This window comes from Rutilus rutilus, assembly GCF_951802725.1.
Source record: "Rutilus rutilus genome assembly, chromosome: 16".
In the NCBI taxonomy this organism is placed as follows: domain Eukaryota; kingdom Metazoa; phylum Chordata; class Actinopteri; order Cypriniformes; family Leuciscidae; genus Rutilus; species Rutilus rutilus.
This window is the reverse complement of record NC_140224.1, coordinates 8969583-9041101: the sequence shown is the minus strand read 5'-3', so window position 1 is coordinate 9041101 and position 71519 is coordinate 8969583. Positions and strand designations below refer to the sequence as shown.

Below are 71519 nucleotides of genomic sequence, written 5' to 3'. Positions count from 1 at the left end.
TCTTATTTGGTTTCACGCAGGCCTGCCCAGTTCATAATGAACACTATGACCTGAGTCTTGACCCTGTGAGCCTTCATGGACAAAAATATGGGACAAGAAATGAAGCAGAGGGGAATCTTCCTCAGGCGCCGCACTGTTCGTAGAGATGTTGAAGGTGAGAGGAAACTGGTGTCACTAGAGTGTGTGTAGGTGACACTGGCTCTATAAGTATGATAAGATACAGAGAACACACACACACACTGGATTTTTTTCAACCAGTGCACTTATCAAGACATTGTTTACTGCATCAATATTATGGGTGAGTCCAAGAACACATTGTCTTGGATGTGTTTGTGTGTGATATAGAAAAAGAAAAAAGGGAGATATGGATACATTTGAATACTTTTTTGTGTTCAAAGTCAAGTCTAAACATGTACATAAAACGACCCTAGATATTTATTAAAAAGTTTATATGGATACTTTGAAAATATCTAAAAAGTGACAATGCTGTTTTTTAACTATTAACTTCATTTTTCAACGATATGTTGTTTTCTAATGCAATGATATTTGGATATTAAAGTGCCTTCAGTGTCCAAGTACTTTTTTTAGGGGTCACTGTATGTGCCCACAAGATTTGACAGGATTGTCTGCAGACTTTTTTTTTAACTCTGCATGTATAGGAGTGTGTGTGTAGAGGTGTGTCTGATAGCTGCAGGTGTACACAGACTTTATAAAGGTCTGTGCACTTTTGTGAGGGTCTGTGACAGAGAATATTGCTTGAGCCGTAGGGTCAGAAATTTAAGGTAAGTGCAATTATTGTCACAATTGGTTTTTAACTGTAATTTAGTTGTTGTTTTAATTTGTTTTACATATGTTATGCTTTCATTTAATTTGTTTTAAACTGGGGTTTACTGCTATAGATATTTATCAAATATTTGAAACATTCTATTCAAAATAGAAAATGCAATTAATTTAAAAAAATTCAGTATTTAAATTTTACAATGAATTGTTCATTGGATGTTAAAGTGTATGGAACAATATTTCTTTTTACAAAGCTTCACTTATAATTGCTATAATGCTATAATTGCACAAAAACAATAGCAAAAATTGTTGCATGAGCTCAAAGTATTAGTCTCATGCAATACTTTATTTACACACTTCTTATGTACAAGGGTCAACACAAACTAACCCCAAACAGTTATTCTTATACAGTATATTATACATTATTCTTATATTTTCTTATATACCTGCATGTGACTACAGCTGTAATTAAGTAAGTGTAATACACCTTAACCCACCTTTAATCCTACCCATACCATCAAACCTGTCCTTACCGTACCTGTATCCCTCCTCAATAGCAGCAAAAGTGTCTTGCAATACAATATGAAAACAATAAGGACATTATACTTATTTTTTGATGTAAGTACATAGTGGTTAAGGACACTTAATATACAGTGTGACCCATAATTGTAAGCCTTTAACAACAGAAGTCAATAAACAGTTTCATACTGTACTGTATGCCTGTACAGTAGAGGGCACAGCTCAAACAAACCTTTCAGCTGTGTTCTGTCATTCTGGATTGCAGAAGAACAGGACATAAGAGAAGAAAGTTCAAGACCCTGGCTGTGTTCGAAATCGCCCCCTATACCCTCATTCACTATACCCTACATAACTCCACTAATATAGTCCACTTGAAGGAGTGAATGAAAACGAGTGAGTGAATTCGGACACTGAGTGCGCCAGAAGGCCTGCCTCATTTGCATAGCTTGTGCTTGCTGTTTAATAATCATAGCAATAATCAATCATTTGAAACTTAGCAAACTGACATCTCCATTAGTAATGAAAAGATTTATCTTCATGAAAACTAGCATGTAAAAAACCTTAATTAAACAATTTAATAATCAATTAAAAGGGAATTTATACCTGTATGATATTACGCTGTAGCCACATTGGAACATCAGTTTGGAAAATGGATGGATGGATGATTCAGCTGCCTGCGCCATTTTCTGGCAAGACGCGGGAATTCATTCGACATGACCATCACAGTGCATTATGGGTATTCTCTAGCCGTTGACAGTACATGGGTTGTACACTCGATATTGCAGTGCATTGTGGGACTGAATGAGTGTGCTCGATAACATCCACTATAGTTTCGGACACAACTACTAGTGAATACCTATTTAAGGGTATAGGGGGCAATTTCGGATATACTAAATTAATCTAAAAACAGTTAATCTAAAGTAATTTTGCTTATTGGTATGGTTGAATTGGATCATTGCAGCAGCAATGTCATAAAGTATATTTGTGTTGTTTAATTGTGTTGGTTTGTGAATATTCTGAGTTTGCATTTTACTGTTTTACTGAATATGTTTTTGTGCAAGTGAGATGAGTAAGTGAATGCTCACATTTAGTCTAGAACTACAATATCAATCTATATTTACACAGCGCACACAGCGCCTCTCCATTTCTTTCAACATGGGGTTAGGAGAGGTGTGTCAGTCAATAAATGGAAAACTTGCATTGCTTATTTGAAAAAGTAACTTGTAAATTTAAAAGTAATGCGTTACTTCACTAGTTATTTTACAAAAGTAATCTGATTATGTAACTCACATTGTTTGTAATGCATTACCCCCAACACTGTTTCTAGCTGCTCTGAATGTGAATATCAAAACCAAGAACACTGTCTGGTAAGCAGTGGCACACATAAATCCAAATTCCAATTCCTTACAGTTCATCATGATTCTAATATGACTTCCTGTTAATTTACTTAGTTTCCACATTTGCAGTCTGCCTTGTGCCACTCACACTCCTGATGTTTTGAGGGTAAACATGAGCTTTAATTTATCAGTCATCACTGGACAGGAAACACACACACAAATACAGTCATACCAGAGGTCCCGCCATCATGTTTAAGTTGTCTACATCTCTGCTTTGAACTATAACAACCAGTAGAACAAGAAGGATGTTATATGACATCTCACTGTTTCAATTCACTAAAAAGTAATAACATGCAGTTTTTCCATACAGGATGTCCTGCATTCCTATTTGATCTGACCCTTTAAATGACTTGCGCTGGTCTAACCTAATGTAGTAAAATGTTCATTTAAAACTCATTCATTGATAGAAAAAAATCAGTTAATTTACAAGTTCCCACATGAAGAATATTTTAAGTTACCTGCCAAAACCTGCAAACCAAACAATTTGCAGCATAAGAACATAAATTCATGCAATCTACATCTACTTGTAATTGATCAAAATACATGTATGTCATTCCTGCACTTTGGACTGAGCAGGTTTATTAAACAATTATTGGTCCCACTTTATATTAAGTGGCTTTACATTGGAATTAATAATTTGATACAATGGACTTATTGTGTACATGCATGTTTTTACATTGTACTTATATTTTGAAAATACCTGCATGTAATTACAGCTGTAATTAATATATGTAATTACATTTGTAATTACACTGTTGACCCTTCCCTGACACCTTAGCCCAGCCTTAAACCCACCCATACCACCACACCTGTCCTAACCTTACCCGTATCACACCTCAATAGCAGCACAAGTGTTTTACAACCTGAACACAAAAAAGTACTTTGTACTTATTTTTTGATTCAAGTACATAGTACTGAAAGCCACTTAATATAAAGTGGGACCCAATTCTTTTTTGTCTTGTCAGAGGGAGAAAATGTCTGTCTATCATAAAACACACTGGTCAAGCTCGAGCTAGTAGAACCTAATAATCCTGGCCTAATATTTCACATTCACATCGTAAGAAATGTGTCCACCCTGATACATTACATTTTTACTATGCCTTTTTACTATGTGTGTAACAGGGTTTTAGCTAATAAAGCCTATTAGCTAGGAAAGAACAATATTCTTGCAGAAAATTAACATTCATAAAGAATTTTGATAGATATGCAGTATTTTAAAAATAATTTAAAATATATAAATTGTAATGGTATAAAACTGACACAACAGGGTGGACATGTTATGTGTTACGTGTTTAGATAAGTCTTTTGAAAATGAGGAAATGAGAGAAAAATGTATGCTATTAGGGTTGCTTTCCCTCCAAGGAAATTATGTCACTTCTAGTAAGTAATGGCATTTAAGGCATATACTTAAGATTTTAAAGGGCAAATAGCAACTATGTAACATGGTGGAGTGGAGTTTGAGAGACACAAACTAATTTAATGGTTTTGACAGTAAATTGTATTTAACCGGCTATAGCCACGCAACAGTCAGTCTGATTGACTTGAAAACCGGCATGCTGTGTGTATGTCCAAGGTGCTGCGATTGTCTTTTGTGTATATCGAAAAACACGGTCTCTGTTGGCCAATGAAGTTTGAGTGGCTGTCAGACAAGGTTAACGAATGCCGATCGGAACGAAACTCGCTGGGCCTGTTTGACTCATGGCCCTAGAGGCCTGTGAAAAAATTCAAGAGAAATCAACCACATTAATGCAACTTAGCATTTTTCACATGAGTAAAGGATTGTATACCACACGATTTTTCACACAATCATGCCCACAGCGTTCATACCATATGGTAGAACAACCTCAATAACTGTTAAAAAGCTTTAAAACTATTAACTATTTAAAACTATTATATTTCCTTAGAAATTTGCCTGTATTGGCTGTTAATGGTCTTTTCCATCTATGATCTAAATGGTTACATGCTTGCTAAATAAAACATAATACCTTTTTACGAATGTGCTTATAGGCCTTAAAGCATTGAACCCTTATAATTGCTGCTCGAGGCTATTTATTTTTTATTTTTGTAATTGTTCTTAGTCACTATTCTTAGTTGCTGGATTGTAACTGATTATGTTATCTAGATACGTAATCAGATTCCAAAAAGTAAATACTTGTATTTAGATTATATTACGTTTTAAAACACTCATAATTAGACTACAGTTACTTATTCAGAATTCATTTATTCTGTCTTATTATTATTTTTTATCTTTTACATTTTCTTTTCTAAAAAAACAACAACTATCAAATAAGATTATACTATTCAAATCAATGTTATGACAAGTTAGGAGTAAAAGTAATCAAAGTAGTCAGATTATATTACCTAAAATGTGTAATGTAATAGATTAGATTACTAACTACAATTTTAATCATGTAATTAATATTCAGTAATAGACTACAATTTGTCAGTAATCTACCCAGCGCCAATCCTTAAGAATTTGTGTGAATTTTGGTTCATTTGTGGATGGAAAACCATATAGCATGAAAGTTGATTAACGTTTTATGTAAATATTCAGTATTGTTTTATTTAACTGTGAATGACCCATTATTACTCAGTATGCCATGCTTTAAATTCATTGTGATGTTTAGCGTACCTATGTATGGTAGTTAGCGGAGCCGTTTATTGTGTCATTTTATTGTTATCTGTGGTCAGACTTATGTGGAGATGAACGAGTCAGTGAAGAACCCAGACCAGCAGAGCTATTGGCGGGAGACGGGCAGATGGATGGGCTATGAAGAGACCTATGATGTTGAGGCGGGCTGCTGGGGTCCTTCCCACATCTCCTACCTCACCTTCAAGAGCCTGGTGCAGTTACGCAGGACAATGAACACAGGTGAGGGAGTGACTGGGGTCAAACCTCAGCTCACCTCTTAGTAGTTAATATAATAAATTTAATTTACGTTAAGTTCAATTCAAATCACTTCACATTTCCTATGTCAAAGCTGTCTCACTCTACCAAACATTATATAATAGTAATTGTTATTATACATTATTATAGTTTAAAAGTTTGGGGTTGGTAAGACTTTTTAATGTTTTAAGATAAGTATCTTATGCTCACCAAGCCTGCATTTATTTGATCAAAAATACAGTAAAAACAGTAGTATTGTGAAATATTATTAAATGTTTTCGTTTATAATATATTTTAAAATGCAATTTATTTCTGTAATGGCAAAGCTGAATTTCCAGCAGCCATTACTTCAGTCCTCAGTGTCACATGATCCTTCAGAAATTATCATTCTAATATGCTGATTTGGTGTTTAATAAACATTTCTTATTATCATCAATGTTGACATTTTTGTGGAAACCTTGATATTATCTTTTTTTTCAGGAATATTGTATGAATATAAAGTTCAAAAGAACAGCATTTATTTGTAATATAAATTCCTTGTAACAATGTAAAAGTATTTATTGCAGTGCATCTTAAAATAATTTATATATGAAGCACATTATTTTATTTAGCTGTCATTTTACAGTAGCTTGCAGTAAAAATAAGTGAACGTGTTTCATAAATATTTAAAGTCCGCGTGAACCGGAAGTTGCAAACAACTTTTCTCCAGTGCTGTGACGTATTTCCCAGTGAAAAGGAATATTGAACAGAGGGCAGGGTTTTACTCTAGCGCTCCTCCTCTCCATCTCTCGCTCATTACAGACTAACGATTTGAGGGGAGTGGTTAAGCGTTTCCCAAACCAAGCCGTCAAACCTACGTCATCAGAGAAGGTCCTCCAATGCAGAGGGCAGGGGCATTTTCAGATTTTGATTAAAGATTACGAAGCCAAAAAAATTTTTTCTGTGTTTTAACTTGCACGGATTAATTGTTCTCCACAAGACTAGTAATATGCGCTAACAAAGTAAATAGGGTCCATTTTGATTTCATGCCGACTTTAAAAAATAGTATTTGAAATAGTTTTAAAAAAGTATTACATCATATAATGATTAAAAGATCATTTTGTTGATGTATTGATGCACATAAAGCTACTCTACTAATATATTAAGAATTATGGTAATGTATGTTTGGTATTGATTCATAAATGAGAGTTATGGACCCGTTTCCAAGGATTAATTTGCACTCACATTCTAGTCTCAGTCCTGTCCTGACTGGAATATGAGGAAGAATGTAACTTCACTGCACATGCTCAGATGAGATGGTAGTAGATAGTAAGTGTCCCGTAAAACCTGCTCAACCTGTGCTCCTCAGCTTTGGCCATAGTGTCTATGTTTATTGTGGAAAGCCCTCATCCTCTCTTTTGCCTTAATCTTTCCTTTGCATTGAATTCTTTTTCATGTTTTTTGCTTGGATCAGGTGTGGTGATGCTGGACAGAGAGGAGAAGATGCTTTCCAGTATTATTGAGAAGATTGTGGATACCCTTGTTAGCAAAAGGGAGATTCAGCCAGGGGACAGAGATAAGGTTCTTCAAGCATTAATGCACAAACAGAGGTACTACACACACTTTCTGAGAAAAAAAAAAAAAAAAAAAAAATCAAGGTATAGCCTACTCGGTACTTTTCCCTCACTGAAATGTTTTACACATAAAGAAATACTAAAAAGTATCAAATCATGGTTTGTAACCGTTCACTAAAGATGCCTGACTGCAAAGAGGGCATTTCTACAATGCACTAAGCATTGAAAATGTTTACCTTTGCATGATTCTGCATCCACACTACTAGGTGGCAAGTATGAATATAACAGTATTTTTACCAAACGGTTTCCGGGTTCGGTACACGTGTACTGAGCGATGTCAGCATTGCCCTCACCCTTTTTTGACACCCTTTTTTTTTTTTTTTTATGTAAAACATTTTGTAGTATTGAATGGGAAATATGGGGGGTTTATCAACTTGATCTTAAATTTATAAAGAAATATATATATATTTGATATGATAAAATTTTGATAATTTGTCAAAAAAATATAAAATATCTGGCACAATCCTGAACAAACACACACACAAATGAAGGCATGGGAATATAGAACATCCACAATGCAGAACACACTCACATTACTAAGTCATAATTCTAATATTAAAAAGTTAAAATTATGATATACTACTATGTCATAATTATATAAAAAGTCAAAATTATGACATACTAAGTCCTAATTGTTATGTTTCAGTCCAAAGAAGATGAAGAATATTCAGTGGGGAGAACAAGTTTTTGATACACTGCCGATTTTGCAGGTTTTCCCACTTACAAAGCATGTAGAAGTCTGTAATTTTTATCATAGGTACTCTTCAACTGTGAGTGACGGAATCTAAAACAAAATCCAGAAAATCACATTGTATGATTTTTAAGTAATTAATTTGCATTTTATTGCATGACCTAAGTATTTGATACATCAGAAAAGCAGAACTTAATATTTGGTACAGAAACCTTTGTTTGCAATTACAGAGATCATACATTTCCTGTAGTTCTTGACCAGGTTTGCACACACTGCAGCAGGGATTTTGGCCCACTCCTCCATACAGACCTTCTCCAGATCCTTCAGGTTTCGGGGCTGTCGCTGGGCAATACGTACTTTCAGCTCCCTCCAAAGATTTTCTATTGGGTTCAGGTCTGGAGACTGGCTAGGCCACTCCAGGACCTTGAGATGCTTCTTACGGAGCCACTCCTTAGGCTGTGTGTTTCGGGTCGTTGTCATGCTGGAAGACCCATCTTCAATGCTCTTACTGAGAGAAGGAGGTTGTTGGCCAAGATCTCACGATACATGGCCCCATCCATCCTCCCCTCAATACGGTGCAGTCGTCCTGTCCCCTTTGCAGAAAAGCATCCCCAAAGAATGATGTTTCCACCTCCATGCTTCACGGTTGGGATGGTGTTCTTGGGGTTGTACTCATCCTTCTTCCTCCAAACACGGCGAGTGGAGTTTAGACCAAAAAGCTCTATTTTTGTCTCATCAGACCACATGACCTTCTCCCATTCCTCCTCTGGATCATCCAGATGGTCATTGGCAAACTTCAGACAGGCCTGGACATGCACTGGCTTGAGCAGGGGGACCTTGCGCGCGCTGCAGGATTTTAATCCATGACGGCGTAGTGTGTTACTAATGGTTTTCTTTGAGACTGTGGTCCCAGCTCTCTTCAGGTCATTGACCAGGTCCTGCCGTGTAGTTCTGGGCTGATCCCTCACCTTCCTCATGATCATTGATGCCCCACGATCATTGTTGCCTTCTCACCAAGCTGCTTGCCTATTGTCCTGTAGCCCATCCCAGCCTTGTGCAGGTCTACAATTTTACCTCTGATGTCCTTACACAGCTCTCTGGTCTTGGCCATTGTGGAGAGGTTGGAGTCTGTTTGATTGAGTGTGTGGACAGGTGTCTTTTATACAGGTAACGAGTTCAAACAGGTGCAGTTAATACAGGTAATGAGTGGAGAACAGGAGGGCTTCTTAAAGAAAAAGTAACAGGTCTGTGAGAGCCGGAATTCTTACTGGTTGGTAGGTGATCAAATACTTATGTCATGCAATAAAATGCAAATTAATTATTTAAAAATCATACAATGTGATTTTCTGGATTTTTGTTTTAGATTCCATATCTCACAGTTGAAGAGTACCTATGATAAAAATTACAGACCTCTACATGCTTTGTAAGTAGGAAAACCTGCAAAATCGGCAGTGTATCAAATACTTGTTCTCCCCATTGTAGAAGTATATTTAAAGTCAACTTAGATAATCCACAGATGGGAGACAGCATGCAAGCACAAACACACCAACAATACAGGACAAAGAACTGAATGCAAGGAGGAACTTAAATACACAGAGATAATGAACAGAATACAGACAGGTGTGCTTGTTAAAAAGAAAATGTCCATGACAACTGATTAGTGATGGGAAACTAGAACAAATGAAACGGGTAACTAAAGAGAAACATACTAAAAATCCGCATTCAAATGAAACTAAAGCTAAACTGAACATAATGGTGACAATAGGCCTAGTGTAAACGAATTTCCGCCTGCATTATTGTCAATGGATGACGGATGCCAGTTTTGAGACGAAAATTAAACTAACTATTTGATCATACCAATAAACTAGGGTTGGGCGATATATCTCTTGACATTGTTAGGCGCATCTCGTCAGTAAAGCCGGTTCCTTGATTAGTAGTAAATCGCCATCACCTGCTTTCAGATGGAGCGGCATTCACAACAAAGAGCCGTAGTTAACTGACAAGCTGAGCCATATCGCATTAATATCGCGGACGTATCGCCTGCGATAATTAATGCGATATGGCTCAGCTTGTCAGTTAACTACGGCTCTTTGTTGTGAATGCCGCTCCATCTGAAAGCAGGTGATGGCGATTTACTACTAATCAAGGAACCGGCTTTACTGACGAGATGCGCCTAACAATGTCATGAGATATATCGCCCAACCCTACAATAAACGTAACTTTATTTAACTTCAAACTGATCTAATTATTGATGATTGCATCGTAAAGTAAATGTGAATAAGTTTTCAATACAAGTCGTAATTAATATTTTAAGCTTTGTCTAATTCTAACAGTCTTTAATGTGATATGTTGTTTGTATTATATTCTTGCAGTTCTGTAATAAAATAAGGTGATCAGACTCTGAAGTATTACACACAGAATGGCTTGCACTCCCCTTTAAATCACGAAATTTGCCTCGGAATATGATTACACCTTTTTTCTTTGTTTCACAATACTCAATTAATGATTGTAAACTGAGGTTGGTGTCTTTAGAAGTATCTGTTCTGAATTTTACATAAATCACAACAATCCCACGGGCACAGTCATTGATACAGGCACAGGCGTAACTATCGGTAAGCAGGGTAAGCGGTTGCTTACGGGCCCGGACCAATCAGGGGCCCGCCCGCGTTACTGCAAGATTTTAGGCTTGTTCGACTTGAACCGGCGCTGCACAGACCGATCGGTGAATGACTTTAAAGTACCGCGAGAGCGAATAGAAAGTAGACGGCTCCTATATGCTTTTGAATTGCTCTCGCGGTACTTTGATGTCATAAACCGATCGGTCTGTGCAGCGCCGGTTCAAGTCGAACAAGCCTATTGATTGACAGCCGGGTCCCCCTATCGCATTTTACTACTTTTAGTCTGATCGCATTTAAAAAAATTTGCGAATTGATTTGAATAAATAATGACAACAACATATTCGACTGATCATTAAATAAATGTTTGAAACGAACAATGATGAATTTGGTGTAATTTGTTTCGAATTGGGACTGGGGAATCCCCGGGTGAACATGCGCATTGCGTGCAAAACAGTAAAAAACGTTGAACTTGAGACATATGGAGTCGTCAAATTTTAAACACAAAAGTGGCTTTCAAAAGCGCAAACGAAAAGAGGAATTTGATAAATGAATTAATAAATTACCAAAAATAGGAAGCTTAAAAAGATGACACAGGGGGAGATCGAGATTGAGATGGAGCAAGAGAGTGAAGCGAGTAAAGCACTTGAAGCGATTGAGAATGCCCGTGCGCGCTATCTGGATCTTAATGATATGATCGACAACTTTGCACAGAGGAAAGCCCTGAAAATGCAGCCATTATGTAAGTGAGCATCTTTTTTTATATGTATTTGGACCTAGCCCTATGTGTATACAGCAGTGACAGTAACAGTAACAATGTGTTATTAGCAGATTTTTTTTTTTTTTTTGGTGCGCGTATCATCATCACGTGTTGTAGTAGGGGGGCCCGCTTTGATAATCCTGCTTAAGGGCCCGGTGTTGGCTCGTTACGCCACTGGATACAGGCTGCAGCAGTCATTGATACAAGCTTCCGCTTTCGAACACGGAAGTATGATAAAGGCCTATTATAAGATAAAGTTGAAATTATGAGATATGAAATACTAAATCATAATTATGATATAAAAAAGTCGAAATTGTAGCATACTAAGTCATAATTTAAATTTTTAGGCCTGGTTTCACAAACAGGGCTTAGATTAAGCCAGGATTAGGCCTTAGTTCAATTAGGACATTTAAGTAGCTTTTATAAACGTGCCTTAGAAAAAAAAAAAACATTACTGGTAAGCATCTCGAGACAAAACAATGGCACTAACATATTGTAAGATATATCAGTGCAAGTTGCTTTCAGTTAAACAGCTCAAACATGCCTTTTAGTTTGGGACTAGGCTTAAGCCTTGTCTGTGAAACTGGAGGTTATGACTCATAAATATGACTTAGTATGTCATAATTTTTACTTTTTATCTCATAATCATGGTTTTCAAAATAATGATTTTTTTTCTTATGTGGCCGAAATGGGCTTCCATAGATCCAAACTAAATCCTAAGACTTTAAAGAGGCTTGCCCTCCTGTCAGATATGTATTTGAGACCTGTTTTACGGTTGTATTCTTATCTGTAAATGTTAGACTTCACTGAAGGATCACCGGCGCGCATTAGAATGGGAGTGCAATAATTCTAAAATATAAATTTAGCTAAATATTTTGCCCCCAAAAGATTTCAAAACACCTGCAACGACTTTTTTTAAAATACATAGGAAAAAATAAGCAATTTTATGTTGTTTCTCCTCCTGCTGTCCCAAAAACATAGCGGGTCTTCAAAACCGAGGTACGATATCGATACGTCATTTTTGTGTACCATTACACCCCTACTTTCAAGTACAAAATACAAGACATCATTCATATGCCAGTGTAACACTTACAAAAATGATGGCCCCACTTTATATTAGGTGTCATTAACTATGTACTTGCGTTAAAAAACAATTATACTTAGGGATTTGAAGAATCAGAATATCATAGAGACTTGGGGGTGTACTCTTTAGGGGCCAGTTAGTAACCACTTAGCAATCACACACAACACCCTAGCAACTGCATAACAATGCACTAAAACACACACACAGGACACCGTAGCAACCACTGACAACAGAATAGCATCGTGGCAGTGAATTTTGCAGGGTCATGCTTCTCATTTTCTTCAGACTTGTTGTGTAGTCATCATGAACCAATTCACCTTTAAAGGCATTCATTTTATTTATTTCTCTCTCTCCAGCCAGTCAGTAGAGACCCAGCCCCTGACTTCAGGCATGGAGATGCAGAAATTCTCTGTCACAGAGAAAGTGAGCACAAGTTTTCTTGTTGTAACTGTTCCGAGCATAACTATAAAGGCCCGTTCACACTAAGGACGATACCTATAATGATAAAGATAAAGTTCTAAAAATCGTTCCAAATATAAAAGAACAGCAGAGTTCACACCACAACTATAATGTTAACAGCACCGAAACAATATAATTAGTTAAATATAATATATTATATTATATTTAAATAATATAATTGGAATCACTTTCCGAACTGATGAACAGTAAAAACATTGACGGCCAATCAGAATCCATTCTGCTTTAAAGAGCTCGAGCATTTAAAGTAGCAGATAACAAAACTGCAGCGCATGCAGAATAAGCAACAATATCTTCTGCTGGTGTGAACGGGCTTTAACACATGTCATTTATAATATATTTTCTTAGTTTGGAATGCAATGACGTGTCATTTGACATTTTTTGACTGTGGTTTTATTCTCAACCAAAGAGGGACACAGCTGATGTTGCAGAAGCCTCAATGGTGCTCGTAGGTGAGGATGTTTTCATTAATAAGTCCAATCATTTACATTCAAAGATGTGACTTACTAAATTAGTAATGTGTTTCTGTTAGCAAACATTGACTGTATTTTTTACAGCAATAATGGTGTGTGTGTGTTTGTGTGTAAGGTGCTCTGGAGTTCCTAGAGAGGCCTACAGTAGCATTCGTGCGTCTACGGGACGCTGTGGTGCTGGAGTCAGCTCTGGAAGCTCCCGTGCCTGTGCGCTTCATCTTTATCCTGATTGGCCCTACCACAAATGACATGGACTATCATGAGTCTGGCCGAGCAATGGCAGCACTACTAGCTGACAAAGTAAGAGAACTGACAGGAAAATCAAATTGCAACAGTTACCTATTTAGATTTAGCATGAGTTTTCTATCCTTTAAAAAAAGCTCTGCAGTATGCAAAGTGCTCCCTTTATTTATATGGTCATAACTTATTCAAAATCATGTTCATGTTTTCTATAATGTTAAAACGCTACACACACAGACCTCCTCTTGTTCTTAATTGTACCGAATGTGCAGTTGTTATGTGCTTTACATCAAAAAAAAAAAAAAAACTTGCAGATAATATAATATTAAAAGGATTAGTTCACTTTAAAATGAAAATTAACCCATGATTTCTAGAATTCATTAGCCCTGAATTCTAGCTTCCGGCCAAACGGCAATACTTGCCCCTAATGCGCGAAACGTATGACCTCAGAAGTAGCATGCGTAATGGCATAGCGTAAATATCAGCATTACTCGCATAAGTTGCGCTTTACATTTAAGTGGAATCCATATGTTAATTTGGCCGGAAGCAAGTCATTTTACTTTATAAAGTTTTAAATATTAATATTTTTCTTACACAAACTCCTCATTTTGCTTCAGAAGGCCTTTATTAACCCCACAGAGCCGTGTGTAGTTCTTTTATGATGGATGGATGCACGTTTTTGAGCTTCAATCTGTTGGTTGCAATCCACTGCCATTATAAAACTGGGAAGGAGCCAGGATATTTTATATAATATAACTCAGATTGTATTCGTCTGAAAGAAGAAAGTCATACACACCTATAGGATGGCTTGAGGGTGAGTAAATTATGGGTTGATTTTCATTTGAAAGTGAACTACTCATTTAATTAAATAAACCACTTAAGTGTAATTTAAAGAGAATATACTTTCATGACTGTTTCTTAACACACTTTCAAAAAATGCACTTTGTAATGTGAAATTTAAAGTTTTATTTTATAGTATATTTTAAGTCATTATGTATTAATATTTTGTCATTTTTTAAAGTAAACTTATTTTGATGTGTTGACTGACATACTAAAGCACACGTAAAATACTTGATGTAATTTTAACTGTAGTGTTTTAAAGTTAAATATTTTTTAAATGTACTAAATTGCAACTTCAACCTTAAAATGTGTAATTACAAATATATTTAACATGACACGTTTCAATAGAAATGATATAAAAGTATATTTTAGTTTGGCATACTTGTCAGTGCATTTGGTCATATTAAAGACAATAGAAGTAAATATGAAATTGTATATAATGTACTGGATCATATTAGATAATAATATATATATTATTTCCGTAATAAGTACTCTTTTTAAAAGTATGCTAAAGGGTCAACTTGAAACACTACGAATGTTACAAACAAAATAATTTGAAACAGGCTCATTCTGACATCACAAAAAAAAAAGACAACAAAATCTTCAACAAAAATGTAAAAAAGTGGTGCGGTCTAATAAAGCTACCATATTAATTATTCATGCCCCAGGGCATGCTGGGAAAAAGGAGAATGTGTACCACAAAACAACCATCTTTTCATCTTAATTCAGCCTATCAGAAGATTAAAGTTATTAAAGAGAAACAGCACATTTTATGCAGTTTCTCCCTTGTTTTTCCTACATCTATCTTTCACACACAGGTGTTTAACCAAGCAGCTTTCCAGGCTCAGAGTGACCGCGAGCTGACCGATGCCGTGGGAGACTTCACGGACTGCTGCATTGTGATTCCGCCCACTGAAATTCCGAATGAGTCTATGCTAACATCACTCATCCCCTTCCAGAAGAGACTACTGCAAGAGAGACTCCGCCCCTCTGACCCCAAACTCCGCCTAGAAGTCAAACCCCGCAAACGTAAGGACACATACACAAAGTACAACCCATGATTAAAAGATAAGATAACTGTATGTGTGCATATAATTGCATATGAGTTATAAAAATATATAACTACAAGTAGATGAGGGGTTCAAGCAGTTGAAACCTCAATTGCTATGCTATGTATTGTGGGACACAATTGTAGTCTAAAAGTAGTCTACAATTTCCTTAAATGATTGGAGAGTTTTCTTGTTACGGATGAAATTTAGCATGTGTCCTCAGATTATTCAGGTGTCTATGCGTACAAAATTTAGTTAAGTCTGGACGTGTCACTGAGAAGATATTGTCATTATTGTCACACCCAACAATTTCATTGGCTCATATGAAACAACATTTAGAGAATAACTTTTTGGCAGGATTATCTCTAGATGGTATACAATTTTGAGTAAATTGGACCGACAGGCTAGGGCTATTTTGAAAGTAGCTCCCAGAAAATGTAAAATGGCAGAAATATTTCCTGAAAAGCATGAGAGCATTTGATTTAGGAGTATTGAATATAAAAGTGATTTATTTTATTTATTTTTTTATAAGCACTATATAAGCTTAAAGTGACCTTATTAGTTATTAACAAAATGAAAATAGTGTAAATTAAATTTGTGCACAAATCTAATTGAGTTAATTTTATTACAAAGAATAAAAACTTACTGGAATATTAAATTGTGATTGTTCAGTTTGCAACCTCAAATATTTGGTAACACTTTACAATAAGGTCCCATTAGTTAATGCATCAACAATGAGCAATACGTTTGTTGCAGTATTTTTTAATCTTTGTTAATAAACATACATATTTTATTGTTAGTTCATGTTAGCTCAGGTCCATTAAATAATATTAACAGATACAACTTTTGATTTTTAATAATGTATTGGTAAATGTTGAAATTGATATTAGCTGAGATTGGAAGCTCATAGTAAAGCGTTACTAAATATTTTTGTATAATGACACTACAAGATAAAAGTGACCCCGAAACAGATTTCCTTCACGGCTGTTTTAGGTTCTAAGTTGAAGCCTGACATTAAAATACTTGTTTTTTTGTTTTTTTTTATCTTACTGTTAACAGAGCACAGATATCTAATGCCAATCTATCTTCATACAGCTTCAAAATCCTTAGGACCCCCTCCAGAAGATCCATTAGCACGTACCGGTGTTCCATTCGGTGGCATGATCAGAGACATGAAGAGACGATACCAACACTATGTCAGTGACATCAAGGATGCTTTGAATGCTCAGGTTGTTGCTGCCATCATCTTTATCTACTTTGCTGCACTCTCGCCTGCCATCACCTTTGGAGGTCTCCTAGGTATGCATGTTTCCCAAATCAGGTCTTAAGGACTGAACATTCACACTATCATTTTGCAAGTTAAGTAATTGATTCTTTTTTTTTTAGAGAATAGCTGTCAGTGTGGAAAGAGAAAACACAGTCCATTTTATTGGGATATAATGAGCGAATGAGCGTGTGTTTAACATTACATACACAAAAATCCGGATTGGGTTTCAGTCTTGATGAAGCTAGAAAAATAATAAAAAGATTTAATTCAATTTAATAAATTGATTAAAAAAGATTTAATAAATGAAATAAATTTGAATTCTAGATATGTGACATTTACCAAACTCAGCTGTTCGTGGCAGTTTTTTAATATAGATTTATATCAAAAATTGACAAAAGAGTCAAGTAATTTGCATCACCAGACATTACTGTTGGTTGTTAAACATTTGTATCATAAAACAGTTTTTATTTTATTTTAAATGTTTAGCTTCTTGCATCTTAAGAAGATGCACTTTTCACTTTTTCATCATTGAAAAGTTGAAGCATCGTGCTGAAATTCATGTTCTGAATCCGAATAATCAGATTGTAAAAGTTTTTGAAAGTTTTCAGATGAATAAGCTCAGAACATCAGAATTTTGAAGCTGCCTTTTTATAATCTATATATATGCCAGAAAAACAATTCAATTTTGTTAAATGTCTAGAAAATATATAACTATAAATTCAAAGAAGAAAAATATGGCATACAAAAAACTTTAGCTCCATAGGTCTACATGTGTTTTTCAGCTGATCAGTTACACCAAAAATCTGATTCTTTCTTCCTCTCTAAACAAAGCTGAAGAGAGCGAACAATGCAAATCAAGACTTTTGAAAACTGACCTTATAAATGTTTGTTTGGCACTCTTATGATTCTCTCCACAGCTGATAAGGTGGATAACATGATGGGTGTGTCGGAGCTGATGATCTCCACTTCAGTGCTGGGCATTATCTTCTGCCTGGTCGCTGCCCAACCTGTGCTTGTTATCGGCTTCTCTGGGCCGCTGCTGGTGTTTGAAGAGGCTTTTTTTACTGTGAGTGGTTGTCTCTCTTTACAATGTTTATCTGATATACAGCAGCGATCTTGTGTAATTGAAATTCTCCCATCATGCTTTCCCTCCTGGCTGTAGTTCTGTAAGTCTCAGGGCATTGAGTACATCGTAGGCCGAGTGTGGGTTGGCGCGTGGCTGGTGGTCATCGTTGTGGTGATTGTTGCCTTGGAAGGAAGCTTTCTGGTCCGCTTCATTTCCCGTTTTACTCAAGAGATCTTCTCCATCCTCATCTCCCTCATCTTCATCTACGAGACCTTTGCAAAACTTGGCAGGGTACATACTTTATTTGCCATTTTAATGTTTTGCTGCATTCTTTTACATCTTCATTCAACCATCGCTGTATATCTTTTGGCCTCATACATTTTTGCTGCGTGATAAAGACTTTTTTTTACATTTTTTACACTCTAAAAAACACTGGGTTAAAAACAACCTAATTTGGGTTGTTTTAACCCAAGGGCTGGCTAAATATAGGACAGAACACATGTTGGGTTAATTTTACCCAGCAAATTGGGTTTTTTATTTAACCCAGCATGTTGGGTTGATTTAACCACTGGAGCTTGTATCATGTTCAGTGGGGGAACTTCTAACTTCAGACCACCGCCCTGCGTTTCACTCGTAGCCAAAACATGCTGTGACTGACTCCATAACTGTTCTGAGAACATATTTTATTCATATTTCCTTTTGAATAAATCATAAAATTTTATGCAAGCATCAGGTGTTTCCATCACGCGAAAAGACAGACGCGAGTCACGCGACACTCGTGTAGGTGACTCACATCATGCCCCTGTATGTTGTTTTGCATAAAATTAAACGATATACAGCACAATAATGAATTTATAGATTAAATAAAATGTACACAAACCTCATTTTACCGAAGACATGCACCAATTTGACGGAGCTGCACTGCTCTCTCCTGAAGAAGAGGTTGCAAAAAGCCAGCGCTAAATAACTCAACCCCTGGGTTGTTATGTCTGACCCTTGATCTGGGTAACACAAAAAAAATTACCCAAACACTGGGTTGTTACGTCTGACCCAGGAGCTGGGTAACACAAAAACTGTCCAAACAATGGAAAAAACAAAACAATAAATGACCCAAAAGGCTCAACCCAGGATTTGGGTAGAAAAAATAAGCCAAGATTTTTTAGAGTGTAGGAATTTCGTTAACCGGATACAGAAGATCATGCTGTTATCACATGCAAAAGGCAACCAACCTAGAATATAATTTAATTTACTTTAGCCTACTTTGAAAATTAATATCTTCCAAAGTTTTTTCAACAGTAATCACTCTTATGCAGAATTATAGTAATTGTTGGTGCTTGCTAAGGAAAATTACAAGCCTCAAATTGCATGGGTTGTTGAGGAGAAAAGTGTTATTACTTGTCTAAGCTGGACCAGCTACTGGGCCAGCATTAACCGCTTAGCAAGTTGTAACCACCCAGAACACCGTCATACACCCACTTAATGCTACCAGCAACCAAGCAGAACAACCTAGCACAGCAGTGTGCGTACAACTACTCACAACACCTTAGGAACTGCGTAGCAGTGCCGTAGCAACCACCTAGAACACACTAGCAAACACAACAGGCTAACAACCACTCAGAACACCTCAGCAACACTGTAGCAACCCCCATAGCACTGAGCCAATGAGTTTGCATGGACAAGCGTGACTCACTTAATTTTCCTCAAATATCACAAATTTGTTTCCTAATTTGCAACAGCTAATACAGCAAAGACATGTTGAAAATCACAATGATGATACTCTCTCAAGACATTAAAATACAAATATTGTACAATAATATAAATTTCTCTCTTTGTATCATCCTTCATTATAGATTTTCAAAGAACATCCTCTCATCCTGAATTATGAACATTTAAACAGTACAGTTGAGGACCCTTGGTACTCAGTTGTCAACTATCAGAGACTCCTGGATAATGCTACAGGAAATGTATCTGTCGTGAGAAACGTTCAGCACCGGCCTTATCCCAACACCGCTCTTCTGTCCATGTGTCTCATGTTTGGCTGTTTCTCAATTGCATACTACCTACGCATGTTCAAGAATGGCACATTCCTGCCAGGCAAGGTAAATCAAATGGATTATTGAATATTGTGATCAAAATATGAGAACTTGACTGTTTATAGCAGGCTTCGGATTGCACCAGCTGTTTGTAAGTTTTTGCTTAAAATATAAAGATCTGTTTGGTGCATAGATTCGACGTTTGCTCGGTGACTTTGGAGTTCCCATTGCAATTTTCCTCATGGTTGCTATCGATATCAATATTGAGGATACATACACTCAGGTATGTTTGTAATTTAGTATTTGTGAATATTATTTAATTATAAGTGAATTCCATGGAATTTTTATTTTCATTTTAGATTAGAAGTAGATTCCTAGATTCCTTATTTTTTTAGGTTTCTGATGGGCATTGGATGCCTTTTATAGATAGATAGCACTTTTAGGGCACCAATTCAGATCCAATCCTGTAAAGTTACTGTCTTGACCTCTCTGACCTTTGACTTGTGTTACAGAAACTGGTGGTGCCTAAGGGTCTTCAGGTGTCCAACCCTAAGATGCGGGGCTGGATAATCAACCCTATGGGTGAACACAAGCCCTTCCCTGTGTGGATGATGTTCGCCTCTGTTGTTCCAGCTATATTGGTCTTCATCCTCATCTTCCTTGAGTCTCAGATCACCACGTGAGTAATGTGTTCTGGAGGAAGAGGATTTGGTACAATCAATTTCTGGTACAATTCGTTAACTGACAGGATCAGGCACCAACAAATTTTCGGTCCTCACTCAAGTGAAAATGCTGCACATACTCTAAAAAATAAAGGTTCTTTATTACCATTGATGTTCCATGAAGAATAATTAACATGGAATCCTCCCATTGCACAAAAGGGTAAAAAACGATCTTAGAGAACAATGAAATATTCTTCACACTAAAGGTGCATCCTAAAGGAGCATTTGTATACTTATGCATTATTCTCTGCTAGTTTGTAATTTAAATAGTGTGAGTAGTGTGTTTACACTGAAAATTCTAAAAAGAAAAAGTGCACTTTAAATACCCAAATGATTCACTTAATTATGGTAACTGAAAAAAAAAAACTAATTGTGGAATGCTGGACACATCATGCACTCAACGGTCGAAGCTTTCCTTATGTAGCAGAGGGTAAGTGCTGTCAGAATTTGATGTTGAAAGGCAAATAACTGTATTCATACACTAAACACTAAACTGTTGAGTACATAGTGCATAGTATAAGTGCAGAGTGTATAGTGCATCATTTTTTATATAACTTAAAGTCCCCCTGTAGTCAATAATTGTATCCCTTAAAACTCCTCTTTGATCACAAAAATGACATATTTAAATGTTTTTTCCTGTGAACAAAAATTCTTCATGCCTTAAAAATATCTTGAATGTCATTTAGTATACTTCATTTAGTATATGTGGACCCATGAATATGCAAATTGGTCCCTGCCTTCTCTCAATCATATGAGCTCTAACGGCCTGATACACTGTCAATTTTAGTGTAGTAAACGAAGCACAATGGCAAGTGGAAATACAGTTTAATTCAGCCATATATATTTGAACCAGAAGAAGAAGTGGATTATGCAGAGTCGTTTACATGTCAATGTATCAGAATCGTAATGCGTTTTATGTGTCACTCTCTACAACGTCGACACATAACGGTAATTGATATGATTACATTATCAAACAGCTAATAATGTGGTTCTAATGTTACACAAACCATGTTTCCGTTCACCATCTCAGAGTCAGACAGCTGCCTTCTAAAAATCAATATCCTTAGAAACGCTTTGAACAACTCAGAACGTCATTGGAGAAAGGCATATAATTCGTCATAACATCGTAATATAAATCAAATACATAATTCACCTGCTATATTGCTAAATCTACCTGATATTTCATATCAACTGAAAAATATACCTGGCTTGTCTTGATACTCCCCTACTTCGCAGCATTGTTAATTAAAGACTAAACCCCGCTCCCCTCGTGACAGAATTGGTTTCAATATTTGCGACGTAGAGAACAACTGTAATTTCAAACCACGTTTTGAACTCTGTCTTTGGTTCACTGCAGTTTTAAGGAGAAAATACTCAGTCATGGTGTTGACATGAATTTGCACATGGTTTGTCTTAAAGCATATTAAAAACACCACATAGATATATAAACAACATTAAAATGTGATATTCATCACAGGGGGACTATAAGAACTGTTCACAGAAAGGTTCTTTGGGGAACCCAGAATGGTTCTTCTATGGCATCATGGCGAAAACCCCTTTTGGAACCTTTATTTTAAGAGTGCAACAAAGTAAAATATACAGTTATATAGAGCAGTATTACACACAGTGTGACAGAAAGTGAAAGTGACTGGTTGGGTTAAGGGGGCCGCACACCGGACGCGCAGCTCAGCGCTGCGCTGCGCCACGTCTAGGACAACTCTCACCTGAAAATCCGATAACATCAGCAATTTTCTGATTTCTGTAAATAAATATAAAACTAAATGTATATTGCAGCACAGGGTTAAGTCCGTATATACATTAACTACGATTTGAGACACATAAATGTAAATTTAATATAAAACTATGTAAATGGCGCTCTGTGGCGCGGCAGGATTTTGAACACGGTCCTGAGCCGTTGCTGGGCGGCGCGGACAGATGCCGAAAGGCGCCGCCGGTGTGTGTACTCTCATAGAGAATAATGTGTTCGAATTTAAAAGACGTGGCGCTGCGCGGCGCCGAGCTGCGCGTCCGGTGTGCGACCCCCTTTAGTGTGATGACCCTTGCTAGATTGGAGATGAAAGATTCTACTAATGCTTTCAAAAGAACATAAAAATAGAACAAATATATCTCTCTGAATAATGATTCGCAATGCTAATTTATTTATAAACTGATCTTTTCACTTGTCTCTCATTCATTTTTCAAGACTAATTGTGAGTAAACCAGAGAGAAAAATGGTCAAGGGTTCTGGCTTCCACATGGATCTTCTCATCCTGGTGAGCATGGGAGGTCTGGGTGCCATATTTGGTGTTCCTTGGTTGAGTGCCGCAACCGTACGATCCGTATCTCATGCCAATGCCCTGACTGTCATGAGCAAGGGCCCAAAACCTGAGATTGAGAAGGTTCTGGAACAGAGAGTCAGTGGAGTAATAGTGGCTTTGCTTGTTGGTATGTTGATATACGTCTAACATTCTTCTTAACCTGGTTCTTACAGTACTATGCTTCCTAGAGATGCATTAACATCTCTGTCTGTCCGTTTGCAGGTCTTTCCATCCTCATGGAGCCTATTCTAAAAATGATTCCTATTGCGGCTCTCTTTGGAATCTTTCTCTACATGGGAATCACATCCCTCAGTGGGATTCAGCTTTGGGATCGAATTCTGCTCCTCCTCATTCCCAAAAAATATCACCCCAATGAACCCTATGCTACAAGAGTATGTCTGTGCTACCATTACTCTATTAGAATTCTTTGCATTTCGATTTCTTCTTGTAAATGTTTTATTCTCAAGGTTGGTTGCCTTTTGCATGTGGTCTCTGTCCCCCTCTGCAGGTCAGCACCAGTAGGATGCACGTGTTCACTGCGATCCAGATCGTGTGTCTGGCAGTCCTGTGGATGGTGAAATCGAGCCCTGTGTCACTGGCTCTACCGTTCATCCTGATACTCACCATCCCTCTGCGCATGTTCATGACTGGACGACTTTTCACTGAGCAAGAGATAAAATATGTAAGTGGCACACTGACTAGCCTAGTCAGAGTAGCCTAGCAGTAGTCTACTTGACGTACATGCTATATTCCAAGTCATAGTGAACCTAGTGAACTTCCCATTTAACTTTTCATAACAATTCATTGTACTTTGTATCTTCAATATAGCTTGACGGTGATGATTCCAAGGCAACATTTGAAGAGGAGCCAGGAGTGGATGTGTATTCTGAATCTCAGATGCCATTATAGATCCTTTTCCTGCAACCAAACTCGTTTTTTTTAGAGTGCAGCCAGCACATGAAAAATTTGACAAAACAATGAATTATGTTCATTTTACTGCTGTGTGTGGTTTTTCTGTCTGTAAATTGATATTACAATGGTCTAATACAGTTCTTACAAGATGACGTCATCATGACATGCAACATTTAAATATACAAGTGCCTTTAATAACTTTTGCACTAATATTCAGTAAGGTACTGCATTATGAAGGCCTTTAAAATGCACATAGGACCAGCACATTTCACAGATAAGATATTCTCCCTGCATATAAAGAAAATATGAAAGTAGCCTAGGTCTTTTATTTTATTTTATGTGTTTTATTTATTTTTCATTTTTGCAAATAGGCCTACTTTGTCTTGTTGGAGAAGATTTGCTTTGCCCCCATAAAGATGTGCTATTACTGGTCTAGATGTCATTGGGCTTGTAATGATCTTTCAAAAATGTTGACCTGCAGTGTATTTCTTAAATAATGCATGTATGTTATGCTGTCAGATAGATCTACATAAAAAAACATGTACAAGCTTATTTCCTTTCTATGTAACAGGCGGAAAAAAACAACAACAAAAAAACAGCCAATGTGACCATGCATAATAGTGGCATATTTGGAATAAAAATTCTTCTAATGCTATATAATATGGCCATAATAGTTTGTTGTTATGCTGTTTTGCTTTACCATCAACAGAATGTTGTATATGTCAGCACAGCCGTCATCTTTGAATGGTTAAAAGTTCAAATGAGGTTATCACTAACATTAACAAACAATGAGGTTTTTTTATTGAAAATACCACAACTTTGTGCAGCTATGGTTGTAAGAACCATTGGAATCTTGGTAGAGTTCTCTGATGATCAATAATATTTATAAGAGCTTATATGTACATATACGGTAGTACCATATGCAACATCCAACATTATTGATAAACCAAATTCTGTAAAAAAAAAAAAAATGCTGTTAAATACTAGCAGATATGGATATTCATGCATGTGAATTAATATGGTTTCGGACACACACTTCACTTGCTATTGGTGCTCATGGACAGGATTCAACGTTCCAATATGACTCTCAGCTGATTTGATAAATCACTAGCAGGAAAGATTTCAAATAACAAAACAAAACAACAGTATGCAACAGTATATTTTAGTATCAGTGAGATACTGTTTTTTATTAAAGTCCCCCTGTGGTGAAAATCAAGCTTTCAATGTTGTTTGTATGTCTATGTGGTATTTTTAATATATGGCTACTTTAAGACAAACAATGTGCAAATTCATAAGTCAACACCGTTGCTGAATATTTTCTCTTTAAACCTGCAGCTAACCAAAGACAGTCTAAAAAAAACAGACTGAAATCGCTGGTGTTTCTGACGTCACAAACTATCTTAGCCAATCACATCAATGTGTGATAGTCTACGAGCTGGTGCGAGTAAGTGGAGGCGGGGCTAATTTGCATATTAATAGAACCGCATTAAATGAGGCATGGTTGTGGAGCTATTTCAAGGCATGAAAGATTTTTTTATTATTATTAAAAAACGTTTAAATATGTCATGTTGTTGATCAAAAGGTGAGTTTTAAGGGATACAATTATTGACTACAGGGGGTCTTTAATATTTTAAATTAGCTGTTACGTTTTCCGTTTACATTTTAATTTTAGTTCAACTTTATTAATGTGGTTGTGTTTCTGTATAAGAATATATTAGCAGATACGACAAGATAAGTGAGAACTTTCGTTTAATTTCCATTTTCCTTCTCTCAGACCTGGCTAGACGATTCTGCGGTGACGGTGAGGCATTTCAGCAGCATACGACGAACGAGAATCGATTGGTCAGGTCTGGGTAAAGGGAAATGGAAGTCTGCGGACTAGGATAAGAGGTTGAACGCTGAATGTGGAACTTTGTTTTGTCAGTGAGGAAATACTTTAAGGGAAATGTCTCATTGGACCTGTTGTATGTGTTCCCTTTCATGCGCATACCATTAATGAGACAAAGAGCTAGTAGAGACAGATTTCATTATTGATTTGATCAGATGAGCAGCTTCAGTCAGTGGAGTGAACAGACCGACAACAGCAACAGCCTCCATTCCAGAGCTGGTGAGTGACAGACAGTAATGTCCATATAATACAGATAAACAATATACATCACACGACAGTATTTTTGGGGATTTTCGGAAGCAGTATGAAGTATAACCTCTTCCGACTCAAATTCAAGTCAGTCAGTAGAGGGCGGCTATCCAAGCCAATGGACGCAAATCTTACCCTGTAAAACATCTTTATAATAATAAAATGTTTTGCATCAATCATACTTAATGACATACTTTGTCACTTATTATGTTATGCCATTACAGCATTTTAGTTAATCTGTGTCCAAACTTCTGAACGTAACCTGTTATTTCAGTCAAGGCGAACGAAGGCGAGCCGGGATGTAACTTACGTGTTATCGTTATCAATCATCGATTGACAAAATTATATGATACATGTTACCCTTGTTAATACGAAACAGCCTTAATCATTGCGATATGATATGCGAGTGTATGCAGTGTAAACGGATCTTATTCAAGGCATTGCATTGAGTATCGGTCATTCCTCTAGCATTTTTTTTTTTTTTTTTTTTTTTTTCACAGCGGTGTGTATCATTTATATATCCGATTGTTCATAATACTATAGGTACATCCATAAATACACGGTAAGGAATTTTGTTTTGTATGCTTTTTTAATTGCAGCCGGGATCATATATTGCTGTCTCATTCCCTGCCTGTTTCTCTGTTTGTCTTCCTTTGTTTGGGTTGTTGTTGTTTCAGCCTCTCCTCAGCCCATGACTGCTGCACTACAGCATGTAGACAGCAGTGCTTTCTCCTGGAGCTTTTGCAAATGAAAATGGAGGACGTGTCTCTGTCCAGTATGGACAACAGTAAGATGGAGGTGAGCCTTTGTTTTTCATGTTATATTCTGCTTAATTTGATCAGTGTTAAATAAACAAAAGCTTATGCGGGTGTGTCATGAAGCTCATCTCTTAGGATATACATTTTACACTCATTTCATTGGTTTTCCCAGCTGTGTCCAGTGAGTGCGATGCAATGTGATGTTAACCTTTCTGAATGTTACTATGTGATTCAAGCGCATTAATGCATGCATGTGTCGCGCCTTCACCCACAGGGCTTTGCTCAAGAGATCCTGTCTGACTTGGTGGAAGATACCTGTTTGGGTCTTTGTTTTGAAGTTCACAGGGCTGTCAAACAGGGATACTTTTTCCTGGATGATACAGACCAGGAGAGTATGAAAGACTTTGGTGAGAATCTGACACGTTTCTTGATTATGGCAATCAACTGTTTGGTCTCTTGAATACATGGATGGAAACAGATTTATTTCACAAATGTTTTATGCAATATTCCACTTTAGCACTTATGTTAAAGGGATAGTTCACCAGAAAATGAAAACTCTGTCATTAATTACTTACCCTCGTGTCGTTACAAACCTGTAAGACTGTCGTTCATCTTTGAAACACAAATTAAGATATTTTAAATGAAATCTGAGAGCTCTCTGCATAGACAACTACGCAACTACCACTTTGACGGTTCAAAAAGTTCATAAAGAGATCGTAAATCTAATCCATATAAATTGAGCGGTTTATTTTATATGATGAACAGATTTAATTTAGGATTCTATTAACTTTTAACCATTGATCCGCAAACATAAACAGAAGCTCAACCACCTGCATTGGTTCTCGCGGAAGCTCAAACGTGCTGCGTAACACAAGAATGAACCTCATTGGTTCTCGCAGAAGCTCAAACATGCTGCGTAACACAAGAATGAACCTCATTGGTTCTTGCAGAAGCTCATACGTGCTGGGTAACACGAGAATGAACCTCATTGGTTCTTGCAGAAGCTCAAACGTGCTGGGTAACACGAGAATGAACCTCATTGGTTCTTGCATGTCAAGCGAACATGCTTGAGCTTCCATTTATCACAACTGATGTGTGAGTTGATGAATGTTTATATGTGAATAAAAGCCTAAATTCAATTTGTTCATCATATAAAGCAATTTGTCCCTCTTCAGAAAATTTGGACTAAAATGCTCAATTCATATGGATTAGTTTTACGATCTCTTTATGAACTTTTTGAAGCATCAAAGTGACAAGTGCATAGCTGTCTATGGAGGAACAGAAAGCTGTAAGCACAGCCGTCGCATAGACTGTGCGAACTGTGCAACCGCACAGGGCCTCGCGCCACTAGGGGGGCCTCGCAATCCTGCTGTTTATTTTTATTTTTTTTGAAAAAATAATTGTTTTTTTGTCCCCACCACTTTTTAAAACATCTCGCGGCAGGAATGTAACAATTCTACAAATAAATAAAACATCTCCAGTTAACTGGCAGAGCATTCATTTCGTTCGTTTTTTAAATAAGAGACGATCTAGCGCTGAAATGTGTTTTTTTTAAATCAAGTGATCGTGCTCGTTGCAGCTGCGATCAGTGACACGGATACTGTGTTTTCTCGTGTGGCTCTCGCACAACCGCACAGTCTTCACTCGGACGCGCACTTCAATCCGTTGCGGATACTCTCTATTCCTTCTGGTGAAATCACAAAACATAATGCACACAAATGTGTCCCTGCTTGATATACAACCACTGATGAACATAATCGATTTTGATGAAAAAAAAAATTTGAACCCATAACCTCTGACACGCTTGGCGAAAGTTCTACCACTGGACCATTAAGGTATACGTTAGTTAAGTAGGCTGATCTATGTATGTATTCACACAAAAATTCTCGAGCTGACTTGATGTAAAACCACTCGTTGCACAGTTCATTTTTTTTCCCTCTGCAATAAATAGCAAAAAGTCAATGCTGAGACTATGTGCATGATTATGCTGTATTATTCTACTTGATAAAAACGTATTGCAGCGAGATTATGCGTGCAATAGAACTAGAGCAGCTACGTCTGTGTGACTGTTATTCATGCGCAATTGAGCCACATCAAAGAGCAGGGCCTCGCATTTCAAGTTCGCACAGGGCCTCGCATCCCACCTGTGACGGCACTGGCTGTAAGATTTCATCAAAAAGATCTTCACTTGTGTTCTGAAGATGAAATGACATGAGGGTGAGTAATTAAAGACAGAATTTTCGTTTTCAAACTATCCTTTTGAGTTTGCAACTTTGGATGAAAACATAGCAACTGATATGAGCAGAGTCATGTGCGGTCATTTCACTAAAGTGGTTAATTTTGAATACATTTTGATAATGATTTTAAAGCAGGAACTTTAGTTCAGTCACATTAGCAAAATGTATTCAAAATTCCACTAGCAAAAAGGTCCATTGTCATTAGTGTAGCGATGTATGATGCACAGCTTACACAAAAATCTATTTCAAACCAGGCAGCTTCTTTTTTTTTTGGTCCACCGCATGGATTCGAGTGACCAACTTGAACCCGTTGCAAAATCTGCATGGGGACATCTTTCAAAGAATCCTACAATCTTAAATTCAGAGAGAGATAATCAAATCCAATTGAAAGATAGATTGTGCCCATGAAAACTCGATAAATGTGACCACACCTTTAGAGGTGATGGTTCAGAACTGTCGGGAAGGGGCCGTAAAGGAATAGTTTGCCCAAAAAAGAAAATTAGTGTCATTCTGAACCCAGCACTTTCTTTGCTTTTGTGAATCCCCAAAAAGAGGTATTTTGAAGAATGTTCCTGCTTCCCTTTTCCATAAAATAAGTAGATTGGATCTGCAGTGTTAGGGTGCTTTCAGACTATCTTTTTTGGTGTACACCTGGGACCATTTGGATGAAGTGAACAATCATGTTTTCCGAACTCTAGCTTGCACTTGCGGAACATACCCAAGTCCTCTTTAAAAAGTGAACCACAATTGATGAAGAATGATTCTATAAAACTATATGTTTGTGTGTGTGTGTTCTTTTCTGAAAAGTGGGATTGACGCACTGCAAGCAGAGAGAATGTGTCCTATCTTCTTGAATTGGGAAATACCTAAAGCTCAAACTGCTTGCTATTTAAACTCAAATTTAAATAACATGCATTTCAGATCAGCAACAAAATTTTATATGAACTATACCATAAACATTTAAAGGGGTGGTTGATTATGATTTCACTTTTCTAACTTTAGTTAGTGTGTAATGTTGCTGTTTGAGCATAAACAACATCTGCAAAGTTACAGTGCACAAAGTTCAAAGCAAAGGGAGATATTTTCTTTTAAAGAAATTGCTTTTTAAGGACTACAACAAACGGCTGGTAGGGACTACACGACATTTCTCCCGGTTTAGTGACATCACGAACCCTAAAATTTACATAAACCCACCCCTGGGAATGCAATTTATAGATTATCAAGACAGAATTTGCTAATCAATGACTAGAAGATAACTACACATAAGCTACATAAATTCATCAACTAACCATTCAGAAACGTCCTGTTGCATTCTACATGTTGTCACTTCTTCTTGAGTCTCTCCATCATTGTCTGACTCTGGTTTGAACATAAAAGGCTAAAAGGTTTTGAAATTTGCAGTGCATGTCTGTGTGAGGTAAAAGGATATGAGCTGTTGAAGCTCCGCCCCCTGTGCCGGGAGCAGCAGCTCATTTGCATTTAAAGGGAATAACACAAAAACAATGTGACAATTTTAACATGCTATATAAAAATGTCTGTGGAGTATTTTGAGCTAAAACTTCACATACACACTCTGGGGACATCAAAGACTTATTTTACATCTTGTGAAAAGGGCATTGTACCACTCCTTTTAAAAGTCACCATGAAAGCAAAATTGGCCATTCTTATTTTATGGAGTATTGCCGTATTTATTATAAATGATTTATTCGTGCGCATCATTATTTTTTACAATAATCTTCAAACAAAATAACTTCCCCTCCTCCTTGCAGCAACACTCTGATATGATGTGTTTACTGGTGTGAGGGTGGGACAGCCTGTCACTCACATGAGATCACAGCAATAGAAACCACAACCATCCAATCAATTCCAGATGGGCCAAATCAAGTCCTGTCCTATATATTTTTCTTATTCCCTGGAATCCCTGCCCTCCACCATTTTTACAGTTCAGAATCATTACGGTTATGGCATGGTGCAGCTTTTCTCCCATTTAGTTTAATGTAAGTGAACCGACTTAATGTATGCGGTATTTGGAGGAACTGACCCAAATTTAAGCAGTCTTTAACTGAAAATCCACCTGAAACTAATTTTTCATTGTGTCTCTTTGTAGAAATCGTGGACCAGCCTGGAGTAGACATTTTTGGGCAAGTGTACAACCAGTGGAAAAACAAAGAGTGCGTATGTCCCAACTGCAGCCGGAGCATCGCCGCCTCACGCTTTGCTCCTCACCTGGAGAAATGTCTCGGCATGGGCCGCAACAGCAGTCGCATCGCCAACCGCAGGTATTATGACTAAACATTACCTTCACCGGCCATAGGAAACTGTAGATGCCACCTGAACTCCAGGCAAATGTTCATAAAGGCTTGTGCTTGTCTGAATTTCTGGAATCCATTATTGATAATGCTGGTCATGTGACTGCGCTTTTGGAACATGTGAGGGTAATGTGTGTGTATATATATGTATATTTAGAATTGCAAGCGGCAACAACACGAACAAATCAGAGAGCGATCAAGAAGACAACGATGATGTCAACGACAATGACTGGTCTTATGGGGCAGAAAAGAAAGGTGAGACTGTTATACATCACCTTTCTTGGCAGTATTCTGGATTATTGCTAAACCACTCGAGGGACTTCATTGCATAAATAGTGACTGCAACTATTTATCAATATCTCTGTGTGTTTTTGCATTTTAACATTATATTACAATATTTTGCTTTTCAGCCAAGAAGAGAAAGTCAGATAAGGTATTTTTACATTCTTTGAAACAACCTGTACTCTTGGTAAGTTTGTTTTACTGTTACGGATGTTTTTTTCTGCTCTTAGATGGTCTCTCAGCATTTGTAGCCACAAAATCTGGTGCTCTTAGCTGTAACATTAGTTTATTAAAGGGTGTAGAATTCTTATCCACAATTCCCATCAACTAATGTTTTGGAAACAAGCTGTTTATACAGACACAGGGCCCTATCATACAGCCGGTGCAATGCAGCGCCAGGTGCGACGCAAGTGTTTTTTGCTAGTTTCAGCCCGACGCAGTTATCATTTTTACATCCTGCACCACGTTGTTTAAATAGCAAATGCATTCAAGTGCATTGTTGGCGCGTTGCTATTTTGAGGCAACTGAAATAGACTGCGCCAATGACCAACTGAAACCTGGTCAATGGCGCAGTATTTTTTTTTGTTATTTAAAAAGCACGTTAGTAATATGCGCCTATAGGCGGGTCCACAATGCGTGTACACTTTGTCCCGTAGATGGTCTGCTCGCGCGCAGATCAGTTTCCTCGCTAGAGAAGCGTTCAGTTTTTCCACATGCAAATTCCGCCATTTAAATAGCAAACCGCGAGTGCAACTGGCTTTTAAAGGGAATGGGAGATGAGACTCTGATTGGTTTATTGCAGATTACACCCAAAACACACCCATTACTTATTATGAGAATAGGGACAACCCTTTTAGACCATGCGATGGGCGCGCTGACCATTTTTCCTGTCGTAAAACTAGAAGAAGTGGATTCGGAAATGCTCTAAGTGCGCTTACGGCGTGCGCTTTAGAACATGCGCTTAGATCGTTAAAATAGGGCCCATTATCTCTCTCTAATCAGTGCTGGAGTGTAGCGTACTGTTGCCTGCATCTTTCTTTTACAATGTCTTTTCATTGCTTTCATTTGCATATCCTGGCTGCAGGCTAATGTTTGACGTCTTTTTTTTTTTTTTTACAGAATCCAAATTCACCAAGAAGATCTAAATCCATGAAACATAAAAATGGTAAGTATGTGCACTTCCTTCCAAAACAAACCAATTGTGTAAAATCTCTAACAGTATATTAACAGTATATCAAGTGTTAAGGCCCCGATATACTCACGGCGAAGTTTTCTTTTTTTGTTCTTCGCTTAGAGGTAAAAATACGTTTGAAATTCTTTTGCAGTGATATACTATTAGCGAACATCCCGATACCGCCCATACTACTCAGAGCAGCAATTAGAAGAATATGTTAATATGCATCGCGCGCTTTTCTGTCAATAGCAAAATAAACAAAACAAAAATGACAGAAAACAACAGTTAAGAAAGTGTCTGATTGCGATATGGATATGTTTGCGCAAGCTCTGCAATTCATCACTTCAGTCAAGTCATGTTTATTTATATAGCACTTTATACAATAGATTGCTAGCAAATTGATTGACATTACTAAACATGAAAAAATCAGTGTGACTTTCAATTAGAATTACAACTGTGTTTCGACAGACTGAACAGAAGAAATGAAGTGGAGAAGATTTCCACATCAAAGAAGGCGGAGCCTCAGAGCCACAACTACCATTACGTAATCGCCATGGACCGATGGTAGTTTCGATGGGATTTACTAACGAGCAAACTTTTCGGGAAAGTTTGCTTTGCCAAGCTGTTTCGACTCCCAAAATGAACTTTTTTTTTTGGCCTGATTTTGTTAAAAATGACATACCACAAGTTCAGCTTTCTTCAATTTTGCTTGAAGTATATCGGGGCCTTTAGGGGCCATTCACACAGGACGCGTTATTGCGTCGAAAAACGGAATGAAAAAAAAATAATGCAATTTTTTTTTTATTTATTTTTTTATATATATAGTTGAACTACTTTTATCTTAAGCACAGCATTTTTAGAATGCCGTGTCATGCACGTGACTCTGCAAAATACACGAGCGCAACAATCGAACACATCCGTCTAGCAGTGAAACCAATAGAATTGCAGTGGAATGCAAAAACAGACTCCGTGTTAACGGCCCCTTACGGTGCATTTAGCATGTTCAAGGTCCAATTTCAAAGCTTTACATGCTGGTTGAAAAATGTTGTTAGTGATATTGTATGCTAGCAGTCTTTATTTAAGTCAGTGAAAGTTATTGACAAAAAGATAAGACATTATAATTAACTGTCTGGTGAATCATTTTCTTAAAGCTTTGCTGGTTCCTAAACGGCGTGTGGAGAATCAGGACAGTTCGTGTGTTTTGCTAAGAGACGAGACATTCTCTCAATAACACTGTGCAGGAGTCACTCACTACCCACAGTGCCACACGGTTTACCTTATCACAGGATTGTGTGAGCTGAGTTTTGCTGATCAGTGGAGGAGATGTGGACTAATTCTTCTGTCATTCAGTTTACATTAGTTTTTTTTTCTTCATGTTTCGTCTTCAGAAATTTTTGCACAATCTCTCATATCCTGTTCATGCAGCTTTGATGGCTGGTCTCTCAAAAATGGCACATCTAGGATAGAGGAACTTGCACGATGCTCTCAGGGAGGAAGTTAGAACTCAGATCATCATGTCGGCAGGCAGAAAGAGCCGAGTCGTAGACGCTGGGCCAGTTGAGCTCTCCCATAACTAAGGTGCAGGATTCTGTCTAACGCATACATTTTCATGAGTAATGTCTCATTCTGGGAGGATTTTGCATCCGTTAATAATGAAATTGTTAAAGAATAATTGCAAATCAAGATAAAATCAGTGTGAACTGTTCCCTATTAGGTAATTACTACACAATGTTTTAATGTAATTGTTTTTTTGGAGAATCATGATCCAGTAGAGTTGTTTCCTTTCTCTGTAGTTCAATAGCCAAAATGTGGTACAGTTGTACTATGTTATGTCACTAGTTCTATAGCATATTGTCATAAAAAAAAAAAATTCAATAGTAAGTTATTGGTTACAGAGAGTTTGCCATAGATCTCCAGAAAGAATTAAGTCTTGAGAAAATCGTTATCATTGTAATTTGTTTTTCTTCTCTCAACTTGTTTTTATGTATTAGATGTTTACGGTGTAAAGTGTCCTGTGCGGTCTCACTTTGTTTGTAACTGTATATATATTTGACTAGGTGAAAGATGCTGCTATCCTGACCGTGAGCCATACGCTTATGGGCATGTCATCCATGTAATAAAACAAATCAGAACTCTGAACATGCTTTATGTGTGTGCTACACTATTTATTTCACAAAATATTTATTGGGTGTTGTGAAGGCACCCGTTTCGCACACCGAGAGATTTTACATGAAATTGGATTAAAAAAAAAAAAAAAAAAAACCAGAGTGAAGCTGGAGCTGGGTGATTTCAAATTTTCTGCAGTTTGTGCATCTCTTGGTGAAATGCAATGTTTGAGGCTTTGGCTTATTTTGGAACTGTTTTCATTGGCAGTTAAGAAATATGAATATTAACTGGCTACTTTTTGTATAGACCGATAGTTCTGGTCCTCAGAATTGAGTGGATGAGGTACATTCCAGTAGTTGTTATCAAATATCAAATGGTGTACTAAAACTCAGTATGCGATTTCGACGCATTGTGAAACTTCACAAGATTCAATTCATGCTTATATTCACTTATATTCAGAACAATAGCACTTTTGCTTGTGTAATATTACAGAGTACAGCTGCCTTAGTGAATTTTTTTTTTTTTTTTTTTTATGGTATCAAAGTACTGGTTCAAATTACTATTGAAAATTAAAAGATTCAGTTATAAAATGGTTCACAAATAAATAAAAAAAATTACTTAAAGACTGCTGCAGATACAATGACATCCATCTGCAAATATTTTTTGGGGCAAAAATGGTAACATTTTAAGTATACCCTGACCTAACTTTAGAGCACTTCTGTTTATTTAACCACTTTTGGCATTTTATTATTATTTGTCTTTATTCTTTATTTGAAATGATATGGATCCCAGTCTGTGATATTTAAATAGGCTATATTTCATGTACCGCTGTCTATTATCGCACACAAATATTCTTCATTCGTCTTGGAACTATATCTCTTTGTGGAAGTTCATGTAAGGGAATTTTACTGGCCCACTTAATCAGCGGGTGCTAGGGTGTCCGCAAAAAAAAAAATTATATATACATTACATATTGTATTTTTAGGGCTGTCAAAGTTAACGAGCTCTCAATTTATCAATACAATTAGTTTTTGGTTTTTTTAACATTCACATTTTATTTACCAAATTTGATAATATATCATATTAAAATATCCCCAAGTCTGGTCATAAATCATGAGACAAAACAAATATGAATAGAACGAAAAAACTAAATTGATCAAAATGATCATTCTAGAAGAAAATTTTAAATGGCACTTCGAGGCTTTTGCATCTGAACTCTTCATATTATATACTGTGTATATATATATATATATAGATATATATATATATATAATTTTTTAAAATTAAAATATATATACTTCTGAACTCTTCATATTTTAAACATATTTATTTATTTATATATATATATATTTTTTTTTTTATTATTATTAAAATTAAATTGCCTTTAAAAATATATATATATATATATATATATATATATATATATATATATATATGTTTAAAATATGAAGAGTTCAGATGCAAAAGCCTCTAAGTGTCGTTTTAAATGTTCTTCTAGAGAATGATCATTTTTATCAAGCTTGTATATTTAAGTTCCGTAATTTCACTTAAATGGCAAAGAAAATTGCCTATTAATTGTCATTTAAGTGAAATTACTTAAATATACAAGCTTGATAAAAATTATCATTCTAGAAGAAAATTTAAAACGACACTTAGAGGCTTTTGCATCTGTTTTTATATATTAAAATATATAGGCCTCTCTTTACATTTTAGGAGGGGGTCTGTCGCAAAGTGATGAACGCATTTGGAGGTCCAAGGCATCTAATAAAAGTTTCAAAACACCTTTCAAACTTATTACGAGGGAAAGTTATTTGGCAACCCAGGGGGAGGAGATCTGAGAAGCCACACACTGATAACTGTAGTCGACATTGGTCAGGCTCTTAAAATGCTGTTGAGAGGAAATCATTAAGATAAATGGGGGTTTGACTAGCTTTAGAGGAAGATATGACACATTCAGCGGACGTCGATCGACAAGTAAAGGCGGAGGAATAAATCGATATTTGAACGAGATGTGGTTACGCGTGACTCCAACGTACGTTTATCGAGTGACTCCGTAACGGTTTTAATTTAACTTCTTAACTATTATTAGCTGTGAAAATAATCACAAATGGCTTCTAGATCGGGTTTCCCCGTCAACCACAGTAACGTTACCCCAATAAACCCCAGCATGAACCTCATGAACCCGGGTCACAGCAGCGCAATGAGAATGTCAGCAATGCCACAGAATTCACCCTACAGAGGGATGGGCAGTACTCCGAACCAGTATCACCAAGTAAGTGAAGAAACCAAACCACTCTTTATTTGTTATCTGCGTTTAGCATCACGCCATAGCCTCAGTCTTCCCTTCTGTCTTAATTGAGGAAGAGTCATTTCATTTGCATTTATTGACACATTTATGACATGAAATATGTCAGAAAATAATCTACAATGATGCTTCTTTATAAAAATACAAAAAGAAAATGTTTAAAAATCATTCTAAGAGCGCTGAGGCCCATGAAGAATAAGCATCTACTTCCGCATTTGAGTCCCACCATGAAGAAAACGCGCGTGCTTTACTTTGAATAACTAAAGTTACTTGCAAACATTAGGCTTAAACAAAACAAAGTACCATGGTAATACTATTCCATTTTGTTATTCCATGGTAATAAGATCTTGTTTGGACATATATCATGGTAATACCAAGGTGTTTGAACGTAATATTAATATTATAATATTTACTGCGCGGTTGAGTAGGCTACCACACAAATGTCATGTATGAATATGGTATTCATTATCTCATGATATGTATTGAAGTCATTTGATATCATCACTGTATCATGGCACCGCCACAGTATTTTGCAATAAGATCCCATTAGTTAGTTAATGAATTAACTAAAATTTGCAATGTTTAACAGTATTTATAAATCTTTTTAACATTAGTTAATAAAAAAACAACTGTTCATGTTAGCTCAGGTCCATTAAATAATGTTAATATATGCAATATGTATTAGTAAATGCTAAAATTAACTAAGGTTAATAAATGCTTAAGAATGAATTTTTATTGTTAGTTCATGTTAACTAATGTACTAATTTTAACAAATGGAATTTACTTTGGACAAACTTTACCTATAACAGTTTGTGAGTGTTATGAGTAGTAGCCTAATACTCAAATCCTGCAATCGTACCCACAGCGCCCAAGTATGCCACCCAGCCGAGGAATGCCAATGGGGGGCATGGGGTCTATGGGTTCCCCTCTACCTGGTCCGTCTTATAGTGGAGCCATGCCCATGCGACCTGGGATGCCTCAAGCCGCGATGGACCCCAACCGGAAGAGACTTCTTCAGCAGCAACAGCAGCAGTCCGGTGGTCTTATGGGTCAGAGAAGGGGGTTAGTACATTTAGTATCATTGTTTGTGCATGAATGCTAAGTTATTGTAGCATTCATGTCACTTCACAATTCTGCGTCTGGGTTATGGGCCTTATGATCAAAGGACAGTTTTATTTTTGGAGCCCCAAGAAAAGTTTGTTTTAGATTATTTTCATTTTTTATTTTTATTTTTATGGAAAATTGCCGTACTTATTATAAATGATTTACTTATGCACATTCTTTTTTTGTGTGTGTGTGTGTGTCCTTGTAGGCTGTGTGTGTGTGTGTGGCTGTCACAGTAAAGGAATCTCCCTTGCGGTGGTTTCGTGTAGCTCAATATCGCAATATGCGATATTATCGCCATATTATAATTATAATTATTTTGCTATATAAATAAGCTTGTTGGGTTATTATTCTAAAATGTTCTGATTCTCAAATGGGACAAGAGGCTTTCAAAAAGTGCTGATATATTTCTCTGTGCGCACTAGACAGGCTGTCAGTCAATGCAGTTACTAGAGTTCGACCGATAGTGGATTTTACCGATAATAACAACTAGGTTGGACCAGGCTGGCTGATAACTGATTAATCATTCGATAGTTTTTCAAATGGATACTGAATGAAAACAAACATAAAATATTGCTGAACTTTATTACAAAAATTGAAAAACTGTACATGAATATATACTGTACTTTTTAAATATAATTTTTTTTTTTTATTATACCTTGATCATTCATGTTAGGTCATAGTGCATTAACAATGTTAAGAGATACAACTTTAAAATGTAAAAAATGTATTAGTAAATTTTGAAATTAACGATGAACAATACTTTTATTAACCTTAGTTAATGTTTCAAATGGACTCTTTTTGTAAAATGTTACTATTTCATATAAATCCAAACAGTCTTTAATCTTTAAATATCTATACAAAAGCCATAGCATTGAAATTGGATACATGTATATTATATGTATACTTTCACACTTTATTCACCTCTATTTTAAAACACTTAAAGTCACCCTGTAGTCAATCATTGTATCCCTTTAAACTCTTCATTGAACACCAAAATGACATTTATTTTTCCTTGAAAATTATTTCTTCATGCCTTAAAATAGCTTGGATGTAACTCTACACCCATGTCTCATTTAGTATATGCTGTTAGATAAATATGCAAATTAGCCCCGCCTCCACTCACTCACACCAGCTCAAATATCCACTCGTTGACGACACGTTGACGACACGTTGACGTGATTGGTTACAAGGTAAGAGGTAGTTTGTGACGTCAGAAAAACACCAGTGATTTCAAACCGTGCAGACTGGATTTAGTCAAGTTCACACTTGTAGTTCAGTTCGCTTGGTTAGTTTGGTCCGGACCAAAAAAAAGTACTCCTGGACCTGGTCCACTTAGCGTTCACATTGGCATTTTTTCAACACTGAACCTAAAGATACCGAACCTAAAGGCATAGGGATATGTTCACAACCTGATTGGTCAGCTTTTATGAAAACAATGCTGTGTGCTGGGCTAAATGCACTCGTTTTATGTGCGTAACCTACATGGTATTTTGACCAGCTGAGAACTTGTGAAGAGCTTATAAAATCTGTTAAGGAGTCAAAACAGCTGCAGGAATCCCTCCGTTACACACAAAGAAAGATCTGTTGCGAGGAGACGCGATTCTGATGCCTGTTCCAAACTGTAATGGGCAACATCGCGACTATGTCAAGAAAAAAGAAGTATGCTTGAGCATTCCGTCCTTTTTAGGGTCGCATCTTGTGACGTCATGTCCCATTTTTGGTTTGTTTCAATTTGGTCCGTGTTGCGTTCATATTTAATTCAAACTGCGCCAGAGTTCGTTTGAAAGTAAACCGAGAGTCCGAGACCAATCTTCAGAGCAATCGCACCAGGATTCGTTTAATCAAGCCAAACATGCCAAGTGTGAACACACCCTTAAAACTCTCTTATTTATAGCTGAAAGCATTATTACATTAGCAGAAATGTTTTATACAAATATTTCTGCTGTTAAAGTTATTCAGCATTTGAGCTCGATCAGGACAGATTCATCATTTTCAAATGTTTATCCAAAATAATGATTGTTTCACTGTAAAAATTATGAAGAAAAAGTTACGTTTGTTTGAGGATAATTTTATGGCTTACAGTGCTTTAAACTTTGCACTCTGTAATTGAAATAATATTTGAACATATGTTTGTGTTGAGTCATGTTCCTTACACATCTGCTCTACATTTTCAGGGTGAAGAGGCGTAAGATGGCTGACAAAGTGCTCCCACAGAGGGTGAGTTTAACCAGAATAGTGTCAATTTTTTCTTTTCTTTTTTGTGATGTTGAAGTGCATAGTTTCTCATGATTTTGGTTTTCCTCAGATCAGGGATCTGGTCCCAGAGTCTCAGGCTTACATGGACCTTCTGGCCTTTGAGAGAAAGCTGGATCAGACCATTGCACGCAAACGCATGGAGATACAGGAGGCCATCAAAAAGCCGATCACGGTAGATGTAGTAGACTGGAGTAGCAATTCAGAGATGAATTCTTAGTTTAGCTAAGTTTAAGGGAAGCTCACACATTTACTCACCCTCATGTCATATCCAAACCTGTATGACAAAAGAAGATATTTAAAAAAAATGCTGGTAACCAACCTGTTTTGGTGACCTTCCATTTCTCAGAATATCTTCTTTTGTGTTCCACAGATGAAAGAATTTTATACAGGTTTGAAACGGCATCAAGGAGAGTAAATGATGACAGAATTTTCTTTTTTTTTTCCCTCTATGCCAATATGAAGAAGTTAACCAAATGGTTTATGATCTCAATGCGCTTTGTTCTACTCATCCAGCAAAAACGCAAACTGAGGATCTACATTTCTAACACCTACACACCTGGCAAGCCAGAGGGAGAGGAGGCTGAAAAAGTGTCATCCTGGGAACTTCGAGTGGAAGGCAAACTCCTGGAGGATGTATGTAATGATTTTCATTATGTGTTCACTTGTTGGCACGTATGTGAACTCCAGGCAAGTTTGAGCGATTACGCAGTGGAGTCCATTTACAGTGTTTCATGACAAGTAACGGCTCTAGATACAATCTGACTTTGTCGCCCCTATCCTTAATTCTTTTTTATTTGGCAGTCTTGAGTCTCTTGGTCTGTTGGCCAGCTTAACTTCACTGGCTCATGTCCTCAGCTCACTCCTTCAAACCAGATGTGCTCTAAGCTGTTCCATGTTCCCAGACTTTTCAAGGAAAGGGAATTGAAACTTTAGTCCATTTTGTGAAATTAGTCCGTAAACGTCTAAGCATGTATTTGCCAGCTAAAGACCTCTGGCTGTGCTGCTGCCACATGAAAAGAGGAAATTATTCTTTTTCTTTACTTTCTTCTGCCTGAGTTGTTATAAGTTGTGTGGTACTGCAAGGGAGGGACAGGCAAGGCATTGCGCAAACACATACTGGTGCAATAGCTGTGTGAGCTGCTTCTAAAAAAAATCCCTCCAGTGCGGTCAGCTCCAAACAATGCAGTATCAATCAATGGCATGGACACATTTTGTGTTCTCTCTCCCCTTTTCCCTACTTCTTTCTCTCTTTCTAACTCTCCTTAGCCTGGGAAACTGAAACGAAAGTTTTCATCCTTCTTTAAAAGCCTGGTCATTGAACTGGACAAAGAACTTTATGGCCCAGACAACCACTTGGTGGAGGTATGACAATTATAGTGTTATTATAAAAATAATAATGCAATGATTAAATCTATTTGTATAATGATGACCTCATCAAACACAACATGTACTCTCTTGCAGTAAATCCAGTCATTACATCTGTAGTCATATCTTTTTCTGTGTGTCTTAGTGGCACAGAATGCCCACAACTCAGGAGACTGATGGATTTCAGGTGAAGAGACCAGGAGATGTGAATGTGAAATGTACTCTCCTTCTCATGCTAGACCACCAGGTATCACATACACATCTCACAAACACATACAGTACCGGTCAAAAGTTTGGAATAATTAAGATTTTTAAATGTTTTTGAAAGAAGTCTCTTATGCTCACCAAGGCTGTGTTTATTTGATGAAAACTACAGTAAAACAATAATATTGTGAAATATTTTTTACAATTTAAAGGAACTGTTTTCATATATTTGAAAATTTCATTTCATTCTGTAATGGAAAAGCTGAGTTTTCTGTAGCCATTACTTGAGTCTTCAGCGTCACATGATCCTTCAGAAATCATTCCAGTATGCTTGATTTGGTGCTCAAATTTATCAGTTATTATTGGTGCTCAATTATTAATAATGGCTCTTATTATCAAAACAATATTGAAAAGTTTTTGCTGCTTAATATTTTTGTGGCAACTCTTTTGTGGAATTTATTTATATGAAATAGAAATCTTTTGTCTTTACTGTCAGTTTTTATTATTGTACGTGCCTTTTGAATGGTAATACATTACAGTTCCCACATAAAAAAAAACTGTTCAACATTGATAATAATAAGAAAATATTCTTAAGGAGCAAATTAGCATATTAGAATGATTTCTGAAGGATCGTGTGACTGAAGACTAGACTAATGATGCTTAAAATTTCAGCTTTGCATTACAAGAGTATATTACATTTTGAAATATATTCAAATAAAATAGAAATACAATATTACTGTTCACTGTATTTCTTATCAAAATAATTGCAGCCTGGGTTAACATAAGACACTTGTTTGAAAAATATTAATTAATTAATTATTCCAAACTTTTGACTGGCGGTGTGTGTATATATGTATTTTTTGATAGCCAGGTTTCATTCGTTTACATCACATTATCATTAAACAGAATTTTTATGTTGTGAATCATGCTACTACCACTTGCTAGTCAGAAGCAGGTGACGGTTTAGATACGCCCATGAATGCAAGATGCGTAATCATTATTTTTTTGGTACATTTTCTCTTGTATTCTCTTGTAATGTACAATTTTAACGTAAAGTTTTTTTTTTTTTTGTCCACTACAAACAACACTAGAATATTGCCTCAAAGCTCACAGACATGGACTAAAACCTGAAAAACTAAAGGGGTTTTCAAAATAAAATAAAACTTCAGTCTATTCATGTCATAAGTTTGTTTGTTACAGAGTATATGGTCGTCTTTAATGGTTGTCTTCTCCTTGTACTTGACTTAGCCTCCGCAGTATAAGCTGGATCCACGTCTGGCTCGACTGTTGGGAGTCCACACTCAGACCAGAGCCAGTATCATGCAAGCCTTGTGGCTCTACATCAAAAACAACAAGCTCCAAGACTGCCATGAGAAAGAGTACATTAACTGCAACCGATACTTCAGACAGGTACACAAAACGTTTAGCACTCCCTAGATTGTTCTCACAATTCTTTAATTTCCAGGTTGCAACAAACCACTTACACTAAGAAAGCTCTTTTTAAAATTGTACCCTTTTTAATTATAAATTAATTATCACTAAGGTTTTTTTCTTAACTAATATGTTTTCTGCAGCCCCCTACAGAAGCTCAATCTAAAACACAGTAGAACAGAAAAACTGCAGAAACCCTGGTATCTAAGCATTGCATTTGGCACCGTCTGCCACAACCTGCTTTCATTTGCCTCTGAGCCATTGTTATTACTGGCACAGCTGTGTACTTGTTCACATCCTACCTAAGTGATAGATAGCATTTGTCTTTTTTCCAGAGAAAGAAATTTTCCACTTCTCCTGACCTGTCAACAGAGGTGTCCCCCAGGGCTCGGTTCTTGGCCCAATTATCTTTGTAGTCTATATGCTTTTACTAAATCTGAATTGCTTGAAACCACTGTATTTTTGTACCACTTGTATTATTTTACTTGGTTGCATGTTGCATATAACCCTGTTAAGCTGATGACACTCAAATCTGCATTAGCTCCCGTGTTACTTATGTCCTTCCTCTCAATGTCAGATCTCTTTTCAAACTGTCCATGTATACAAAGAAAGAGAGACCCAAGCCAAATGTAAAGACTTGATTATCATAGAGACTTGTTTGGGCCCACCTTGCAATGCCCCTGTCAACCATTCAGAAGACCTTAGCAACCATATAGAAACACCCTGCACAGTGGCAGGGAGCTTTGCACAGGGAAGCGCCACTCTCGTTGTCTTTAGAATTTAGTTTAGTACTTGATCTGAGATATACTGTATAGCATGCTTTGTTGCAAAGACAGCTATGGGATAGGTGCTTGACCAGGAACCCATTGGTTATAGACTGAACTGCTGTAATCCTGCAGATTTTTGGATGCCCCAGGATGAGATTTTCGGATATTCCCATGAAGCTCGCCAGCCTCCTTCAGCACCCTGACCCCATCGTCATCAATCATAACATTAGGTGTGTGCTTATGGTTTCTGGTCTGAATGTTCTCAGTAGTTACTTTACATACTCATTTGAATTTTATTTTATTTTTTCATTTTGTCAGTGTGGATCCCAATGATCAGAAAAAGACTGCATGCTTTGATATCGATGTTGAGGTGGACGACCCTCTGAAGGCTCAGATGACCAGCTTCCTGTCATCCACAACCAATCAGCAGGAGATTGCTACCCTGGAGATGAAGGTGCGTGTGCAAGGACATAAATGACACCTGGTGTATAAGGTAAAGGGGCTATTTTTAACCAAACATTTACATTCTCCATAAGATCCATGAGACTATTGAATCCATCAACCAGTTGAAAACCCAGAGGGACTTCATGCTCAGCTTTAGTAACAACCCGCAGGATTTCATCCAGGACTGGCTCAAGTCTCAGAGCCGAGACCTCAAGGTATCCTCAGAGCTTGCACCTTGATTTGGATTTCCCTCATTGGATTTGGTCATTCTGATATTTTTTTCCCATCCTTCATTGATGATGTTTTGTCTTGGTTTATGCAGTTAATGACGGACACTGTGGGTAATCCAGAGGAGGAGAGGAGAACTGAGTTTTACCACTCAAACTGGGTTACAGAAGCTGTTGGACGCTACATATTTTCAAAGGTGAGTGCTTAGTATTTATTTCCATTACAAAACACATCAGATGCTATAGTATCTATAATACTATAAATAAATTATATCTATATTTTTATTTATTTATTTGGTTTTCAGGTCCAGCAGAGGAGACAAGAATTGGAACAGGTACTAGGAATCCGACTCACTTAAGAAGAGTCAGACTCCAGATCCAGTCATCCATGGAATCTGCTCATATACAGATGAGAAAAAAGCCAACAGATGCACTTCATATAGAAGTTTTGGGTGCTGATATTGTTTGGTATATTGCACTGTCATAAACTTCTTGTCAGTTGCAGCATTTGCAGACTGTACCATAGCAAACATCTGGTCACATCAAATTTCAAATGCTGTTACATTAACTGGAACTCTTGAGTGTGTATCTCCCTTTTTGAATTCAATCTCTGATTTTGTTTTATATATTCTGAAAATGTAATATGAAAATAAGCCATTGAGGTCATTTTCTTCATGATTCAGTTTTTTGACTTAGACATCTTAACTTTCATTATATCCTGTTAAATAGGGCTCTTTTTTGTATATTTTACAGTAAGATATACAGTACTGTAGCTAATTGGCTAAAACCTCTATAGGTAACACATGCAACACAGCTTCTTGTTGTTCATCCTTTTTATCTTTATAGTTTAATAGTTAATTAATGACTATAGTTAACTATATAGTTAATTAATTAATGAATTAGGAATTGCCAAACTCGGTCTACATTCTGTTTTCACAAATTAATTGCACAATTTTTGAGTCAGGATGCAGTTATTTGTAATTAGGTTGACTAGTAATGAAAATGCAATGTTTTTCTTCTTTCGATATTGTGGATTTTTTCATTTGGTCTCTCAGGAAAATATGTGCTGCACTGCGTTCAAGAGCCATCTTTTTGTGTTTCCACCTCCAACGAGAACTCCAGCACATTTGGTTGTCCAGCTGGTTTAGCTCAGTATACCAGACTTTCTATGTTCATCTCGTTAGTGTTTCTTTTTCTTTTTTGCCAGTTCATGTTCTTATTTAGTGCACTGTTCAAAAGTGTGCTGAAGTGGTAGAGACCGTTCTGCAGTGACTGAATTTGTGAACAATGGTGTGCTAACCATCAGCATATTCTTTATTTTCAGGTATTCAAAGCCATATTTTTAGAGTAGATTAGTTCAGTGTGTACTTCTACATTCCAAACAGCTGATGGAAATGTTCTGTTTAAGTGGGTTTTATTCATTTTGGTGTTGTTGTCATTTGTGGTAAGTATTGACAGCCAGTTGAATTTTCAATTAAGGAATATAACAGGTTCAACATCTGTGACATGCTGCTGATTACCACAGAAAATCGTTTTTTGACTTTCCAGTTTATAAAGTGGTTAAAAAAACTAAATTGAATTCTGACTGTCTTTTCAAATGCATCTCTGAGGGACGAGTTGAAACGATTTTGTTATAATTGACAGCATGCCGCAGACGTTGCCGATAGAGCTGGAATGAATGTTTCATTTTGTTAATAGCTTAAGAGTTATTCAGACAGTATTAATGCTGATCTGAAATGCCACAAGCTCTTGTACTTTTGATTTACTTGTGAGTGGATTAAGCCCTTTTTGTGCAAGTGCCAACTAAGTTCTTACAACGCAAGTTCTGTTTTATATTTTTGTATCAATCAAATGCTTATCTTTTGTACTTTTTTTACTGGGAAATTGGAATATTTTAAACAATAAAGTTCTTTCCATAAAAGGGAATTCACATGTGACTGAGCATAATATAAATATGTTATAATCCAAAATACAATGTCTGAAAAAAAGACATTGTGTCTAATCAACCTTGATGGAATATTAAAAGTTATCATTAGATTAAATGTTTATGCAGAAGTAAGAAAATCAGGTATGTCGGTCTGTACTAGAGGGTAGATTGTAGACAAAGCCAAACACCAGTCATGTTGATGCATGTAGTGTTTGTTGTCCTGGTTAGTCTGGTAATACCAGTCTTCTATACAGAACTTTTCACACAGTTCTCCTAACCAACTTCCAGCTTGGCACAGCAGTTATTTCACATTCAAAATGCATTAAATCTACCAAAACACTTCATACATGTCTCAAATCAACTCATTCTTCCATTACACTAGCAAATGTTTTCACCTAACAAACACACATTGTCACTCATAAAACTACCTTAAAAAACTAAAGCATGCATTATACAAATCTCTTGTATAAAGATTTTTTTTTTTACAAAACAAGACTTATAATGCACTGCAGTAGGCCTATATATTACATAGTCCATGTTTATATTACAGTACAAAATTATTCCTAAGTTTCACACTTTTGTATAAATGGTAATGAAATTGAAAGACTAACAGTTGTGTTCAGCTACACCTAATTATTTTGATAGTATTTCTTTTTTTAGATTCAGAATATATTTCAATATGGTATTATTACTGTAGAAATGTAGCAAATTCCTGTCTTAATACTTTGGGTTTTTAACTTAAGTTTAACAAATTTGAAAAGAGTATGTATGTGCAAACTGACCTGTACAGGTATATATCGTGTTGGTGGAGTTTGTGTCTAAATAAGACATTTATTTATGTAATTTGAAAGATGTAGGCCTAGTAATTTCATGCATTTTGTCCCAAAGCAATGATGATCCACAGTTTAGCCCATAGACTGATGTTGTGTTCTCTGTGTGAAGACTTTTGAAAAAGTGGCCTGGTGATTGTAAAAAAAAAAAGAAGTAGGCTACTTTAAGTTACTTTACTTAAAGTAAGCAATTATAGGTTCGAACAGTCATGTTATTCATTAAAGCTGTTACAAACAATGCAAACGGTAAATAAAGGGAGTTACATTTTTCTGTCCACACCGTTTCTCCAGCCTGTCGGTGGCGCTAGAGATCGCCTCCTTCACTCTGCATCTTGCCCGAGGAAAACTAAACGGAAAAACGCCGCTGACGAACGGAAGTTTGTAGATTCAAGATGGCGCTGGACGGGATTGACCAAGTAAGTGTTATTTATGTGTTAAATCTTCTAATATGAACAGTATGGTTAGCTGTCGGTTAGCATCACATATTTCATAGATGGAATCTGCTGTAACTGTAGTGTTTAGAAATATAAGTTGAAATGGCTGAATTTAACGCGTCAGCTCCGAATGAAGCAGAGTTTGCTGTCTCATTGTCACTGACTGGGACTGATCATAACATGGCATAACTGGATATATTACATGACAAATAATGAATGTTTCGTGTTTACTTGCAAAATCACTGATAATAACAACAGAGGTCTTTCATGCCTAATAATAAAATTATAAATCTCTGATTATACTTAAGAAATATTATATATTTGATCATGACGTGAGAAATTTCTCGTTATACTTCATAACATGGTGAATGTATCATTTCAAGAAAACCTCATGAATCATCACTTCATTCCACCTGACACTATTACACTACCTGACCATTAATAACCTGACTGTATGTGTTATTGATATTATTGTTAATAATTTTTTGCAGATGGATATTGAGGAGAGTAAAGGAGGCTCTGGTCTCCGACAGTATTACCTGTCTAAAATCGAGGAGCTTCAGGTGAGAACAGTCATGAAATATTGTAGTTTGGATGACACACAATTTTATTCTGTAGATATTAAGAACCATTGTCAAAAAGTTTTATTTACAATTACATGAAATCTTTGTATTAATTATTTGTTTTAAATATATATTTAATGCAGTTTACCTTAAAAGTGACTTTGATTCACTCGCATCTAAATGTAAATTCATTATTACTTTTATTGTTTTTGAAATATGGTTAAAGTGTACTGCTGGATGTAATGACAAACATTTTATGCCAAACTAAAATACACTTTAATGTCATTTGTATTGATGAAGTTGCAATTTACAACACTTAAAATATATTAACTCAAAATGCAATATCAAAATACATGCTTCAGTTGAAAGTATAATCTAGTACTTTTACATGCGCTTTAGTGTGCAAGTCAGCACATCAAAATAAGTGTACTTATTTAAGTACACTTAAATTGCTTTTTATTTTGTTAATATTATATTATCTGCAAGTTCAGTTTTTAAAAAAAAATACTCCACTACAAGTGCACATTCAATACAATCAAGTGCACTTCTTTTTCACAAAGGTAATGTGTGTCTAAATGTGCTTGTCTCTTTACTCAGTTGACAGTGAATGATAAAAGCCAAAATCTCAGACGTCTGCAGGCTCAAAGGAACGAGTTAAATGCCAAGGGTAAAGCTCTTTCAACCAACTTTATGAATGTCATTTTTGGTGTTCAGATGCATATGCCAAATAGCTCATGCTATAAATATCATCAGTATGACATGACAGGATTTGTTTTGCTCTGTTTCCTTTAGTGCGCCTCCTGCGTGAGGAGCTTCAGTTACTGCAGGAGCAGGGCTCTTATGTTGGAGAGGTGGTGAGAGCCATGGACAAGAAGAAAGTGCTCGTCAAGGTTTGACAGCCATTATTTTCTGCTTTTCTCTTGAGCACGATCAGTGCTGAGATTGTTTATTCATGTATGTTTATGCTTTGTTTTTAGGTGCATCCCGAAGGAAAGTTTGTGGTGGATGTGGATAAGAACATTGATATAAATGATGTAAGTGTTTTGTTTGGGTTTTACAAAGGCTGAACTTTCCATCGTGATTGTTCTCATTTGAGAAATGTATTTTTACAGTTCATCAGAATTATTGCACTTTCACATAAGAACAATTCAAGAGAACATAAACTCATACACAGGGTTTATTTTACCTCATAGAGTTACGTAGTTTATATCATATACATCAACACACCTCTACATTATAAAAGCTGGTAAAATGTCAAGAAGCTTCTCTCAAAAGTTTAGTTATTAATTCCAATAATTCTGAATTATGTTAATATTTTTCTATTCAAACAAAAAAGACTTTGCACTGTGGCACAGAGGTTGAGTAAGTGCATTTATTCAGCAACCACAATCGAGATTTATGTTTGGAACAACGTCTACTTTGACCCGCACTCAAGTATTGTAGTTGTAGCTGAGCCCTGGGAGAGTTTGGTTCGTGTTGTCGACATGTCGAGAAGACGCTGTTTTCAGCACTGCAATTTCACTTTGCATGCACTTCAAAAGGATGAAGACTTACGCTGGATTTGATACGGAAATACCAACAGCATCGTTCCTATTCGTATCACTGTGTATCGAGTGCTGAGGAAGCCTCTGGTGCTGAAATTCAGATATGGTAATATAGGCGTTTCGTTTCTGACACACGCAGTAAGTAGTAGACCAATCACAACAGACTAGGCTCTTGGAAAGGAGGGGTTTAGAGAGACTGAAACTTTGAGCGAACTGTTTTCAGACTCTTTGAGAAATGCTGCAGTGTTTATTATGAGAATTAAATTAATATGAGAATTATTTTATCTCGGATGCATGTAAATCTATTGTAGGAGAGCTCCAAAACAAACAAATTAACAGCATAATAGGGGCACTTTAAAATAACTGTTTTCTATTTTAATATTTTTTAATTATTTATTATATATTAAATATTGCAGCATCATTACTCCAGCATCATATGTCATATATTCAGTGTCATATGATTCTTCAGAAATCATTCTGATATGCTGATTTGGTGCTCAAGAAACATCTCTTATTATCGTTGTTGAAAACAGTTGTGCTGCTTAATCTTTTTTTAACATTAGAGACTAAATAATTTTTTTTAAAGCATAATTATTTGAAACTTTTGACCGAATATTTGTTGTATTTTCAGATCCTCAGTGCTATTTGTATTTTTTTGCACTGCAGAGAGATTGTGTTTGTGTGATTGCCCGGTTCAGAAAACTAAGTAAAGCTGTGGGCAGAAAATGCATCTAATTAAGAGAAAAGCTCTAACTGGAGGGTTTAAACTCTTGGCATCTGGCAACCCCAAGCAGGAAAATGTCATATGGAGAAATAAAGGTTTTCAGGATAACTAAACAGCGGACAATTATGCTTGCTTAATTGTAAGAAGCAGAAATCGTGATGGTGAAGTGCCAATCAATCAGCCCTAGGTTTTAAAGTCATGAATGATACCTCAGAACTTGTACTACTAGTGTACTAGGTGTACTACTACTACTTTTTCTAACTGATCCGGAATATGGTATTCGTCATGTGGGTCATTAAACGGAAAAAAAGAAAATATTAAAAATCTGACTGATTACTGATTTGTATTAACTTGTGAACGTGTTTTATATTGATGTTTATAGTATATTAATTTCTAATATCCACCAGGTAACTCCAAATTGCCGTGTAGCACTTCGTAATGACAGTTACACGCTTCACAAAATCCTGCCAAACAAAGTGGACCCACTCGTCTCACTGATGATGGTGGAAAAAGTGCCAGATTCGACGTACGAGATGATCGGAGGGCTGGACAAACAAATTAAAGAGATCAAGGAAGTGATTGAGCTTCCAGTCAAGCACCCAGAATTGTTTGAGGCTCTAGGAATTGCACAGCCTAAGGCAAGTGATAGCATAACACATTCTTATCATGTCAAACATGTCATGTAAAAAATGCTACTGGTCTGTTGGGCAGCCGTACCTGCTTCATAATTTGTAATGTGTGTGTGTGTGTTGGTCTGCAGGGTGTGCTGCTGTATGGACCTCCTGGCACAGGAAAGACCCTGTTAGCCCGAGCCGTGGCCCACCACACCGACTGCACCTTCATCAGGGTGTCTGGATCAGAGCTGGTGCAGAAATTCATAGGAGAAGGTTGGTGGGCTTCCAGACTAAACAAAATCATATTACAAGGCTTGATGGGGTGGGTTTTTTTCTTCTTTTTTTCAAAAAGGACATGTGCTCCTGAGTAAGATCTCGTTAAAAAACTGAACAAAAAATGTATAAAATAATGTGTTTTTCCTTAAAGGGATACAAGGTGACATTTACATGATTTAAATTAAAATTATTTAATTTATTAGAATACAAAAAGTACACTAGGTTTTTAAAAATTCATGCTTCAGACTATATTTAATAATTATGTAAATATTTATAGCCCTACTTTAATCTTTATAAACTGTGTGTGTGTGTATATATATATATATATATATATACACACACACACACACCTATACAAATGTATATATACTGTGTATATTTATAAAAGACAACAAAAAGTTGGCAGTAATATACTCACTTGTACTACCATCTACAAAAAATTACATTATTAACACCATAAAGTAAACATTGTCATAATTCATAAACTGTAAATCAATCGTTTAGCGTTAATTGCGAACTGCTCTGAAACCGCGATCCTCTAGAACTTACGAAAGCTTCCTGTTTTTACTTTGAACATGCAGCGCTCGCATTTATTGAATTAAATCATAGTTGTTGTTTTTTAAGTTAAATAGTCACATTAGGCTGTAAAAGTTACACTATTTAAGATATTTAATACTTTATGACCTCAAATTATTTTTTTTAAAACACATCAAATTTTTGTCGTAAATGCGAGTGAAGTGCTTGCACCATCGATCACTGTATGACTTTCTTCTGTTAGAAGAATGCTCTCGCTACTATTTTCCTTATAATAAATATATTGACCAGGGGCTGTCAAGCTCCAAAAAGAAATAACACACACCATTAACCTGTAATCAAGACAAATCTGCTGTATTCCAAGTTTTCTGAAGCCATCTGATAGCTCTGAAATAGATAAATAAAAAAAATCTGTCTGATTTCTCAAGCTGGATGGATTGTCCTAATTTGACTCCATATTCTCTGTGTTGTCAGGGGCTCGTATGGTGCGTGAGCTGTTCGTCATGGCCAGGGAGCATGCGCCCTCTATCATCTTCATGGATGAGATCGACTCCATCGGCTCTTCTCGGCTGGAGGGCGGATCAGGAGGAGACAGTGAGGTGCAGAGAACTATGCTTGAGCTCCTCAACCAGCTGGACGGATTCGAGGCCACCAAGAACATCAAGGTGAGAAGCAAACATCTGTAAACTGTGTGCTGATCCTTACATGAAAGGTCTCTGGTTTTTAAAAGCAGATATATCAAACAAATTTGAATACTATTATTATTATATAATTTTCCAAGACTTACCATACATCTTATATAGGGATCTATGATTTCCACGATGTGGAAAATGCAGGTGGAATAGCCGAATCCAGTCATAATAATGGAATTCACAGTATAATGCTTAAAGGCATAGAATTTGTCACATTTTGGTTGCATAAAGTAGGGCCTGTAAGCTTGTGTAGGGCTGTAGTGCCTATGAATATTAAAGTGCAAAAAGGAAGTCTGCATATTTTGCGTGTGAATGAGTGGCGTGGTTTCATCCACTACATTACATGTATCTTTAGCTGCTCACATGCCTGAGTACTAAATACATTTGTTTGCAGCACCACAGACTCATTGAACTGCCTTTTCAATCACCACCACCAGGGGTGCTGTGACCAAACTTACACCTATGCCATTGCTATGCTTTGCTCCTGCTGTGTTTTTATCATTTTTCTATAAGAAATGTATGAATTCACTAAATATTTTATTGTTTCCCTCAGGTTATCATGGCAACAAACCGTATTGATATTCTAGACTCTGCGCTTCTTCGACCAGGCCGCATTGACCGGAAGATTGAATTTCCCCCTCCCAATGAAGCGGTAAGCTGGGATTGTTACATATTTTTACATTTTCTCTATCATCTTGATTAGGGCTGTCACGATTCCTCGATTCAATTTGAGTACTTGATTTTAAAAAAAAATGCTTGATTCAATTTACCCTTGTCGAGTAACCGGCAAAATACTAGAAGTGGCGCATTCCACGAATGAGAAACCATGAACCGCATTATTAGACCATTTCTAAGGCTGCACGAAATATTAAAACCATTTAAAAACCATACTACAGCATAGATAATGCTATTGAGAATTCACAAAGACTCTGAATCAATTATTTACATGCATGTAGGTCACGTGCATCTCAGAGCAGCTCCGTTGTCAGTAAATGCTCTCAGTAAAATCTACAGTGCTATGCATAAGTTTAGACACCCATAAAAAAATCCAACCTTTAAGGACACCAATGCCAATCTCTAGGTATGGTGAATGCTATGTGATGATGTGGGGCTATTTTAATTCCAAAGGCCAAGGGAACTTTATCAGGATGCATAGTATCCTAAACAAAAAATGAAAAAAAATACTTAAAAATCTGCCTGCCTCTATGGGAATTTAACATAGGTGTGTCCAAACTTATGCACCCTGTATTTTAAGGAAGAACATTTATTTATTTACGATACATTATTCATTCACAAAGAAAATTGGTGTCCTTAAAGGTTGGATTTTTCCTAATTTTTTAAATTAAGGCATTAAGTTCAATTTCCAAAAGATGATTTTTTATTCCTCTTTTTAGTCAACTTTAGCATGGCTGTCTAAACTTATGCATAGCACTGTAACTCTGCATATACTGTGAGTTTGGGTTGCTTCTGGGAATGCAATGTGCGCCATTTGATCATATTTGTAACGTAAATCATTTATAAACCTATTCCAACACAGGAGAATACATAAGTATGTTTCTAAATACAATTTCAAAATAAAAGTTTATACCCTCGCTCTGAGTTTGCATGTTTTGATGTCCACATATTCTGTAACAACACCAGGCCTCTGCACACATTTGTTAAAATACATAACATGATTGTATTATATTATATATTTTAACAGTGTTGTTCTATAAAATCAGCTGTTTTTGATGCTTTATTTGAACCAATTACTATTGAGTCATTTTAAAGGCTGTTGTTTGCATTGGTCTATTTTCATTACCACAAAAAGAAATCCGATTAATCGTCAAAATAATCGACCGATTCTGATTACCAAAATAATCTTTAGTGATAGCCCTAATCTTGATTCTGAAATACTGATACTTCTGACATTCTTGTAATGTATGACTCTCTGATATTGAAGGCATAAATACTAGTAGCCTCATAGCGTTATTTTGTTCTCTGCAGGCCCGTTTGGACATTTTGAAGATCCACTCCCGTAAAATGAACCTGACACGTGGTATTAACCTGCGCAAGATTGCTGAGCTGATGCCAGGAGCGTCTGGTGCTGAGGTCAAGGTGAGGTCACAGGATCATTTCCAGGCATTTATGGGCATCTATGCGGCACTTATTCAGGAGAAGCAGTGCTGAAAATCAGTTTTTATCTGTGCTTATCTGACAGGGTGTCTGCACAGAGGCAGGGATGTACGCCCTGAGAGAGAGGAGAGTCCACGTTACCCAAGAGGATTTTGAAATGGCAGTGGCAAAGGTACTGAAAACTTTTTTTTTTTTTTTTTGTGCTTTAGTACAAATAATATTTTAACCTGCCAATCCTAATATTACAACCGTTTGTTTTCATGGATATCTCTTAATTTATAATTTACTATATTTTCACAGGTGATGCAGAAAGACAGTGAGAAAAACATGTCCATCAAGAAACTCTGGAAGTAAACATTAGACTCTATAATCTGCAGTTTTTTTTTTTTTTGTCTTTAAGTTGCTTTATTGTCATCACCCAAATGTATTAAAAAATAAATTGTTTCTCACTTAGCATGATCGTTTTTTCTTTCCACTTTGTAGAAATGCATTTACAATTCCCAAAGTTGATTGTCCTATAATAGACCTCAATTGCAGCTTGTTTTTGCCACAGAATAAAAAAGCTTATTTCAACTTTTTAATCTCACAATTCTGACTTTCTTTCTCGCAACTGAGTTCATATCTCACTATTTGTTATAACTCACAATTGTTATTCTGATTTTATTTCTTGCAATTGTTTATAACTCGCAATTGAATTGAAATGAACAGAAATTGTGAGCTATAAACTCGCAATCGAAGTCCAAATTGTGAGATAAACTAGCAATTGTAAGAAATAGAATTGTGAGATAAAAAGTCACAAGTACCTTTTTTTTTTCTTTTTTTTTTGCGGACACAAGACCATAGACCTCCACTGTAAATGCAGAACTCAATTTAAGACAAAGATGAAGGGCAAGCTTTAAAGTCCCCCTGTAGTCAAAAACTGTATTGCTTAAAGGGATACTCCACTTTTTTCGGAAATATGCTCATTTTACAACTCCCCCAGAGTTAAACAGTTGAGTTTTACCGTTTTAGAATCCATTCAGCCGAACTCCGGGTCTGACGGTACCACTTTTAGCATAGCTTAGCATAGATCATTGATTCTGATGAGTCCAGTAGCATTTCTTTCAAAATGACCAAAGAGTTTCAATATTTTTCCTATTTAAAACTTGACTCTTCCTTGATTATTACGCTGGAATGAGAGTAGTTCCTAGCCATATAGGCTTAGAAAATCGCAACTTTTCATTTTCCGTCGATCTTAGTACACGGTTTAACTACAGAAGAGTCAAGTTTTAAATAGGAAAAATATTGAAACTCTTTGGTCATTTTGAAAGAAATGCTACTGGACTCATCAGAATCAATGATCTGTGCTAAGCTATGCTAAAAGTGGTACCGTCAGACCCGGAGTTCGGCTGAATGGATTCTAAAACGGTAAAACTCATCTGTTTAACTCTGGGGGAGTTGTAAAATGAGCATATTTCCGAAAAAAGTGGAGTATCCCTTTAAAACTCATTTTGATCACCAAAATGACAAATTTAAACGCTTTTTCCTTGAAAAAAAAAATCATGCCTTAAAATAGCTTGGCTGTAACTCTTCAACCTTGCCTCATTTAGTATACGTGGTTCTATGAATATGCAAATTAGTCCCGCCTCCACTCACTCACACTAGCTCAGAGAGCCACTCGTTGACGTGATTGGTTACAAGGTTGTTTGTGACGTCAGAAACAGCTTAGAACTGATCTGTCTTTGGTTCACTGCAGTTTTAAGGAGAAAGTACTCGGCAATGGTGTTGACTTATGAATTTGCACATTCTTAAAGCATTTTCAAAACACCACAGACATATAAACAACATTAAAAGCTTGATTTCCACCACATGAGATTTTTTAAAACTGTTTCATGTTTATGAATCTGATGCTGAGTATGCATTCGACAATTTATTTCAACATTGGTTCAGTCTGCTCTGGGACGTTGTTTTTGAAGTGATGCATTTACTGGCTTTCACATGAAAGCATCAAATGCATTATTTATCAAAGGAGAGGAGACTTTACATTTACAAGAGGCAAAGGTTCTCTTTCACTTAATGAGTGTGAATTTTAATGAAATATGGCACATGCTGACCGGGATGTTGAAAACATGCATGAAACTCATTGTTTCAGTAGTCCAGTGCTAGTTTAGTGGTTAAACACTGACTGTTTGTTCTCTTGATATGTAGAATCTTTTTTCTCGTTGTAGAATCTTTTTTCTCGATATTTCGTTAAAATAAGCTCAATACTATTAAAACAGACTTTTACATGAAGCACCAAAAATGTCCACCGCTTTGTTTTCAGGTATCAAAATAAATAGGAAATTTTGATTGCACAATATATGTAGACTAAACTGGAGCATTGTGGGAAATGAAGTCTCCTTCCACCATGAGTTATGAAATATGATATATGTAAAGTTGTTACAAATTTCCATTGATTGAAACACTGATTATTGATATGATTAAAAATGAAATGTATTATTTAAAACAACAGGTTTCCATTTTGATTGTAGTTCTGTTGATTCAAATTGGAATGAAAAGTCTGCATCCTGTGATGTCTCAATTCAAATTGAAATGAAAAGTCATTCTCAGTTCTGAATGGCGCAAATCCTGGTGTTTACAAACCCAGCCCCGGATGACTGTGTCCAGCTCAAAGTCCTCAACGTCCCGTCAGAGGTTACACTCACTGTTAGAGCGCACGTACTGTACAGCCTGACTGACTTTGAGTTCCACTTTCCTCAGGTTTGGGTCTGATGACATACAACTATTGTGAGTATAACAATTCTAAAAAAGACTTTAATGTGAAAACATACTTTTGAAGAATTTACAAGTTCCTGAAAAAGAATTTAGACCAAGTATGAATTCAGTGGTGGTTATGAAACTTATTTAAGGTTATGTAAAGCATGTCGTTATGTAGGGTTTGGATGCATTTTAAACAAATTAATGGAGTTATTTCGCTATCAACTCATCCATTTATTTATTTTTATATTATTTTCTACTTTGTGTAGCAGTTTGTATAGGCATAATTTATATTTGTCTACAAAACTAATGTCCATCATTTAAATGATTCCTTTAGATCAAAAGCGTTTTAAGATCATGAAACACAGATTCAGTCCTGTAGTTATTAAAGGGAATTTTTGAAGATATTTAGATATAAGATATATATCAAAATGTTTTATTAGTAGTGCTGTCAAATCAATTGATCACATCTAGCATAAAAGTTTGCATATAGATATACATGTATGTATATGTATACACACACGATTAATCGTTTTGATAGCACTAGTTTTTAGTAGTAGTAGTAGTTATAAATTTTTTCACAAATGACAAATATTTGACAACGTGAACAATACAAGGATGAAAACTACAAAAAAAAATTGAAAATAAATAAATAATAACATTAAAATTAAAGGAATATTGAATTAAATAATGATTTAAGAAAAGAACTAAATAAATAAAACATCTAACAGTACAGTAATATAGTGAGTATATATATATATATATACACTCACCTAAAGGATTATTAGGAACACCATACTAATACTGTGTTTGACCCCCTTTCGCCTTCAGAACTGCCTTAATTCTACGTGGCATTGATTCAACAAGGTGCTGAAAGCATTCTTTAGAAATGTTGGCCCATATTGATAGGATAGCATCTTGCAGTTGATGGAGATTTGTGGGATGCACATCCAGGGCACGAAGCTCCCGTTCCACCACATCCCAAAGATGCTCTATTGGGTTGAGATCTGGTGACTGTGGGGGCCATTTTAGTTCAGTGAACTCATTGTCATGTTCAAGAAACCAATTTGAAATGATTCGAGCTTTGTGACATGGTGCATTATCCTGCTGGAAGTAGCCATCAGAGGATGGGTACATGGTGGTCATAAAGGGATGGACATGGTCAGAAACAATGCTCAGGTAGGCCGTGGCATTTAAACAATGCCCAATTGGCACTAAGTGGCCTAAAGTTTACCAAGAAAACATCCCCCACACCATTACACCACCACCACCAGCCTGCACAGTGGTAACAAGGCATGATGAATCCATGTTCTCATTCTGTTTACGCCAAATTCTGACTCTACCATCTGAATGTCTCAACAGAAATCGAGACTCATCAGACCAGGCAACATTTTTCCAGTCTTCAACTGTCCAATTTTGGTGAGCTCGTGCAAATTGTAGCCTCTTTTTCCTATTTGTAGTGGAGATGAGTGGTACCTGGTGGGGTCTTCTGCTGTTGTAGCCCATCCGCCTCAAGGTTGTGCGTGTTGTGGCTTCACAAATGCTTTGCTGCATACCTCGGTTGTAACGAGTGGTTATTTCAGTCAAAGTTGCTCTTCTATCAGCTTGAATCAGTCGGCCCATTCTCCTCTGACCTCTAGCATCAACAAGGCATTTTCGCCCACAGGACTGCCGCATACTGGATGTTTTTCCCTTTTCACACCATTCTTTGTAAACCCTAGAAATGGTTGTGCGTAAAAATCCCAGTAACTGAGCAGATTGTGAAATACTCAGACCGGCCCGTCTGGCACCAATAACCATGCCACGCTCAAAATTGCTTAAATCATCTTTCTTTCCCATTCTGACATTCAGTTTGGAGTTCAGGAGATTGTCTTGACCAGGACCACACCCCTAAATGCATTGAAGCAACTGCCATGTGATTGGTTGATTAGATAATTGCATTAATGAGAAATTGAACAGGTGTTCCTAATAATCCTTTAGGTGAGTGTATATATATATATATATAATTTATTTATAAACTTTTATGTTAGATGTGATTAATCACAATTAATCGATTTGACAGCACTATTCATTAGTAGTAGTAGTAGTATTATTTATTTTTTTTACAAATTAACTGAAAGAATATTTTTAGATATATGTGAAACTATTTTTTTTTTCTCAATAATTTCAACCTTTTACAGAGACTTTTATCTTCATAAAATCACAATCTCAGGATGATGCCACCACTATTTTTAACTTGAAGACCTTCAAAAAATGATCCAAATGAATTTTAATTCAGAGATGGAAAAACTTGTAGAAGACATGCATTCCAGTCACTGCCTCTATTAGCAGAATCTTTTAATAAATTAATAATTGTACACCAAAAGTGAGCGTCACATCATTGAATCAAATGCATTTTACACAGCTTGCTCTGATCACTTACAGATGTACAGTAATTAATATCTAATATTCCTCTGCAGACATTCCAGGCCGATTCAATGGCTGAATATATATTCTACTATCTCCAGTAAGAGAACACTCTTAATAAAATCATTGTGAATGTAGGCACTTCATCAAACTAAAAGATGTTTGTCTCATGATGCAGGACGTTGCTGACCCCACTGCTGGCTCTGACTGTGATTCTGTGTACACTGAGATACTGCTGCCAATTCTGCAGGAAAGCCTCCGACACAGACTTAGACCTCGACCTGTCAGACAGCGACCATGTCTATGTGATTCCAAATCCCATTCACATGAGAGAAGAGAGAGACGAGCGAGACGAGACAGACTCCCGTGGAGACTCTGAGTACACACCACCACCATACGAGCTAGTGTGTCCACCACCAACATATGCAGAGGTACATCTGTCCATCCACCCATCTGTCTGTCTGTCCATCATCTCTGTCAGCCTGTCCATCATCTCTCTGTCTGTCTGTCCATCATCTCTGTCAGCCTGTCCATCATCTCTCTGTCTGTCTGTCCATCATCTCTGTCAGCCTGTCCATTATCTCTCTCTCTGTCTGTCCATTATCTCTCTGTCTGTCTGTCCATCATCTCTCTGTCTGTCTGTCCATTATCTCTGTCTGTCCATCATCTATCTGTCTGTCTGTCTGTCCATTATCTCTCTGTCCATCATCTCTCTGTCTGTTCATCCATCATATCTCTGTCTGTCTGTCCATCATCTCTGTCTGTCTGTCCATCATCTCTCTGTCTGTCTGTCCATCATCTCTCTGTCAGCCTGTCCATTATCTCTCTCTCTGTCTGTCCATTATCTCTCTGTCTGTCTGTCCATCATCTCTGTCAGCCTGTCCATTATCTCTCTCTCTGTCTGTCCATCATCTCTCTGTCTGTCCATTATCTCTGTCTGTCCATCATCTATCTGTTTGTCTGTCCATTATCTCTCTGTCCATCATCTCTCTGTCTGTCTGTCCATCATCTCTCTGTCTGTTCATCCATCATATCTCTGTCTGTCTGTCCATCATCTCTGTCTGTCTGTCCATCATCTCTCTGTCTGTCTGTCCATCATCTCTCTGTCCATCATCTCTCTGTCTGTCTGTCCATCATCTCTCTGTCTGTCTGTCCATCATCTCTCTGTCCATCATCTCTCTGTCTGTCTGTCCATTATCTCTCTGTCCATCATCTCTGTCTGTCTGTCTATCATCTCTGTCAGCCTGTCCATCATCTCTCTGTCTGTCTGTCCATTATCTCTGTCTGTCCATCATCTATCTGTCTGTTCGTCCATCATCTCTCTGTCTGTCTGTCCATCATCTCTGTCAGCCTGTCCATCATCTGTCTGTTCGTCCATCATCTCTCTGTCTGTCTATCATCTATCTGTCTGTCTATCATCTATCTGTCTGTCTGTCCATCATCTCTGTCAGTCTGTCCATCATCTATCTGTTTGTCTGTCCATCATCTCTGTCAGTCTGTCCATCATCTATCTGTTTGTCTGTCCATCATCTCTGTCAGTCTGTCCATCATCTATCTGTTTGTCTGTCCATCATCTCTGTCAGTCTGTCCATCATCTATCTGTCTGTCTGTCCATCATCTCTGTCAGTCTGTCCATCATCTATCTGTTTGTCTGTCCATCATCTATCTGTCTGTTCGTCCATCATCTATCTGTCTGTCTGTCCATCATCTATCTGTCAGCCTGTCCATCATCTCTCTGTCTGTTCGTCCATCATCTATCTGTCAGTCTGTCCATCATCCTTCTGTCTGTTCGTCCATCATCTCTCTGTCCATCATCTGTCAGTCTGTCCATCATCCCTCTGTCTGTTCGTCCATCATCTCTCTGTCTGTCAGTCTGTCCATCATCTATCTGTCTGTTCGTCCATCATCTCTCTGTCTGTTCGTCCATCATCTCTCTGTCTGTCTGTCTGTCTGTCCATCATCTATCTGTCTGTCAGTCTGTCCATCATCTCTCTGTCTGTCTGTCTGTCATCTATCCATCTATCCGTCCCTCCGTTCATCCATCTGTCATCTGTCTCTCTGTTCGTCTGCCATCTATCTATCTATCTATCTATCTATCTATCTATCTATCTATCTATCTATCTATCTATCTATCTATCTATCTATCTATCTATCTATCTATCCATCCACCTGCCCGCCCGCCAGAAAAGGTCTCCCAGTCTGTTGGCTGGTTTTTGCCCTTTTCAGCAGGTTAGATATGGACACTTGAACCAGCTATGAGCAGCTTAGGACAGCTCTGGCTGGTTTTAACCAGACTGTAAATCGCTATGTTGAAATGCTGTAAACTTAATATCATGTTTTGTTTTACAGGCCAGCTTTAAATTCAATATTTCTGATGTTCGAGTGGCTCCAGACTCAGAGATGGAGGCGTCCTACGTGCCTCCCCCACCATACAGCCCACCTCTAAATATGCCATCACAATCATCCAGCCATCAACAATAGACTGGGTGTGTGTGTTAGAATAACTTAACTAATAGAACTAGTACATTTTATCTTTACATATCTGTAAATGTGTTTGTGAAAGTTCATACCAAGAAGACAAAGTCTGACATATGATTACTCAACAAACCCAAAGAAGGAGCTTTATAGTTTATACGTCATAGATAATTCTTATCTTAAGAAAGAAGGTTTACTGCTTTTGTGAACCATGGCTTGGCATAGCTGAAGTTTAACCATATTCTGATGTAACTATGCAAATCTTGAATAACTGGGATAAATTGAAAATTGAAATAGAATACATATTAGAAATGTATATCCATTTGTTTTTTTACAGGACCCATTTCTCAATACTTGGGTCACTTTTTCTTCACGCAGTTCTCCTAACCGACTTTCACCTCGGCTCAGCAGTTAATTTCACATTCAAAATGCTCTAAAACTACCAAAACACTTCATACATGTCTCAAACCAACACTAGCAAAGGTTTTCAACCAACAAACACACTTTATCACTCATAAAACAATGACGTCAAAACAAGAACAACAGGCAGCACAAAATTATTCCTAACATCTAATTGTTTCGATAGTTTGTGTAAAGAGTTTTGAAGAAGTGACTTAAGTATTGAGAAATGGGTCCTAGTGAGATTTATATTAATTATATTATATACATTATATTAAATATTATTGAGAGATTTCAGTAAAGACAAAAGCAGGTATTATACGGGTACAATTCAGCTTCATTTTATCCTTTACAGGATAGATGATTTATTCCAGGACTAAACATGCTGTGCTTTCTCCTAATTAATTATTGTTCTGTTTTAAGGTTGTTTTAATCATTATCTTGAATGTCTGACTGCATAAAATACCCATACTGTTCAACTTGAAGTGTTAATCTGCTATATATAATACTACCTCATGAAGTGAGATAAGATGAGAAGACCCAGCAAACACGCGACGTCAGATAGACGTTCAGATCATGTCTGTATAACGTCTGTCAGTTCAGAACCACTTTTGTACGTCCTGTGGACGTGCAAAACAGGTTAAAAATTTGAACGTCTGACTAGGACCCCCTATGGACGTCTATGGACGTGCAAAACAGGTTCAAAATCTGAACGTCTGACTAGGGACTCTTTTTGACGTCTGTGGACGTGCAAAACAGGTTCGAAATCTGAACGTCTGACTAGGACCCCCTATGGACGTCTGTGGACGTGCAAAACAGGTTCAAAATCTGAACGTCTGACTAGGGACTCTTTTTGACGTCTGTGGACGTGCAAAACAGGTTCAAAATCTGAACGTCTAACTAGGACCCCCTATGGACGTCTGTGGACGTGCAAAACTGGTTAAATGTCTGAACGTCTGAATAGGGACTTTTTTTGACGTCTGTGGACGTGCAAAACTGGTTCAAAATCTGAACGTCTAACTAGGACCCCCTATGGACGTCTGTGGACGTGCAAAACTGGTTAAAAATCTGAACGTCTGCCAAGGGACTCTTTTTGACGTCTGTGGACGTGCAAAACTTGTTCAATATCTGAACGTCTGACTAGGACCCCCTATGGACGTCTGTGGACGTGCAAAACTGGTTCAAAATCTGAACGTCTGACTAGGGACTCTTTTGGACGTCTGTGGACGTGCAAAACAGGTTCAAAATCTGAACGTCTAACTAGGACCCCCTATGGACGTCTGTGGACGTGCAAAACTGGTTAAAAATCTGAACGTCTGCCAAGGGACTCTTTTTGACGTCTGTGGACGTGCAAAACTTGTTCAATATCTGAACGTCTGACTAGGACCCCCTATGGACGTCTGTGGACGTGCAAAACTGGTTCAAAATCTGAACGTCTGACTAGGGACTCTTTTGGACGTCTGTGGACGTGCAAAACTGGTTAAATATCTGAACGTCTGAATAGGGACTTTTTTCGACGTCTTTGGACGTGCAAAACAGGTTCGAAATTGAAACGTCTGACTGGGGACTCTTTTTGACGTCTGTGGACGTGCAAAACTGGTTCAAAATCTGAACGTCTGACTGGGGACTCTTTTTGACGTCTGTGGACGTGCAAAACTGGTTCAAAATCTGAACGTCTGACTAGGGACTCTTTTGGACGTCTGTGGACGTGCAAAACAGGTTCAATATTTAAACGTCTGACTAGGGACTCTTTTTTACGTCTGTGGACGTGCAAAACAGGTTCAATATTTAAACGTCTGACTAGGGACTCTTTTTTACGTCTATGGACGTGCAAAATTGATTTAATATCTGAACGTCTGACTAGGGACTCTTTTTGACGTCTGTGGACGTGCAAAACAGGTTCAAAATCTGAACGTCTGACTAGGGACTCTTTTTTACGTCTATGGACGTGCAAAACTGGTTTAATATCTGAACGTCTGACTAGGGACTCTTTTTGACGTCTGTGGACGTGCAAAACTGGTTTAATATCTGAACGTCTGACTAGGGACTCTTTTTGACGTCTGTGGACGTGCAAAACTGGTTCAAAATCTGAACGTCTGACTAGGGACTCTTTTTTACGTCTATGGACGTGCAAAACTGGTTTAATATCTGAACGTCTGACTAGGGACTCTTTTTGACGTCTGTGGACGTGCAAAACTGGTTCAAAATCTGAACGTCTGACTAGGGACTCTTTTGGACGTCTGTGGACGTGCAAAACAGATTCAATATCTGAACGTCTGACTAGGGACTTTTTTGGACGTCTATGGACGTGCAAAACTGGTTTAATATCTGAACGTCTGACTAGGGACTCTTTTGGATGTCTGTGGACATGCAAAACTGGTTCAAAATCTGAACATCTGACTAGGGAACCCTTTGGACATCTGTGGAAGTGCAAATTTGGTTTAATATCGAACATCTGAATAGGGACCCTTACTGTGGATATGTATGGATGTGCAAGAAAGCCAGGACTCCTTTTGGACAGAAGACTATTTCAGTATCTGAACCAATCTGAAATGTGTCATTGTGAAATGCAAAAAGTTTTTTGACAAATAGTCATACGAAATACTGGTAAATAAAAAAATGAAAATAATCACATTATTATGAAAATGGCAAATGATATTGCATAATAAGTTGATATTATGCAATCATTCTAAAATGAATCAATTATTTATTTGATATATGGATTAAGTAATAGAAACTGTGAAATTTTGGATGTGAATGTGTGCTCAAACTTGCACAGTGCATGCACATTTCCAGCATTAAAAGCAATTCAGTAGAATTACAACCCACTATCAAGTGGTGCAGAGCACGCTTCATGATTCTCTGGATCTTCCAAATAGGGTTGAGCCCACAAAGGGCCTAAAATGTTACAGATTTATATAAAAAATGTTGGAGTGGGATCATATGTGTATTTTTGTTTTTGTAAAGACTCCTAATTCAATGTTGATTTAGCACATATATCTCATCACAAAATGTCCTGATGTCATTGGAGGACACAGAATCCTGTACTGATGAACAAATATAGCAAATACGTATGTGTGAGATTAGGGTTAGGGTTAGGGTTAGGGTTACCCTAACCCTAGCACAAAATATTTCAATATACAGCAAAGAAGGAAAATCAGAAGCTAAATCGATAATAAAGAAAGAAGTTATGAGAATGTGGCAGGAACAATAGAATAGAGGAAACAAGGGAGGGGAACTATGTTTATAAACCCTTAAGTTGGGGTACGAAGGGGGAAATCATTGCAAGGTTACAGTTAGGGCACACTAGACCAAACAAAACTCTGCATCTAATAGGGAAGCATGATACTGGTTTATGTAATAATTGCAATGTACCTGATCAGCAGAGTATTGTTATGATGTGTAATAAATATGATAGCATAGTGAAGAGGAAAATTTAGGGCATGGGAGGGATTTTAAAAGAAATATTAAATAAATCATCAGGCCATAAAATAATGTAATATTTATTTTTAGTTTCTAAGAGCTACCAAGCTGGATAAAATCATTTGTTTTATTTATTTATTTCGTATAATGACATAGCATGTAAGCCAGAGATCATTTATAACCTGAGGGTGGCGGTAATGCACTAAAACAGTTTGCGACCGCCGTTAAAAAATCAAAGAAGAAGAATCGCACGTCACACTGCAAAGTCACCAGGAAAAGTATCCTGCCGATGAAAGAGGCTGCTGACACGTGGAGAGAGACACTGCCTTAATTGGACTAAAACCCTAAAACAGGTAAGTAAACATTAAAAAAAATTAATTTAATATGTATTCAGTTGAGAGATGATATCAGATGAATTGGAAGTCACACATGCCCCCTAATACCTTGAAAAACTTCTTAAAACTGCGGCAATTTGCGCGGGCACATTAACCGAAAAGTCGACAAATGCGCCCGCGCGTTCTGCTGTTTTTTTTTTTTTTTTTTTTTTTTTTTTTCACATAGCAGCAAAATAGACTTAAAATACTCCGTCATTTATGGTCATACAGACTTGAAATATGGAAAAATAAACTGTAAAATGTCTTTTTTATGTGTCCACTTACAATCGAAACAAAACATTATGCTTTTGTGTGCTTTCTGCCTCTCCTTCTACATGAACTTTTTTTCTGGAGCAGGTCTCTAAACGTAAGCAAAACTCAGCAAATACACACTGTCAAGAGTAATCTTTATAATAATTTAAGTGTTTACTTTTTAATTATCTAATTCAAAACGAAAGAGAATATTCTGTTTATGTAATCTATATAAAAAGAGAGACGTTAGTCGTTCTCATGGCAACTCATTATCTGCTAATCACCCGCTGAAAGCGCGCGCTATTCAAACGTAAATATCTTTGTTCTAATATGAATCGCGTTTGTATGCGTGAATGAACGGCTCAGATGCTCGTTTACTACAATTACAACATGCTATTTTTACATGAACGTAACGCTATTATAGTTTAGCTTTTCCTTAACTATATTGCAATACTGAGATGAGTAAAAATCTGCTGAAATATGTTCATGAAATATGTTGTTTAAATAAAATGCAATGTTTTAAACGTATGCTATTACACTGCAAATTAAAATGTATACGCCCTATATTAATGTATCATAAAATATATATGCTTGAGACGAAATATGAATGTTTTTAGACAATACTAATGAATCCTTAACTTTGAAATACGTATGATAAAATGTATGCTTTTTACAAAGGAAAAATTACACTTGGAATAGTTAAAATTGTAATTGTTGTTGACTTTCATATTATTGTGTTTCATTAGTCACAATTTTGGGGAGAGGATAAATATTCCAAACCTGTCTGAAAATACAATATGATGATTAACTGCACAATTACTAGAAATGTTTACATTGGATATTATAAAATTTGCTTGCATAAAAATTTGTTTAACTTTAAACCAATTCTGTAGAATGGCCCATATATCCTATTTGAACAGGATTTGTTTCCAGGTATGACTGTGGGCTTTTGACTTTCATTTATATTAGTATTATTTTGTTAACTATATGCTAAATAAATTAAAAGCAATATACTGTGTCTGTGTGTGTGTATACATTTCTTGTCAGCAGTCTTCTTAGGTGTGTCTTCTTAGCTACAATTAAGTTTTAAGAGTTTTTATCCAGTCATCAATGGCTTATTGATCATTATAGGTATTATCAATAATTAAGTTGTTGTTGCTAGTTTGAGTCGAGAAATACACATTTCAGCATTATCATCAATAATCTGTGTGTGCATTTTCCTTGAGAACCAAGCAAGTTGACTCATGAAACCATTTGTTTATTATATCGTGATTGCATATCTCAATCACAATATTGACCTCAATAATTCCAATGACAATGACATTTTCCCCAAATCGTGCAGCCCTTGCCAGAAGTATATAGCCTAGATATCTTTACACTGTCCGCTCAGTACAACAGAGGCAGGAGCTCTGCACTGGGGTTGCTCGAGTTATATGGGCACACAACTTGCTACAAGAGCTATATCCACTATTACGAACAATAAAGTAATATTTGACAAATTTTGTCTTTCAGATTCTGAAAATGTTCAAAGGCCAATCTCAAGATACTCTGGGAGGTCTTTCTCAGAGCAAATGGTCACTTCTAAGAGGTTTGTTTAATCGATTCCAGAAAACAACAGTGTCCCATGCCCCCATTTCTTTAATTCACTCTTGGCACTCTCACCCATGCTACAGTTCCTGTAGATTACCACACACATGTAATTTCTAAATGGTGAATTTGTTTCTTCAGGCTCTTTACCAACCGGCTGATGGCAAAATTCAATATGAAGGGGAAGGTGAAGAAGCAGAAACTGCCTCTGGAGACGACTAAAACTTTTGAAAGGTAAAGGTACACAAATTATGTTAGTATTATTATAATAAAATGATACCCAATTGTACTTTTTAAACTGGTAACCTACTGAACAAACTTTTAAAAAAATTGCAAATTGAAAAGCACATGCTACATGCATAAAGTTTAAAAACACAATGAACTAATTTCTTTTTTTTTTACTTTTTTTTTTTACATTGTTCTATTTTAATAAATTAAAAGCACTCAGATAGACAAAAGTGAGGGTAAGCATTAAGACAATTCATCAAGACAAAGTTAATCATTCAAGGGCTGTGAGTATTTTCTCTTTGCCTTTTGTTTGATTCACATTAATGATGCCATCATCAGAAGGTTTATTAGACTGAATGCAGATCAAATAATACCAATCTCCCCTTTTCTCCAAACTATTTACACCAATTTAAGATATGAACTGTTTAAGTGAATACTCTCCAATCCGGTCATTTTGACATATTTTGTTGTGTATTTGATGGTTAAATGCGCATACAAAGCCTAAAATATAATTTCCTTGTCTAGTTGCGGTCGGTTTCGGTGCGCACACACATAAGCCACCTTGAAGTTGGAAACAGCGTCCCTTGCTCGAAATTATTGTCCATTATTACATGGCTTGGTTGAACTCTAATGTAGAAAGCGGTGTGTTATTTCTTGATAACACATCTGCTAAGTATAACACACCGTTGCCATGAAAAACAGGTTTGCTATAGACGCAGGATTCTAACCGTAGAGACGTAACAGAGTATTTTCTTTAGCAGAAGCAATACAATCCTTTTTAAATGAATAAACTCCTTTTTAAATCAATTTTTTATGTCAAATTATTAATTTATTTGGTGGGTAGCCATGTAATAAGCGGGATAATGTAGAGCGAGGCGGTTGTTATAGCGAATACAACCACTTCAGGCAGATTCAAGACCCCTCCGCATCAGCCTGCGGGGTTGTATTCGCTATAACATCCGCCTTGCTTTACATTATCCCTTACTTAAATAGCTCTTTTTTATTATCAAACAAGTAACCGCAATGCAACAGTAGAGACTGCATTTTACAACAACTCTCTTCTGCATTGCAAATATCAAAAATGCATCATAGACAGATGATTTAATATTATCTCGTATAGAAACGGCTGGCAAAGATGGAATTTGCAAGATAACATCTATATTTCATTAATAAATAGTAAGTGCATTTTCTCAATTTCTCCAGTACTGACAGCAGAACTGATAACGCTGGAGCTGGATACTTCACTGGATTACCTCTTTCTAAACTCATCTACAAGTAATCTAGTATTTGCTAAAATGGAAGTTATAGTATCCAAAAGCATTGCATTTGGGCTGTGCTTGAGAAATTTTATTATATGCAGTCTCTCTCAATTCATGATTGCTATCTTAAATATCTTGTCACCCAAGGCCACTGTCTATTGCAGTCTTACACCTTCCTAACATACAGCGACGCGAGTTTACAGAACCCATTTTCAGTCATTTGTTTGCTGCCATATACCACACCAGTCACCATTGGTCACTGTAGTACTGCCACTTCAAGGATTAGTTCACCTCAAAATGAAAATTTCCTGATAATTTACTCACCCCAATGCCATCCAAGACATTCATGTCTTTCTTTCTTCAGAGGAAAAGAAATTAAGTTTTTGAGGAAAACATTCCAGGATTTTTCTCCACACAATGGACTTCAACGGTAACCAAATTGTTGAAGTCCAAATCAATGCAGTTTCATGCTGGACGTAGGCAGAAGTACCGCCCCGTTGTTTACAAAGTGAACTTGCGAAGACTAATACAAACCATTTTAAATAAACTGACAAAAATCCATAAATATGTCATTCAACATACAATAAATTTGAACAATCCTCCTCCACGCTTGTAAACAATGAGCCGGTATAAAAATATTGTATGTTAACTTGCAATGTTACTTATGGATTTTTTGTTTTTGTTCAACTCTTGCAGCTGCAGTCATAAAATGGGATAAAGAAGCTACAGAGGCTACAATCAAGCATCATGCAGCAGAACATCTTAAACGTGCCGTGGAGGGCATACAGGGGTGGAAATAATGAGGAATTTTACATGAGTACTGTAAGGCGCGTGTGTTTATTTCTAGTTTAGGGGACTTTATGTCTCTCTCCCCCTTTCCAACCACCCACCCCCAATCTTGGTCTGGAGTAATTTGTTTTTTGTTCACTTGGCAGTTCAGTGTAACCATTAGAGTTGTTTTATTTATCAGCCTGTTCATAATTTGCTGAAAACCTCATTAAAGATGGAAAAAAATTGTCATTTCAAACTATTTTTGCTTTTTTTTTAATCAATAATCAGATGTCACTTATTTCCAATTGCAAAAATATAAGGCTACTAAAAAGTATTTGCATGTTTTAGACAGGTGCATCAAAGGGATAGGTATTAATTTATTATTTACAATTTTAAAGCAGTAGTTCTGCACACTGCTTTTACTATGACTAGAATGAGTTTTATTGAATACCATGTTGTCATCCAACCTTGGAACAAAAGCCTGTTTGATGACCAAAACATGGT

The 71519-nt window shown here is 36.7% G+C and overlaps 5 protein-coding genes and 1 long non-coding RNA gene across 10 annotated transcripts; all 6 read left to right on the top strand.

The window, feature by feature from the left end:
• The first annotated feature begins 723 nt into the window (after positions 1 to 723).
• slc4a1b (solute carrier family 4 member 1b (Diego blood group)) lies at positions 724 to 24951 on the top strand. Its single transcript, XM_084434672.1, has 17 exons — positions 724 to 782; positions 5388 to 5568; positions 7037 to 7172; positions 12703 to 12769; positions 13233 to 13275; positions 13412 to 13596; positions 15195 to 15405; positions 16521 to 16724; positions 17610 to 17758; positions 17855 to 18049; positions 19609 to 19857; positions 19985 to 20074; positions 20304 to 20470; positions 22717 to 22958; positions 23054 to 23223; positions 23340 to 23513; positions 23660 to 24951. Exons 2-17 carry the CDS (start codon positions 5400 to 5402, stop codon positions 23738 to 23740), a joined length of 2532 nt encoding a protein of 843 aa, XP_084290798.1. The 5' UTR covers positions 724 to 782; positions 5388 to 5399; the 3' UTR covers positions 23741 to 24951.
• A 313-nt stretch (positions 24952 to 25264) lies between these two features.
• On the top strand, positions 25265 to 34788 carry atxn7l3b (ataxin 7 like 3b). Of its 4 annotated transcripts, XM_084434679.1 has the most exons (9): positions 25265 to 25325; positions 25518 to 25850; positions 26558 to 26678; positions 26913 to 27045; positions 30983 to 31154; positions 31342 to 31439; positions 31595 to 31617; positions 32586 to 32631; positions 33109 to 34788. In XM_084434679.1, the coding sequence occupies exons 3-9, from the start codon at positions 26628 to 26630 to the stop codon at positions 33111 to 33113; spliced, it is 528 nt and encodes a 175-aa protein (XP_084290805.1). In that variant the 5' UTR covers positions 25265 to 25325; positions 25518 to 25850; positions 26558 to 26627; the 3' UTR covers positions 33114 to 34788. The 4 variants fall into 4 exon arrangements, with proteins under 4 accessions (XP_084290805.1, XP_084290803.1, XP_084290802.1 ...); XM_084434677.1 differs by lacking the exon at positions 25265 to 25325 and having other exon boundaries at positions 25516 to 25850; positions 33792 to 34788; XM_084434676.1 differs by lacking the exon at positions 25265 to 25325 and having other exon boundaries at positions 25516 to 25850; positions 31595 to 31653; positions 33792 to 34788.
• Positions 34789 to 36590: 1802 nt separating this feature from the next.
• On the top strand, positions 36591 to 46778 carry smarcd2 (SWI/SNF related BAF chromatin remodeling complex subunit D2). The gene is made up of 13 exons (XM_084434673.1): positions 36591 to 37018; positions 37917 to 38113; positions 40333 to 40375; positions 40464 to 40586; positions 40928 to 41047; positions 41681 to 41776; positions 41925 to 42026; positions 43232 to 43393; positions 44314 to 44411; positions 44500 to 44635; positions 44718 to 44840; positions 44948 to 45049; positions 45158 to 46778. The coding sequence occupies exons 1-13, from the start codon at positions 36854 to 36856 to the stop codon at positions 45209 to 45211; spliced, it is 1521 nt and encodes a 506-aa protein (XP_084290799.1). The 5' UTR covers positions 36591 to 36853; the 3' UTR covers positions 45212 to 46778.
• Positions 46779 to 47857: 1079 nt separating this feature from the next.
• psmc5 (proteasome 26S subunit, ATPase 5) lies at positions 47858 to 55559 on the top strand. Its single transcript, XM_084434169.1, has 12 exons — positions 47858 to 48025; positions 48535 to 48606; positions 49204 to 49273; positions 49399 to 49496; positions 49584 to 49640; positions 51282 to 51512; positions 51635 to 51761; positions 52773 to 52963; positions 53544 to 53642; positions 54977 to 55087; positions 55191 to 55277; positions 55406 to 55559. The coding sequence occupies exons 1-12, from the start codon at positions 48002 to 48004 to the stop codon at positions 55457 to 55459; spliced, it is 1221 nt and encodes a 406-aa protein (XP_084290295.1). The 5' UTR covers positions 47858 to 48001; the 3' UTR covers positions 55460 to 55559.
• A 2225-nt stretch (positions 55560 to 57784) lies between these two features.
• On the top strand, positions 57785 to 63654 carry LOC311306518 (uncharacterized protein). 2 transcript variants are annotated; one of them, XM_084434958.1, is made up of 5 exons: positions 57785 to 57871; positions 59204 to 59260; positions 60301 to 60347; positions 60426 to 60678; positions 62597 to 63654. In XM_084434958.1, exons 3-5 carry the CDS (start codon positions 60319 to 60321, stop codon positions 62726 to 62728), a joined length of 414 nt encoding a protein of 137 aa, XP_084291084.1. In that variant the 5' UTR covers positions 57785 to 57871; positions 59204 to 59260; positions 60301 to 60318; the 3' UTR covers positions 62729 to 63654. The 2 variants fall into 2 exon arrangements, with proteins under 2 accessions (XP_084291084.1, XP_084291083.1); XM_084434957.1 differs by lacking the exon at positions 59204 to 59260 and having other exon boundaries at positions 57787 to 57871.
• Positions 63655 to 66762: 3108 nt separating this feature from the next.
• LOC311305640 lies at positions 66763 to 71264 on the top strand. Its single transcript, XR_014630042.1, has 4 exons — positions 66763 to 66897; positions 68683 to 68758; positions 68899 to 68991; positions 70941 to 71264. It is a non-coding gene; the product is annotated as an uncharacterized lncRNA (long non-coding RNA).
• The last annotated feature ends 255 nt before the right edge of the window (positions 71265 to 71519 follow it).

Bases quoted from the DNA above. Each gene is read 5' to 3' on its own strand.
- slc4a1b (XM_084434672.1), top strand. From the start codon at position 5,400: ATGAACGAGTCAGTGAAGAACCCAGACCAGCAGAGCTATTGGCGGGAG. The intron at 5,569-7,036 runs GTGAGGGAGTGA...TGCTTGGATCAG, and splicing joins ACGCAGGACAATGAACACAG to GTGTGGTGATGCTGGACAGA. The intron at 23,514-23,659 runs GTAAGTGGCACA...TCTTCAATATAG, and splicing joins CTGAGCAAGAGATAAAATAT to CTTGACGGTGATGATTCCAA.
- atxn7l3b (XM_084434676.1), top strand. From the start codon at position 26,628: ATGAAAATGGAGGACGTGTCTCTGTCCAGTATGGACAACAGTAAGATG. The intron at 26,679-26,912 runs GTGAGCCTTTGT...CTTCACCCACAG, and splicing joins TGGACAACAGTAAGATGGAG to GGCTTTGCTCAAGAGATCCT. The intron at 31,440-31,594 runs GTGAGACTGTTA...TTTGCTTTTCAG, and splicing joins TTATGGGGCAGAAAAGAAAG to CCAAGAAGAGAAAGTCAGAT.
- smarcd2 (XM_084434673.1), top strand. From the start codon at position 36,854: ATGGCTTCTAGATCGGGTTTCCCCGTCAACCACAGTAACGTTACCCCA. The intron at 41,048-41,680 runs GTATGTAATGAT...AACTCTCCTTAG, and splicing joins AAGGCAAACTCCTGGAGGAT to CCTGGGAAACTGAAACGAAA. The intron at 41,777-41,924 runs GTATGACAATTA...TGTGTGTCTTAG, and splicing joins CAGACAACCACTTGGTGGAG to TGGCACAGAATGCCCACAAC.
- psmc5 (XM_084434169.1), top strand. From the start codon at position 48,002: ATGGCGCTGGACGGGATTGACCAA. The intron at 51,513-51,634 runs GCAAGTGATAGC...GTTGGTCTGCAG, and splicing joins TAGGAATTGCACAGCCTAAG to GGTGTGCTGCTGTATGGACC. The intron at 55,088-55,190 runs GTGAGGTCACAG...CTTATCTGACAG, and splicing joins CGTCTGGTGCTGAGGTCAAG to GGTGTCTGCACAGAGGCAGG.
- LOC311306518 (XM_084434958.1), top strand. From the start codon at position 60,319: ATGGCTGAATATATATTCTACTATCTCCA. The intron at 60,348-60,425 runs GTAAGAGAACAC...CTCATGATGCAG, and splicing joins TATATATTCTACTATCTCCA to GACGTTGCTGACCCCACTGC. The intron at 60,679-62,596 runs GTACATCTGTCC...TTTGTTTTACAG, and splicing joins CACCACCAACATATGCAGAG to GCCAGCTTTAAATTCAATAT.